This window comes from Pleurodeles waltl, chromosome 7 (assembly GCF_031143425.1).
Source record: "Pleurodeles waltl isolate 20211129_DDA chromosome 7, aPleWal1.hap1.20221129, whole genome shotgun sequence".
In the NCBI taxonomy this organism is placed as follows: Eukaryota; Metazoa; Chordata; class Amphibia; order Caudata; family Salamandridae; genus Pleurodeles; species Pleurodeles waltl.
In genome coordinates, this window is record NC_090446.1 from 1,068,873,049 (window position 1) to 1,068,945,137 (window position 72,089).

General features: G+C 45.0%; 1 protein-coding gene across 1 annotated transcript; it reads right to left on the bottom strand.

The window, feature by feature from the left end:
* Positions 1 to 2,060: 2,060 nt before the first annotated feature.
* Positions 2,061 to 33,919, bottom strand: LOC138245934 (meteorin-like protein). The gene is made up of 4 exons (XM_069200012.1): positions 33,364 to 33,919; positions 27,729 to 28,132; positions 24,123 to 24,182; positions 2,061 to 5,244 (listed from the first exon to the last, which is right to left on the bottom strand). The coding sequence occupies exons 1-4, from the start codon at positions 33,468 to 33,470 to the stop codon at positions 4,928 to 4,930; spliced, it is 888 nt and encodes a 295-aa protein (XP_069056113.1). The 5' UTR covers positions 33,471 to 33,919; the 3' UTR covers positions 2,061 to 4,927.
* Between the last annotated feature and the right edge of the window lie 38,170 nt (positions 33,920 to 72,089).

Sequence of the window (72,089 nt, forward strand, 5' to 3'; positions counted from 1 at the left end):
CTCTTCTCCAGGCAGAGATTCCTCTTGGTTCCAGAAGTGTTTCTAAAGTCTGTGGTTTTGGGTGCCCTTCTTATACCCAATTTCTCCTTTGAAGTAGGCCTACTTCAAAGTAAAGTCTCTTTGGAATGTGAAATCCTGCCTTGCCCAGGCCAGACCCCAGACATTCACCAGGGGGTTGGAGACTGCATTGTGTGAGGGCAGGCACAGCCCTTTCAGGTGTGAATGACCACTCCTCCTCCCTCCTAGCACAGATGGCTCATCAGGATATGCAGGCTACACCCCAGATCCCTTTGTGTCACTGTCTAGTGTGAGGTGCAACCAGCCCAACCGTCAAACTGTACCAGACAGGGAATCCACAAACAGGCAGAGTCACAGAAATGGTATAAGCAAGAAAATGCTCACTTTCTAAAAGTGGCATTTTCAAACACACAATCTTAAAATCAACTTTACTAAAAATTCAGATTTAAAGGTAGCCCCATGTTAACCTATGAGAGGGACAGGCCTTGCAACAGTGAAAAACGAATTTCGCAATATTTCACTGTCAGGACATATAAAACACATTACTATATGTCCTACCTTAACCATACACTGCACCCTGCCTTTGGGGCTACCTAGGGCCTACCTTAGGGGTGTCTGACATGTAAGAAAAGGGAAGGTTTAGGCCTGGCAAGTGGGTACACTTGCCAAGTCGAATTTACAGTTAAAACTGCACCTACAGACACTGCAGTGGCAGGTCTGAGACATGATTACAGAGCTACTAAGAACACACAATCGGGCTCCCGTGTGTCGTTCTTTTAATCGTAATCTTTTTTCCACAATTCATTCCTGCCACCTCACTGCAAACTATGCTATAAGTTTTGTAATTGTAGATTTTTAGCGTATTTTGGCCCCCTTTTTGTAGTTTTTGTATTTCTTTGGTATTATTTTTTGTATTTCTCGACTACCTTCAATCCCCTCACTTTGTATCCCCCGGCTTATCAGGGCCATTTTCACGTTTACTTTACAAATGTCCTTGGCCAGATTCGGCTGGATCCTTCTTTGCCATGGATGATACATCCCCACCATAACGCTCGTTCACATGTTGATTGATACTTTTTTCAGGTACTATTTCCTTTTTAATATCATGTTTTTTCATGCACATTCTGCCTGATTTTCACAGCTTTCTCTGAGAGTTTTCATGGGATCTCACACCCAATGCATGTGCTAAAATGCATCGGCCAATTATTCGAATTTTTATTTATCTTTCTTGCTCCCCTTCACCCATCTTATGTTCACAAATTCCAGATATATATTATACATGGTGTCACCAATTTTACAACTACTTCTCAACGTACTTTGGATATTGTAACCTACATGACTTAAGTCTCACATGGGTCTCGGTTCTAGCATTCCTCTCTTTTTATTTTCCTTTTCTGATTTATTATTTTAGTATATAGTAAAACTAGTATTCATCTTTTGACTAGTGTACCAATAAGTATTTATTGTCTATCTAATTCACAGCCTTGACAAAGTCTAGGAGACGAAACACGTGTCGGCTGTTTGCTGCATATTGCGCTGCTTGCTGTACATTGGTCTACTTGCTGGATATTGGCAACATTGCGAATAAAGTTCCACTTCCACCCACATCGTGGTCTTCGATTCTGATTTAACTATCACTTGGATTAACCATACAGGACTGCTTCCGGTGTGCCCTGGCATTCAATTCACCTATTCGTCATTACTGACTGGCCCCTCGGTCAGTAATTTGGGATAGCTTTGGTGGTCAGGTGTCCCACCAGGTTGGCACCCACTATAATGCTGTCACTCTTGTGACTAAGGACTTCTCTCTATAACATTGTTTTAGCATGCTTATTAGATGTGCGAGCGCATTGGCATTCACCAACTTTGTTCTTTGTGTTGTACATAATTGGTAAACACATAGAGCACCATGGGCAGGTGTGTCAAAGTTGCAGTTGTATGTCCTTCCTAGTTATTGTTATATGAAGATAATAATTTGTTTTAGGGGATAAATGACTAATTTGAACGGATGATGCTACAGCTACCACAGGAAGGCGAGGAAATTGCAAACCAACACTTTTATTTCATACGATCATTGACATACAGTACTTTCTTTTCGTAAGTGCAATTATACTGTTTATGTTTAAAACAATATTCAAGTACGTCTTAGGTAATCCATAGTTCTCAGGTTCATATGTTGTAAAGATAAATACAATCTGACTTTCAAAGCACCACTGGTAAACTGTATCTAATCTGAAAACACAAGAAATGCAAGAAATATGTATGTACATGTGCACTCTGAAATATACAAACAAAGCAAAAATACAGCTAGTCTGCTATTTTATTTTACAAAATGTGCAAATTAATAACATTGAATTTCATGCAATAATCGGCAGCACAATTACTTTGTTCTTTCTTGAACCCACATTGGCTACTTTTAAGAGTGAGGCTTCCTTAGACCTGAAGCTTACATGGAAAGCCTTGCCTCACCTTAGAAGGTGGTGTCTCAGCATTTGTAGGAGATGCGCTGTCGACCACACTAAAAATGGACATCACTGTCATGGTGCTCACTGCCCAGACAGAAGACAGAATTGTCCTGATTAATATGTAGAATACAATTAGCAATGCCTTTCTTCATAATAATGAGAATTAAATATAAGCAGTGTTTCCACGTGTGACCGCGCCTGCATGTGAGGTATGCAGGTGTATGCGTATTTCGGCTCATGGTGGGCGGAGCTGGCAGAGGCGTAACGAAGAACCCCGCAGCCCCTGCAGTGCCAGGGCCCCTCCTTAGCACAGCACAGCATGCAGAGGCAGCAGGCTCCTGAACTGGGTCTAGGGGGAGAGGGGCTCCCAATACGTACTTTGCAGGGGGCACCCTCAAGTTTCGTTACCCCACTGGGAGCTGGTATATGTAGCTTAGCTGTACACACAATAGTTTCAATGGCTTTTTCTGTGTACCTAGCGGTGACGTATTTGGCTGCCATAGAATCACCCTTCTGAGTTGTTTGCGCACAAAGGAATTGTGAGGCCAACATGTGTTGTGCTGTTTACCATGTCTACGCACATCAGACTGTATGTACTTCCATGCCTGACTCTGCAGTGACTCCCCAGCCACCCGTGGCACACGTGTACAGATGTGGCTCTACGCGCCACTTCGTAATGTCTGCCCATTGAGGGCTTTCTGTTGTTTTTAGTCGGATGAAAACAAGTAAGTGTGTCGTTGTGTGAGCCAAAAATGCAGCAGTGGGTTGAGGAGAGACAGATTTAGTACTTATTTATATACACTGTACCCTCTTCTGCCTAATCACTGGAAATGTGAAGTCGAGTAAAGGAATTAAAACTAGCCGTGAATAAGAGACTTATGAACCTGTCTGAAAAGTGTGCTCTGTCTGTTATTCCCTAAATTATACATTACATTTACAAAAACATCTACATAATGCACTGAAAGATGCATCGCGCAAATACTAAGAACACTTAACTCTGTAAATAACACAAATAAAATCATAGTGCAATATTTATTTAACTATTTCTAGTCTAAACTCACAAAAAGCAGTTATTGCTTTAAATTACACCCCTCCTCCCCCTTCCCCTCCATAGTCCCTGTTTTACAGACTTCTGACACTGCCCTTCTGGTATGCCCATCCTTGAGGTAGTGTAAGTTTGGCAACTTGCTCTGTGACCTAGATACTTATTTATTTGTAACTCCAAGGTTTGGTTTGACATTGGCCGTCCATAGATGAAACGTACAGTCGAAGTTCATTGGGAATTTACCCTGATGCTCATGCAATAGGCCTTAATCCAAGCGAGTTGAGCCTGCTATTCTGCCAAAAAAAAGATGCAGTTTGTACTTGTAAACAGAAGTGTAGCTGCAGACTCCTGATAGTGTGAACCCTTTAAACATTCCTAGAAGGCCTGATTTTCAATTGTCTTACATTTCTAGGAAGCCAATGGACTCGTTCATGGCTGTAGTTCTGATAGAGGCAGGTCAACACTTATCAATTCTAGTTCCCAGAAAAAAAATCACAGTCTGCTGTTATTGCCATGTTGCAGTAGTTATTTGACTGAAAGACAGGCAGAAGTGAATCTGTTCAGATGTCAGTGGTGAACAGCGTCTTCTCCCTTCAAGGCTTGTACCTGGGGTAGTAAAATCCACCATTTGTCAAAAGTGCTTTGAAGAGTTGTCTTTGGAACTAAAGTCGGAGTTCTGTTTGCACTCCTCACCTCCCTCCATACTTATCTAGTATGCACTGTGAGTTGGGCTTTTCCATTATGGAGTTACAAATTAAGGGCTAGTCTTTGTTTACAGAAGACATTGTTGCCAGACGCTTTTGAGGTTCAGGCTTATGGTGCATAAAATCTTGCAGCTGGCAGGATGTCTCATAGTGGGCAATAGAGAACATTTATTTACATAATGTTTTTCGCATAATCAGAGTTAGTTACAGCACCTTTGGCACAACGCACTGACTATGAAAGAAATTGACAATGACGAAAAATCAATTTCCGCCAATATGGGCGTGTTATTAGATAAAAAAACCACAAGGAGATTTCAACCCTGGTGTAGACCTAAGTTATTTATGAGACAGGTAAAAACTGCTTAATGCACTACCGACCGCCCTTTGTTAATAATATTACTCATTTTTTTTCCCACCCAGTACCCCAGATGTGAAGGCTTTGACATATACCTTATCATCAATTGTTTAATATGTGTTCCCTAACATTTCTTTAGTTGAACCAGAGAAAATGTTTTTTTTCAAACTGCAGGAAAGCCTATTAAAAGTGTCCTTAATAGCCTCGGTGACCGAACAGTAAGTTGCGGAACAGTTTGTGAAATTAAAAACCACCTAAACACGGTAGGTCGGAGAATTTACACAAGAAATATAAATATATTCCTTTGTTGAGCCTCATTCGTATGTAGATTAGGTGTCTGTTAGTTGAATTGAAACTCGCAAGGGTTGATTCTCTGTTCTCTGGCTGCAAGGTAGATAGTCTGGAAGTCTTTAAAGCGGGGTGCACACCCGAGCCAGGCATCCCCGAAATGCTCATTGCCCGTAAATAAGAAATCTCCTTCGCCCTTCTTCACGCGACATTGTAGGAGCGTTTTGATGGGTCCGGTCCATTCCCCGGTGAATTGATCCTGCTGGAAGATTCTGTTCTTCTGTCTGTACACCTTCTGCACGCTGACTTCCACTTCGGACATTTGATGCTCCGGATCATGGCTGACATTCCTGATGGAGCCTTTCACCACTAGGAACAAAAGACACACATGTTAGGTTAAGTGTGCCCAATTTGTCACACGCTCTATGTGCAAGCAGCCTTTCTTCCAACTGCCAATAAATCACTTCCTCTCTTAATGAAAGACCTTACTCTAAGTTACTAGATAAATGGCTGCTATGAAACATTTTTCATAAAGCATTGAGCAACCTAGCTTCATGGTAGGTAATTGCAATGCATATTCACCTTTTGACATAATATTTTGCAAATCAAAGCTTATGTCCCAGTTAAAAACGAACGACAGAAGTACCACCTGCAATGCTAGGGGTATTTTAAATATAGTTACCCGTGCGGGTGCTATATGGTGCATTAAACCCAATCTCATATTTGGTACCTAAAGGACAACCGTGTATTATGGTTTTATAATGCCATTATTGTTTCTAGGTATATTACAGTAAGCCACTAGACTGAGAGTAGTTGTTTGTAAATGCAACCGGAAAGCAAGGGAGTTATTCGACTTCAATACAGAAATCATCCACCTTACTTGTTATACCCAAAAATAGTGTTTTGGGGGGGGGAGGGGAGGGATGGGGTTCTCGTTAAAACTTATAATTTGTAAGAATGAATCCAATCTGTGATGGTTATGAAATATCAGCAGCCAAACATGTAATACACATAATCACAGGCAAGCTGGACTTTAGGACTAAAAATCGGTGACAAAAATATTGCAGGTGGCTGACTGACTTTGTGGTGAACAAACTAAGAAAAATAATGTGTATATACACAAAGACACATACCTAACTACGCACGTATACAGTAAAAAAAAAATTGTATGTGTGTTATTAGTGGCTTTTGAGGTCTCTTGCCCCGGTAACCTTAGTGTGGCCTGTACCCCTTGAATGTCTACTGAGTCAAAGGATATGTCCTGTGCCTAGTCGGTGTCCTTTACCCAGGGCCTGTGAGCTACAGGATATTGCCTTCAATTACAACCTGTGCTCCGTAGCCTTGCACCCGGTACACACTGGTGTTGGATTGCAGGCCACCTGCTCTTGATGCCTGCTGGCTACAGTCTTCTTGCCAATAATTGCTTACGGACATTTCATTGTGTAAATGCTACGTTTGGATCACACATATAACTTGACCACTCCGCACTTAATTTTTCAAGACCAAATCTAGATATGCATTTTATTTTTGGGAGAAAAAAACTGTACATTCATGGAAAAGTTACAAGTAATATTTTTGTGTTGAAGTGTAGTGCCTTTAAGTGTTTGTATTTGATTTCATGGAGAAACTGTTTAAGGGAAATTTTCAAGATGGTGGTATAGACCATTTGACAGAGACCAATTCATATGTTTTGTTTTTGATGTAAGTGCCTTTTACAGATATACTTACATATGTAAATATCAGTAATCAGAACTATTGACTTTTCTAGCAGGTCTACAAACATTTTTCCTATCACTCCCATTCCCTTCCCACTTCCTATCACATGGTGACATTTCAGTTTGTTATGTAGCTATTTCTGAAGGTTATCTCAATACCCAGTTTCTTCTTACCACTGTATTTTCCCTCTTACATTTCTTCTCCCTCCTTCCATCCCTCCGCATCCTCTACCTTTTCTTCCTTTCTCTGCCCTTGTTTGTTTTGGACGAGAGATATCGGAATACCTCCCAACCCGCAATTCTTCATCCGTTTTCAATATTAGTTACTCTTCCTTTTTCCACTTTTTGTGAGGTCCTCTTCTGTTCCCTCATTCCTCCGTTAACCCTTTCCCTGCCCTGCCCCCCTCTACCTTTGTTAAGTAAGCTCATTTTCTGCTTTAATATTGTTTTGATTTTTCACTCATTAATCAAATACACAATATATGATTGTCGATTTTGTATTCATGCATACATAAATATGCAATGTATAGCATTATTTAACACAGTTGTAATATACATGGCAGGATACTCAGCAATAACTTTTCAAAATCATGATACCTTGCCATTTGATTTCTTTTTATTATTTGTTTTGTCATAAAGCCTTTGCACAGAAAGCGATAGATGACAAAACATCATGCATTGATGGAAAAAAATGAGGAAAGAGTAGTCTTAACAGATATTTGGTAAGTTCACAATATCAATTCGACATTGCCAGTCATCGTGCTACTCAAGTATTTTTTTTTATAAACAGCTTTATTGTTTTAACAGAGTAAATGCAGGACATTTGACACAACATAGACAACGAATTCTGCTGCCATAGTCTCCTGACCATCATCAGGGAGATATCATGATAATTGGACATCTTTGCAGACCTTTATCTTGGAGCAAGGGACATCACACCTGCCTATCCCAACATTCCCAGCCACCTACCCCATGCCTTACCATGTTTCCACAGACAGCCCCTCGCTTCATACACCAGCTTTTCTTGCCCCGCACACCAGTCCACTCCCTTCCTCCATTTTTGGAACGACGGACCCACAGAGGAACTCCAAGTTGCTGCAATATCTCTTTTTGCAACTAACAGCGCAGTACCGGCGAGCACGCACTTCACTCGTGCACCTCCCAGCTCTTCCATCACACCCAGCAAAATCAGCTTTGCGGACATCTGCACCTCCGTCTCAAGCACTCGGCTCAATTCCCCAACAACCCTACCCCAATACACTTGAAGCACTGGGCAGGTCCAGACCATATGAAAAAAGTCCACCGGCTCCCCAGCGCATCGTGGACACTGAGCCGTGGGGCGCATACCCGCCAGGTGCAACCTAAAAGGCATCAAATTAGGCTCCATGTAGGTAGTAGAATTGCACGTTGTCTTTTTGAGCCAAGAAAGGGTTTGTCATGAAGGGCTTCAGAGGATTCCCTTGTCTTTGGTCCGGTCACATTAATGATTACTAAGTTCCTTGTGTTGTTCACCAGGGGCAACGCATCTCTGTCTCCAATTTAGGGCACCAGTGACTTACCACATTAAAGATGGTCTGTAGGTCTTGGCCTAACCTACTGTTCTGATGTGGGACTGAGTCCAGGTACTCACCTCCCAGGTGATGTAAGCACATGTGGGCTCAGCTTCTTTCTTGAACAGCCATCTCACCTTGTTCTGGTTTCTCTGAGTAGGTGGCTATGATGGTTGGTTGTGGAATTATGATTAAAGTCAAGGATCTACTTGGGGATTCCAGCAATTTTCTGGTTGCCCTTCCTGTAAGCTCTATATCCCTAAGGTTGGACGTATTGGAAACTTTTGAGGGGAAGCAGATGATTCTGGCTTAGTTGGCTTCTATGTAATATCCTGGTCTTTGACATGTGTTTCACAGAAATCTCCAAGTTCATATTTTCAGTTTCTGCCTTTTAATACCTTGACCTCTTCAAGATAACAACCTCACACGTTTGCATGACAATAATTCAGAATGAGACATTTGAGATTCTAGATTCAGTTGGTTGACTGAGGGCATATGATTTTGTCATTTTAAAATGGATATCTCTTCCAATATTTTATCAGCCATTTTCCCCTTGTATTCATCTTCTGGGGGCTCTGACTCACATGCAGTAATGTGTGGTTAAATTGGGTAAGACAGTGGATAATGTTACTCTCATACTGTTTGAGGTTCCTTGGTATGTAGAGGGCTGCCTCAGCTTTAGACTTTCCATCCCCTCTTTGCCATTCTCACACCTTCTTCCCCTGCTACATCTTTCTAGAAAAAACCCTGGATCCAGCTGCACAATCACTTTGCTGATAAAAAACAATGGAGACGATTACTTATGAGATGGCATAAGTGATTGAATAGCCTGGGGCCAATTTCCTCCTGAGTGGGTTCTGAAGTGGACTTTTTGCTCTCCACTTCTTTGAACCATCCAACCTGAAAGTCTAGGATAGGTTTTCAAAAGGCTGGTAGAATGTTTTTCACCTTTCTTAGCAATTTTTTTGTGCCCCAACCAGACAAACACCGTGGGAATGTGCCAGTGAGATTGTGTGAGGGAGTCTGACAGGACTCTTTAATATGGCCTTAGTCACAAAAACATGAGGCAGGTTGATGGTAGACTTTGAGACAATTGTCCCTTTAGTATTAAAATTATCTGCTTGGCTGTTACCCTCTGAGCAACCTCTCACCTTCAGTTGAATAGCTCTGTTCTATCCATCATGGAGAGGGGGAACTTTGCAGACATTCCTTTGTGGAGGTAAGTTTTAAAACTTGAAGTGGTGTAATGTAGTAGATGCCATACTCCCTCACGAATTCCTACAGCTGTCGCACAGTACAAGAGAGATTAAAATAGCAGACTTGCTACGGGGGAGCTAGATCAAGTACTGATGGGTGTAATTGACATTATTTCTGGTGGTTACCTATGATGAAGACCTATATTAAAGGTGCACTTAGCAACTTGCCAGACACCTTGCTGAAGAGCATTTGGGTCCAAAAAGTCTCTGATCAGCCAGCTGCCCTCGAGGTCAGCTGGTCATGGATGCTGCCAAGAACATTTAGATGATTCAAGCTCTTGCCTCAAGACCAGGGGGTTTCTTTTCACTCTGCCATAGTTCACAATAAAAAAAAACTCTAAATTGGATGCAATTGTTGCCTTCTAAGATTGATCATACATTAACACATAATTAAATGAAATTGACAAAATTGACAAATTGAAAGAAATAGTGGACAGGACGTTGTGGCTACAGCTAAAAAATTAAAATCTGGTGGCTTTCATCTGTTCTGAGAGTATTTAAGGAAGCAGTCAATCAATTAGTACAAAAGACTCTGGCAATTTTACACACGAAAATGAAAAGAGTCTAGTGTCAGAGTGATATCAGGATCAGTAAACCAATATCTGCGAGTTGGAAAACCAAATGTACAACAATGTCTCAGACACCGTTAGCGATTCCCAAATGGGTCGCAAGGGACCTGCCTCATTATTATTCATGAGGCAGGTCGCAATTTGCGACCCAGATGGTTGCATGATGGGGTGAGCAGACCACCAGGTCTGTGACTGCTTTTTAGATAGAGCAGTTTTTTTTTTTTTTAAATGCAGCCCGTTTTCCTAAAAAGGAAAACAGGATGCATTTCAAAAATAAAAATAAAAAGTTTACTTTTCATTTTTTCAGAGTAAGCAGTGGGACCACTTCCTGCTCTGAAAAGATGTTGGCACCCCCATTTACAAAGGCCAGTTTTGCAAATGGCTTACCATCAATTTGAAATTGGTGGTAATCTGTGAATGTTTTGCAACCGCATTTTGGTCGCAAAACATTAGTACATACCTTTCAGATGTGGTATTAGGAAGGGATGTACTGAACACGTCCTTACTAATACAAAACTGAAAAACCCAAATTGAGATTCCGTAACAAGTTACTGAATCGCAAATTGGGCTTTGTACAACCCAAAAATCATATTTCTATTTGCAAACAGGCCGATTCTGCAAATAGACCCATTTGTGACTAGAAAAATGCTTTGTACATGTGGCCAATAGTTTTCAAAATTCTCATGATGTAGTCCACTTCTGTGAAGTTCAGAGAAGTAACACTGTAGCAAGTGTTAATAGGCAATTTTGGTTAGACCAGCTTCCCACACTACTTTTTGTGTATCCTTCTCTAGCACTTGGATACGCTTAAAAGCAACATTTCATCCTGTTCCCATTGTTCTGTTTATTGAGGTTTGTGGCAGTGTTTTCAAAGTACAATACCACACAGTTCAGACCTAGGCATATGATAAGCGTCAGCAATAAATAGCTGTTTGTCTTAAAGTTCCCCCTTTTCAGGATCCTAACTGTGCAAGTTCACAAGGTGGGTCACTTTGATCTCATCCGTAAGAGTGTGGCCGAGGAGGACTAAGCTCCAGGGCAAAGCATACTTTGTTGGAGGACCAAAGCGAACATCCACCCAATGTATATGTCCGTTTAACTTGTTTATATCAAAGATATAGGCGTATAAGAAACACAATAGCTGAAGATAGCAACAAGGAAGTTGGAGGTCGAGTTTCAACAAAGCATATTTATATATGAGTTTGGATTTAAAGATGGGTAAGCTTGGAAGGGAAGTGGATGAAAGGTTCCTCTCTCAGTGCCACCTAAAAATGATAATACACAAACTGGCCCAAATAAGTTTTCAAAATGTAATGGTTAAATGAAATAATGAAATAATATTATAAAGCATATTTGTGCCATTAAGGGCATCCTGTCCATAGCCCCTTAAAATCCCAAGACCTGAAAGGAATCTTGGCACTGACGTACCTATAATTCCAAACCCTAAGGCCCTCAGGCAAAAAAACACCAAACTGGAAGGAGTCAAGTCTTACGCTTTCCTGAAAGACATCAAGTCAGTTATGAATCAACTTTCCACTCTTAGTGAGAGCACCATGCTGTTCCGCAGTTGTGCAGCTCTAATGAAAAAGCTAACATTAATGAATTTGGGAATACTCACGTTTGAGGAGGGCAGTGCTCTTGGCGGCACATACCGTTTACATTTTCTCTTTTTTTAATAACAACACTGTATTCGTTTTAGTGTAAACAGAAAAAAGCAAATATACACATGGCTGGCCCTCACAAGGCCTCCCCAGAACATTATTACTGATTGCCACAACCCACCGACCTTACCTTCCTGCATGCAGCCCACATGTCAACCACTTCCTCCATATTTTCTAATGCTGTCTAGAGCACCCGCAAGCTAGGTAAATGGGTTCCTCCATCTTTGCTGAGCGGCCCAAGCCCATCCTCCATTCTCTCAGGGTTGGGGCATCCACTGACTTCTAATATTTGAGTATGTCCCTATTAGCTAGTAATGTTCCTTAGCCCACCATGGCTTGGTCCCCCATTATGCCGCCCAAGTCATCCAGTTGACAAAACAGCGCTGCTCTGGGCGAGACCCCATAACCTCAGACAAAGCTGCAAATGTGGATGGCCAGTATGTATGAATAGTAAGGCACCTCTGCACCATGTGATAGAAATCACCCAAGTCGCTATGGCATCTAGGGCTAAGACTTGGAGTCTGTAGACTTTCTTTAAACATTGTGGTGTATAATAGGTGCAGTGTAGATATTTCAACTGGACAAGATGCAGCTGGGCTGAGATTGCTAGGGTTCATGGTGCCACAGAAGCCTCTCTCCAATCCGCCTCCTCCAATGGACCCAGCCACCCCTGCCACGGCTCTGTCAGGGACACCCGAGCACAAGAGGAGACATTAACCAGGGCTCTGTAGATTTGAGAGATACTTCTCTTGGACAGTAAGCTCATGAGTAACCTGACCTCCAAGGGATTGTAATCAAGGGGTCCGACCAACACCTCTTGGTGGTAGGAGGGCATGTGCCGGAGATAGTGTAAGATTTGTGATTTATGTAGGGAAAACTGTCTTGAGGTCCTGGAAGGTTCTTATATGGTCACCCTCCCAGGTATCGTACAACCGTGATATGGCAATATTGTCCCAACCCTGAAATCCCTCAAGGCATGCCACCTGTTCCAGCTGTGAAACGTCCTGAATAACGACTTCCTAACAACAATTGCGTTTACAATGCAAGCATAACCATGCTTGCGGAACAACGCATGCCTTTTTCTGCCTTAACCACGCATGTGCTGAACTACGCATATGCGTGGTTCAGGCAGAGAAAAGGGCAGAGTAGATAGTGAGAGGACGCGGTCAGGTAAGTGAGTTTGGGGCAGGGCTGGGGGTAGTTTTTAGGGGTGGGGGAGTAGGGCTATTTATTTTAAGGGGTATGGGGGATGTTGATTTTTTGTTATGGTGGATCAGGAGAAGGCGCAGTCAGGTAAGTGGGGCTCGGGCAGGGTTGGGGTAGTTTTTAGGGGTAGGGTGGATTAAGGGTCTGAGTGGGAGGTTGGGCTATTGTTTTTAAAAGCGAGGGCAGGGGGTTGGGGTAATTTTATTTTACAGTGGGTGAGGGGGTCAGGGTAGTTTTGTTTTTAGGGGCGAGCTGGAGGGGTCGGGTAGTTTTGTTTTTAGGGGCAGGGGCGGGATAGTATGTTTTTTAGGGGCAGGGTGGGGAGGTCAGTTGTTTTTAAGGCAGGTGGGGGGGTCGGGAAGGCTTTACGGCTCATGGTGGCTGGCGTATTGGGGTAGTTTAGTTTTTAGGGGTGGTGGTCGAGGTAGTTTTGATTTTAGGGGCAGGGTGGGGGGTCAGGTTAGTTTTGTTTTTGGGGGCAGGGTGGGGGGTGGTTGTTTTTAGGTTGGGGGTCAGGGAAGGTTTTAGGGCTCAGGGTGGGCGGGGGTGTTGGGGTTACTTTTGTTTTTAGGGGTGGGGTAGTTTTAGTATTAGGGGTGGGGTACTTCTGGGGCTTAGGGCGAGTGGGAGGGTGGCATGCTAGAACCACGGATGTCGTTCCCACACATGCCTTTACTAGGCATGCTTTTTCAAAGAAATATCTGTGTAAAGGCATGCGTGGTAAAGGTATTTGTGGTAACAACGCGGTCGTTGTTCCAACCGCCTTGTTCAAGCATGCATGGTTCTCGCATGTGTTGTTCCATCATACAATCGTTCCAGCTGTCTGCCAGCCCATAAAGAAGTCTCCAACGTTCCTCGCGTGACCCATCCCGTCTATCATAGAGCTGCCCGCCAAGCCTAAAAGACCACTCTAGTGATCTCAGAGAGCGACTTAGGGACCGGCGCTCTGTATAGCATACCCATGAGGTTATTAATTAACAGCAAGGATACCTGTATGCTACACAAAGAGTCTGCCTAGCCCCCACATACCCAGTCGTTCACCACTATTGTGTGCACTGCCCAGTAATAAGGTGAATGTTGGCCATGGTCAGGCCCCAGTCGAAGGTCAACTGAACACATTTACCAAAGGAGATCCTGGGGACATTTCTGGGCCACAGAATCTTCTGAGCCTGGGAGGTTATGGTAGTAAACCATTGGTTGGTAATGGGAAAGGGAAAATTCTGGAGAACATAAGGGAGTTGCGCTGACAATCATTTTTATACAGAGGCACTCGTCCCAGCTCCTTGAGTGGTAGTTTAGTCTGTCTGTCGTAAACTGCCCAAATTGTACAGGTGAGAGGGTGAAGGCTGAGAACATTTACATTTTCTTTGCAGGAAACAAGGGCTCAGTTTGTGAACCACTCTAAAAGTGATACGCAAAGACTTAAAGATAATTCTCTCTATTACAGGAATCCACTGTAGCTGCAGAAGGGCCAGTGATGAAGAAGAGAGTATAGCCAGCTTTAAGGCCAATTTGACTGCCTCCGTCTGAATATGTAACAGTTGCTTCAGTAGCTAAACAGGAGAGCCGAATAACAGGGCTTTACAATAATCCAGCCTGCTTGGAATGGTGCTCTCAACCAAGATAACCGTTACCATTTCAAGAAGGTAAGGCAGTTATTTTGTGAAGCGTTCGCATCAAAACAAAACAGGTGCATATCCTTTAAAGGCTGAAATCGGCATATTTTGCACATATCTTTATTAAACTAGCAGCTAGGCCAAGGGCAGTTACTAATGGTACACACATGTGAACATGAAGAGGTTGGAAAGTGGTCTAAAGGAGACATTATGTAGGTTGAATATGGATTAAACAGGAAAGGGCAGTGGGTCAGCATTGAGCAGTTGGGAAGATAAGGAGTATTGCCCATGGTAAGACACCTTATGGCAAGAAGGCCAGGTTTTGAAGGCCATATGTAGTACAAGAAGGTGTTCATGTGTTTGCCAAATGTAAATTAATTAAAGCTTTCAGCAGAACGGTAGCAATATGGACCCAGATTTAGGAGGGCCTAGCGCCTCTTTGAGCCGCATTAGTGCCATTTTTTATGACGCTAATGTGACTGAATGCGGCCAAATATGCCACGCCATATTTACAAATCTAAGAGATGCCTATTTGCCATTTTAGCAGCTATTTTTAACACCTATATAGAGCAGGCATTAAAAGGGTGCATACCATTGTTTTCAGTGGGTTCCTATGTACTCTGCAGAATTAGCACCATAATGTTGGTGCTAATCCTGCACAGTATATCAATAGCATTGAAACTTTTGACACTATTGCCCCCTACCCTGTGCCAGGGTGTGCCATATATTATTACATGGTGGCAGTAGGGGGTGCTAAGGGGCGCAAGAAAAGTGACGCTACATTGGATGCAGCGCCACTTTTCATAAATTTGGGCCTTGGTTTGGTAGATAAAAGACTAACTTTACATTTGTTAAGTGTTAGGGGTAGCACTGTATCAAGATGGCGGCAGGTGACCTACCTGATACTGACATAATGATATTATGTTACTGCTCAGATAAAAAAAAAACTGCAGGGAATTGGGGTAGCAGCTCATAAAAAAGCACAGAAAATTCAAACATTGACTAATTGCAGAAATAATAAGGAGTGTTAAGTTTTCTGTAGTTCAAGACTAAAAGTAGGTGACTGGTCTAGGTAGCACTAAATTTACAAGTTGACCTCATTTATTGGAGTATGAAGAAGATTGCAGGCAGGGAGGGCTTAAAATTGGCAGTGAAAAACTGTTAAACCGCAGAGATAAGAAATTAACACTGGAAATGTGATGCACGAGATACTATACATAAAGGACAAGAGAGTATTCAGGTATCCAGAGCGGACATGTCAGATTGTAGGCGAGGTCCTAACGTGGATGTGGATGTGGCACAATGAACAAAGCAAAGGGCAATGTGGGCTCGACAGAAAACTAAGGATTGATCCTGCCTTCATCATGGGCTTCTGCTGGGGTTTTTAGAGCCCATTTCCATGTACATGGCAGTGTTTTCTTATTGTAACATTTCCATCCTAGGAGAAACCGCACAGTTTAGTATCAGTGAACATACTTACTCTCACTAGACCAAGCAAATGGCGCTGGATCGTGATAGATTGGGAGAGTTTTACGGCTTCAAAGTTTGCAAATGCCAATTAACCACAAATGAACAAATTTCTGCTCCTTGATTGTAAAACATGTAATTAAGCGTTGTGTTTATTTTACTAGGGCCCTTGTGGCCAGTGGTCTGGTTAATTGTGATTTGTGCTATAATTCGAAATATCGAAATTTTAGCACAGTTTCCTACCCTCCCTTTTTCCTTTTCCTTCCCCCTTTTTTCTTTTCCTTGTTTACCACCCAATAATTTCAAAATGTTAAACTGCTTTCTCCGTTCTTTTTCACATTTTTTTGTATGCTTAAAATGTTATCTTTGAGGTTAGCATGAATTACTGTTAATAGGAGTTTCGTGTATGTCTGATTCCAATAAAGCTGATTTATCTTAAATAAAGAGCACAGTTTCTTTAGCGGGCACATTTAAGGCCCTCATTTTGAGTAGCTCAGTATTTGGGCTGAGATTTATCAGACCCCATAAAATCTGACTCAACTGGGTTGGAATTTATCGGGTCTGATAAATAGCTCCCAGTTTCCTTAACAAACAAAAATCTGCATCTCCAGGTAATTATTGGGTATTTTTCAGCAGGTTTGACCTGCCGGAGTTCATCAGGGGGAAATTGCGGGAGTGCAGTGTTAGCAACCAATCTCTAAATTGTAATATATTTTGTAACATGAATTTCAATTGTAATGAAATTTGTAATGTATAAAATGCTTCCAGATTCAGACATTAGTGAGAGCTCTTCTGCAAGCAGAATGAAAGGGGAGTGGGTGGAAAGGTTGCACTAGTTTTGTGCTGAGACACAGATGATGCCTACACAGGCCTAGCTGGTGAATGCATTGCACAGACTGACACCGATCCACCTACCCCTTCTTCTTATGCCCTTATTTATATGCTAAGCCGCTGTTGACCCTATATGACCTTCACTGCGCTCTATGCCAACTTAGCACCACAGTTAAACTGTTGTATACTAGCTTTTTCTTTATTGTATTTTTTGTTTTTATCTCCCGCTTGTTTGATAGGGTGCTGCTCTGTCACTTTGCTAATTTGAACCAGTTTCACCACGAACTACCAGTGCAAAGGCAACGTTCTTTATTTCATTACAATTCTTACAAACGACGATCACAGAAACTGCGAGACACACTTGAAAAACAAAGATTTCATTTAAAGAACGAATACAGCATAAGAACTTTGAAACTTTTCAAAGTCTGCCCTCCTGGTGCTTTGAGTCCGGCATTTACTCAATTAACTTAAATACATTAGGAAAGATCGTCCTTCCGAAATATCCAGGAACTTCCTAAAGTAATTGAATTTTCCAGGGGTGCCTGCGCTCTGCACAACAGATGCCCTTTCTCTGCTCCTCACTCTCTCCTGGTTGCTCAGACATCTGTAATGAGATGCAGTCCAGTCCATTGACAAGCAATAATGCACTTGTTCCTCTTGCTCCAAGTTGGTCCCGTGCTGCCCAATGCCCCTAAGACCAGGGCCACGCCTCCAGATTGACCATAAAGCCCCTATTCACCCTGCATGTCATTTACACTTTCATTAGCCGCTATGTTCTCTAATCAAAAACGATGATGATAGCGATTTGTGAGCTCAGGGCAAAGAAGTCAGGTCCTAAATAGAGTCAGTTGCAAAGGCCATTTCTTCTGCTCTGTTGCTGCTTTGAGGATAAATACCCCCTTTGTGCGCCCAGAACCCCCACATCTGTCAGTCTCTGGGGCGCTAGCCTGCAGGAAGGCGGACCCGCTGCATGGGAACTTACAGCTCTATCAACAAGAGACAATAGTGTGTATTGCATTAGTCGAGCAGGTCGCAAGGGAAAGCCGCAGTGCAATAAGCCTTTTTTCCATCTGGACTCTGACCATGGAATTCAGAGTATAAAAGGATTCTACAGGAAAATATCATACCAGAGGTCAAAGTCTGAAGAGAAATAATACCCTTCACCATTTACAAGGCAGCCCTGTAACATGGTTATTCGGTTAACATAGTTCACTGGTAGTAAAAGAACGGTATGCGGGCAATAGACCAATTTTCCATCTTTCAACTGAAGTTACGGCCTGGATGTCAGAGACACATTCTTGTGGGATACTCTGCTGAGTATGTCTCAGTCTGCATTATTCCTATTAGCCATGATGATTAAAGCAGCGCAGCTCCGTTCAAGGGGACAGTCAATGCGGGGACAGACAACTTAACGATTGGGTCCTTGGCGAACTGACGGGAAGAACAAAAAGACCTACCATCTACAGGGCATATTCGTAAGAAAGTAATAGATGTAAACTGCCTGAGAAGATTGCAAACAATTCACTAGGCAAGTGCAACTGACACGAAAAAAATGCTTATGGAGAACATAACATGATAAATGTATCAAAAATATTCATAAGCGAAACCATATACTCCACCGGGGACGTGGGGGGAATGGGGCGGGGGGGGGGGACATGATCGGGTAGAACGCGCAGGTATCGTATTATAAACTTATTATTTATTTTTGTTGATGTATACATCAAATTAAAAAATACTCGAAAAAAATCATGCAGCATGAGTCATAAGAAAAAGTTGTTTTCTAAATCTAAACAAAGATAAAAAAAAAATAGATTTGCAGATTAGTTATTTCAGTAATTCGTCTTCTTTTTGGAGAATGTCAATCAAAACCCGTGGCATTTCAAAAAGCCTATGGATTGGATTTAACCCATTAAGAAAAGGCGCTCCTTCGTGCTGTGTGTTTTAACATTGAACTTCAATTCGCCAGTCCACAATTACACACTGTTGACATATGTACTGTGCCTTTAATTTTTAATTTCGGGGCTTCAAAGGCCGGAGCACAGGCTCGTCCCGCAGTAAAGAAGCGACTTCGATGGGCAGTGCATGTTTACCCTGCACACTGTCACTGCACACTCCAACTGACAGTGGTTACCATTTTATCCGATCTAAAATCCTTGCTCCTTGCTCCAAAACTAATATGACTGTCCAATGATGTGACTGTACACAGATGTCGAGGTAGGTCGATTAAACAGCCTGTATGGAGAATAATAAGGGCTGCTTTCATCAAGTATCAGTTTACCATTTACTTTCACTGTATTCATTTATTAAGTGAGTGTTGGATACATTCAATCTAGGGACCCCTTCACAATACAGATCGCAACAGCGGGGTTTAGGTAGACGAAGGGGCCCAGCAGTATAACATAGGGTTGTGCCTGTTTTTTAGGGTCGAGCCTGCGTTGCATGCGCTCGCACATGCGTATCGCAGCGAGACGCTTTAGTATAGGGCTCGGAGCCCTGTCAACTTCACATCAGTGTTTTTTATTGGTTCGTGGGCTTGACTAATAAAATCTGCTTGCTTTCATTAGTCGAAGGCACATATATGTCATGCCTTTTCCGGTAGCTAGCCCTCCTCGAGCACAGCAACCAAGTACAGAAAAACATGCGAGGCTCGCTGTTTTTCCATCGGGCTCGTGGACCTCTTTTTCTCTAATTTACGAGCACGATCTCGCTTGGCAGAAGTCAAGCGCTTTACATAGTTAATTTCACTTTTTTGGGTTATGTACATAAATGCACTTTTGCCCGATAGGTGAAAAGTCAGGTTAGGAGTTTACAACGCGATCAGCTCTAACATGAGCTAACGCGAGACCCGTTGCATTGTAAATGCTTGTTTTTTATAGCCCCTAGTCCTTTTGGTATTACAGAAAGACATCGCAGACGTTTGTAAGGCCCTTCAGTAACACACATTCCTCAGGCACAACCTTAAGTGCTGCACAGTGCAAGCGAACGCTCCCTCCTGGGCACGGTCACGTGCACCTGGGGGACTGTGGCATTAGGACTCTCAATAGATTTGCTGACTGCTTGCCTGCCGGAGTTTGTGTACAGCCTGTGCACCACAAGAGTGCCATTTTTGGGGGGCCATAGAGGTTCTCCCTCTGGTGACCGCCATGCCGGTGGATTTTGGTCAATCAATCAATCATTCAGTTGTTAAGCGTGCTACTCACCCATTAGGGTCTCAAGGCGCTGGAGGGGGGGGAGGGTATCTTGCTACTGCTCGAATAGCCAGGCCTGGTCCCGTTAAAAAGGAAGTCTGGCATATGTCCCAGCAGTGTCAACCCAGAGGCATCCTGCCTACTGAGGGATTTTGGGCGTCCCTATAATGACGGGCACACACTCTAGGGCTCCCCTGATGTGGCAGGGTCTATCTACAGAAAAACAAGGAGTAGCAGATTTGTGCTGAGCCACAGAGGATGCCAACACAGGCCTGGCCGTCAAATGCATTGTATAACTGAGTTGGAAGAATGTGCATGGGTGATCGCAGAGTGAAATCAAGTTTACACATTTGACTGCACATTTTCAGTAGGAGGGAACATTAATCTTTTATGAAAACCTAATGACGATTAGTTTCTTGCACGTACCCCAGTAAAAGCCCTGACTCAAGATGAGTTGGAACGTCACATCAGTACATTGATACCAGGAAAACGGATGCCGATCTCGTGTTTCTGTTTTGTGAAACATCAAACCTGCTGTGGTATTTGCTCTGTTGTGAATTGTGTGCGATTTGCAGTATAGTGGACCTTGTCAGTGATATGTATTACCAGCTTTGGGCTACGCCCTAAAAATTCCCATGTTTGATGCCCATTCATGATTCAATTGGGCAGTGGAAGGAGGTGGGCTGTCGTTCCTGCTGAAAGCCACTGAACCCACCAGCGAGGCTGTCTGTGGCTATTCAGAAACTTACTAGTGGGGCGGCTGGAGGTCATTGGAGGGATTGGTGTGTGGCGCAGCCGATGAGAAATATGTTATTCATGTTCTCTTTGATTATTCTGACCTAGGGACAAAGATCCCAATGAGGGCCCCTACAATACCAGGCGTAGAATGGGACTGATAGGGGATGTGTAGGGCAAGAAAGGCTGCACTTCTGATGGGGGGAAATGGTATAATAGCCTTGTGCGTGGTCTGTGGCTTGGGGATTGACTCAGGTTGGATTCGGTAATGGGAGAGGGAACACAATGTTAGGCAGAGGATGTGGGAGTCTCAGATGGGATGCATCTCATGCTTCTTTACAACGTGTGAAAATGTAGTTCGAACAGAAACATTGCAGACTCATGTCAAGAGGACAAACCAAGGCTTCCAGGAATATCCGAGTTCCATCATTTGTCCTTACTCAAGCAAAGGGGCAGGTAACAAATTGTTTACTACACAATGCTGTCAATGTTTGAATATAACTAAATGACTTACAAGGAATCTTTGTAAGTGCAGTACTGAGCCACGCATTGCTTCTTTGTATGTTTCCCCCACCTGGATCACTTAGCACCCAGAAGACCAAAGTGGGCAGAACCTTTCACACACATATAAAGTGGCACAGACATGTCTAAGCAAATAGATTGACATCAGACTACATGACACAATCCAACAGGAGCTCCCAGAACTTACAGATCAAATCCAACAATACACATTTGATACCCAGTATTATGCTCAAACCACATCACGAAAGCCATACAGTTGATAAAACGTTTTCACCACAATAGGACTTCTATATCAAGATTTATATACTCCTCACACTGCAACATCAGCCTTCATTAGCATTTCCCTAGCGCCATGATAGGTGCAGAAAACTTCAAAAACAGCAAGTGATTTCAGGGAGCTAAAACAGACTTTCATTAACAGAGAATACAAGTAATAAGCAGGACCATTGGAACTATGCGATCCGGAGGTTCCAACATTTTCTGTGTGGCTTGCCACAACTGTCACATAATCTTCTGTATAATTTAAAGATTATAACAAAAAATAGTTTCTGGCTCAAACAGATCAAAAGTTACTATAAACGCTACTGCATGTGTTGTTGCATAGTGGCAGGCCTTCTATCGTGCAGAGGCAGCTCAACTTTCAGTTGTTGATTGCTGTATTTTGGTGTTAAACTGATATTAATCAGCTGAGACATTTGCCTTTACGGTGTTAATATGTGTAACAATGACAAAATAGTTAAGTAATACTGCTTCAAAATGTGTTGCATTACGCTGCATAACTTGCTTTTTCTTGCTGCATAATATAGTTCACGCCACTCCATATTTTTGCTCTCTCCTGAAGCATAATTCCAGTGGCCCTGGTAATGATAAAACCTGCGCTGTTTCATACTTTTTCTGCCTCACCAGTTTCTCTCCAACAGTACTTTTTCAAGCAATAGGCCATGCTATGTAGAAAACCCCACATGCATTCAAGACAGCTGTTATTTGACGAATATCACTCTTTGGCAATCATCACTCATCACCCAAACCTATTTTACACCACTTAGTCACCCAGTTAGTACACAATAGACCGATATTTCAGAAAGCACCCTAAAACTTGTGAAATACCATAACCAGACACCCAACAGCACCCCAAAACCAACATTACCCACAAAACATTTCAATTACACCTAAGAGGTGTCTTTCTCAAATATAATATTCTAGACAGGACCACTACGCACTCATGCACTTAACATGGCAACTAAGCCATACCTTTGGTAAAGAGTTGCCAACTCAACAGCACTTATCTGCTGCCAGAACCACTCAGGTAATGTTAGTTTGAACACACTGCACTGTCATGCACACAACATATGCACCATAGCTATACACCCGGCTGGGGATGCTCATCCCGAATACTATCTACACTTGCCTTGAAATAAACAACAAATTACTCAAGCCAAACAAAAACAGTAAAACCCTTTGATACAGCCATCTCTAAATACAACACACTGCAGAGATCTTTATCTGGATCAACCTCATTTAACTTTTACATTACCAACATGCACATCAGTAAATAATACATTTAACAAATCTCTACTAAAAACAAAATATAAAACGAATCACATCCAACATATAGAAGAAAAACACACTGCCGAATGCCAACTGCTGGCGCTGCCCTCGGCCCAGGTGCGAGATATTGCACATCCTTTGTGAATGCCGTTCAATACAACACTTCTGGGATGCAGTCAGGTCCACGCTTCTGGAGACCCTGCTGGTTAGGCCCCCCCTATCACGCGCCCTGATAGTCCTGCATGATCCTAGGAAACTTGTGGACCTCCCACACCCCCAGCACTGTCTTATGCACACTTCCCTCACAACAGCAAAAATATGTATACTCCGTCATTGGCGATCCCCAACGCCACCCACGAAGAATGGCTATTAGTGATGTTTCTAGCTGCTTCGCACAAATGTGTTATCCACAACCTCCAGGACCATGCTGAAGTATTCCTCCAAACATGGGCACCCTTTTTCTGTGATACTGTGGAACCCGGAGAAACTGATTCCCCCCTCTTTACTGCCCTGATGCATCTTATTCCTTCCCTGGTCTCCAACCAGACCCCCAGGCGCACACTGCCTCCGTCAACCCTGAAGCACCCTCTCTCTTGTTGGTAGATATTATTGCATAGGGTCTCGAATGTATGTCCAGACTTTGGGTGTGCCCCAGGACTCCTCCATGGCCTAGCTGAAATAACCTCCTCCTCGTTTTGATGTGTAAGGATTTCAGTGATATCTCTTCCTGCTCTATCGTGCTACCTTGGTGTCCTTTCACTTAATCTGTACCCCAGATTCTGTTAAAACCTCAATAAAGAAATCTGAAGAAAAAAAAAATTGAAGGAAAACAGAGACAGTATAATAGGGTCATCCAGGCCAAGAGGGCGCTATTATGCATGCTAATGGCAGAAGGCACTGTACTAATATGGATAACATATCGTAACATAACATGGGGTTGGGTAGACACTATTTAGAGCACGCAGATCACAATTATGCACATACCCACGTAGGTGTACTTTTGTTTTCTTTGGTAAATTTGGCATATTTTAGTCATGCATATTTTGTGGGCATAAATACATTTTGAATCAATTTGTCTTTTTTCACAGACAGAATTAAAATACCTCATTTACCACAAGAAAAATTAGTTTAATTTAAAATGTCATTTAAATGCTCTGGTTGTGTAACATTTGTTGTGGACGAAGGCAACCTTTGAAAAAAGTAAATGTAGAAAAATGGCTACATTTTGTAGAGACTTCGGCCCTAGTGACAAAAACTAGCCAATTTCAGCTTAATATGCAAAGCCCTTTTCCTTCACTATTGCCCTTTTACACAATAATTTAATATTTTACAATTTAAATTGCTCGAGCGTTTCTACTGTCTCGGGTCTTGACAAGTACTCACCAAAATCGCTGCTGCATACGGCCATTAGTAGCTCCGCGTTGTCGCAGGGGCGGCACATGGCTGCAAGAGAGGTGACAAGCAAGATACAATATGGTAAATATCAGGAACTTGTTTTTAATGTTTGCATGCGCTACCAATTTGTAATTGTTAGAAGTGCTGTAAATAACAGGTGTCCATATTAACCACGAGTATTAAGAGCAAGATATCGAGCTCAGCTGTATAACAGGCTGAGTTGGCCCTACCACGATTCACACTGGTGACCAGCGGGTTACAGCAGATGCCAGCAGAGTGAGTCTACCTTACTAATCATCTCACTGGTAGTTTAGGAAAACGATGCGCATTACTTCACACTACAATGGCATTAAAGCTGTTCACAATAAAATAACATAGGATATATTCTGGCAACACGCAGTTTGCGTCAACAACAGGAAATAATCACATAAGCAGAAGAAGACTATTTCGGTGCCACATTATAACTAGGGCTGCAGATCCCTTAGGCCACCGAGCTCTGGAAGCATGCTCTTGAACGCCTGGCTGCTACTAGCCCGGTGTCTGGTATGACCAGGTCAGACATGTTGATTATGTTCTTAACTTTATTTAAAGTTGATTCGAAATAAACACAAGTGTGTCGCAAATATTTCCGTGATTTCCATTGTAAAAATACGTTTTGCAAAAAAACCTCATTTTTGAATTATACTTAATACCATGAAAAACATTTTGAAATTCAGAACTATTATGACAAAGGAGGTATGGAGTTGTGCTGATTGAGAATTAGTGCCTCTCAGAATGAGCGCAACACCATGAAAATACTGTGAGTTGGCAGCCACACTGCTCATCAGCATTAACTAATTAAGGTGTACCATCAGGTATATTGTGGAACAAAGGGCTCAGAACTGAGCTGGCAACTAATCAAGCATATTCATAGTACAGAGAAGGTCATTAGAAATCTCAAGAATACATTCAAGGGGCATCTTCCACACAGTGCCTCCCACAACATGTCTCTGAATTACGCCTAAGGATAGTTCTTGCAGAATCGGAATTTTCAAGTGCTTTGTCTTAATCAGAATAGGTGCCTTGGCGACAGATGATCCCTGGAGGGAGGGAGATCACTCTATGAACTGGAACACCCAGAACAAACACGTGACTCCCAGAAGGACGGATGTCCACTAGCTCAGAAGTCACAGAATCCATGATCAGGCAGATCCATTCAAGACATGCGCTGGACTGGTGACACAGAAGGATACAGGCAGACCAAATAAGATCTGGACTTGAGGAACATAGGGATTATTTGCTAGTACGGGAACAAATCCCATGGATTAAACAAAGTGGAAGGTCTTGAGTGCCTTCCTGGACTGTAAAATGACAGGATGCAAATGCATTATATCGCACTACAGTTCTGTAATACATGCAATAGAATAATCACTCCCTTCCTCTTAAATTTTGCTTTGACCTTGACCTGTAAAAGTTGGTTGGATGTGTGAAGAGGGAGTGAAAGGACATAGATCTTGATCTTTCTTTAAGGTAGTGCTGGAAACTCTAAGCATTCTTTTATAGGTCAGCCAAAAGGTTTTATTCATTGTACCGCACAGTGGTCGCTGCCACTCAACGGGGATGGTGGGCGGGACAGCACGGGGGGGAATAAAAAAGGAAAGAAAAATGCTTACCTTTGGGGGAGACGCATTCGTCTTCCCTCCATCCTCATCCTGTTCCTCGGTGCGCACATGCTCCCTGCCAGTCACAACACTGCTGTCACCAGCATGGCAGCAGCATCATGATTGGTCTGAGCAGCCTGTTTTGCCCCTCAGACTGGGAGTGGGAACCTGGGCGTGTTGTCCACTCAATTGTGCAATACAGCCGGGTAAAGAACATGCTAACTGCACATGTCTGTTTGGCCGGCTCAACACGGCTGGCCAAACAGGCATGCACACTTTATAGCACATACCCCTTCTCTGGCCCCCTCCCTCCAGCCCAGCCCCGCTCACCCCTTCTCCTAGGAAAAATAAAATGATAATAACATGGTGTTATTATCATTTTATTTTTCCTTTTCCCACAATCCAGTGGGGTGACGCTCCTCTGTCTTAGGTGGGTGCTTATGTGACGCATGCAATGTTGGACTTTTCAAGCACTTGGCACTTTAGTTGATATCACATCATCAGTGCTCTGCCGCTGCAACAGCTGGGAATTGTGTGCCTGCACTCTTCAAGAACTGATCTTTCAAGCTTGTGGTGCTGCACTATAAAGAACTTTCATTGCAACAGCACAATAGAGATTGGTGTACTCTTCAATAATTGATCTTTTAAGCTTGTGGAATTGCGCTACTAAAGAACTCTCTTGCAATGACACAATGGAAATCCATGTTCACTGGAAGGCATAATTAGTTGACCCTAGCCTCCTCGGTGCTTTCGGACATGTTTCCCATACTAGAAAAGACATGATCAGACATGCTTTTAAAAACTCACATTGACTTGGAGCATGGCCTAGTATCTATTGCTTTTATAATTTTTCTTTGCTTTTGTTTTATGTATACTATTTTTTATCATGTAAGGTTTTAATCAACTGCACCATGATTAACAAATTCATTAGTTTTTTAAGAGCGTTAAGCTGTAGACAAAAAGCAATGTGGAGCATATCTCTGAAAAGAGTAGATAAGTATATGGCAATCTTAACAAAATAATCTTTTCAGAGAAGCTGTTTCTCTGTTCCCACTACTCTTGAAAATCCTGCACATCCCAAGGTTCCTTGACATATAGACAAATCTACATATCATCTTCACTGAAAATAAAGCCCTGTGTTACGGACAAGCCCATGAAAGGTTCAAACATATGATAAATAGCCATGGAGACAGTGGGGAACATTGGGGCAACCCTATTTTACGAATTATTGTTAATATGCAGAGGTCTATATCTTCACCAATTATTTTGCTTGGACAAGACAAAATAAAACGCCCAGGACTACACCAAAACCTAGGTGACAAAAGCAGCTGGTCATAAATGTCAGCATGGTCCACAGTGTCAAAGGCTGTAGAAAGATTCATCCGGAAGAGGAAAGGCACAGTGTCCTTCTTGGTCTGTGCCAGAATATCCTCACGGATGACTTGCAGAACTGTCTCCAAGATTTACCATCTCCTTTCCAGATTTGTGGATGGAAGTCTGATTTAAGATCATTTTGTAGGCCTTCTTAATCCACAAATTGTTGTAAATGGTCAAATAAAACTTTGGGCTACATTTTTTGAACCAGGGAAGCCCTTCACTTGGGGAAGCTGGAAAATATTGATGATGATTTGGTGAAATGTAAATTTTGTTTGTTGGAGAGGTTATCACTAAGCGCTTCATTGACCAGGATATACCCCCTTTGCTAACAGAGCAGTTTACAAAGAAATGAATTTTGTTGGAAAACATTTGTGTACCATTGCAGACAATATATCATACTAACCACAAGAAGTCAGGCAAAGCTAACAGATGGCTTATGTTGAAACATCCACTTTCAGGAAGAAAAAGATGGCAATTATATGAACAATATAAAAAATAAACTACTGTTATCATTGGAATTTTAGCTACTAGTAATGCTTGAAGGTATTGACATAATAGCAATTTTTAGTGGGCTTACCTTCCACTAATGTGACCTGGAAATTGGGGGTTGAGCTCAGGTTGCTGAGCAGCTCATATTGAAATCCTGCAGTTCTACGGCTGATGTCCTTCTGGGGACTGGCCTGCAGGAACAGTGCTACGCCTTGAGGATGGTCTGAGCTGAAGCAATGCACATGCTGCAGATGTGCCTCTTCCGCCTCGCTCACCAGTAGGTGCAGCTCGCCATCACGCTCCACATAAATGTTGGCCCCCTTGAAGCCACTCATTGGCTTGATGCACACGGTGGTATGCTGGACGCTGGCCAGGTTAGGTGCAAGGACGACACGCAGGGCTCTCGCTGGGTACATCCACTCGAGTGAACCTTCTGTGCAGCGCAAGCGAACCTGCTCCACTGCACGGGAACGTGGCTCCCAAGTTAGCCCGCTGAAAAACAAAGAAGAGCAAATGTAGACTTCATTATTAATGGGAGGAGCACCGATTTCTTGAGAGCCATTACTTTACACTGAGCAATGTATTCTGTGTAAGTTATTTAAAAGTGACCTTCAATAATATGGTGAATAAAATGCAGAGTATATCTATATGCTGAGCTTTCCACCTTTACTAATCATAGAGTGATTTTACTGCAGGATCAATGGACAATATGATGTTTTATGTCAGTGGTTTCCAACATTCTGACTTCTGTGGACCCCACGTTATCATCACTGGAACCTGGGGACCCCCACTGAATCATTATTGGAATCCCGGGACCCCCACTGAGTCATTACAGGAAACCGGAGACCCTGCCTAAACATTGTTGATGATCTGAAACACAAAATGCACAAAAAATACAGAAACAAATATTCATCAAACATACACAAATTATAACACATTTCATTTAATTTGCAAACAAATATAAAAAAATAAAATAAAATTAATAGGAAGGTTGGAGCTTTTCTAAATTCAATTGAAGCCACACATCATCCATACTATATACTGTTTTGATGCACCTGCACTGCTCCCACAAATCAATTTGAGGATACCAATTTAATTTTTAGCCTCCAATTTCAAATGCCTTGACATTTACAGTGCACTTTAACTGTTCAGTTGTTCATTTAGCCTCTTCATTTATGTACACTTTAATAATCTTTGAATATATTTAATTTTTTAAGCTGTCCGGACCCTCCAGGGGTCACCGGGCACACGTTGGGAGCCACTGTTTTATGTGAATGACATCCACAAAGCTAAACCTATATTTTAGCTTGACCGATTACACGATAATGCTTATTGCATTGCCATAACCTAAAGGCAGTGTCTTGAAATGTTTCTTTACGAGACAAAGAGTGACATCTCTCACAAATGTTTAGTAATCAAAGACATTTTTAGCCCTACTTGAGGTTCTTCGGTGTGGTGTTGTTACTATCCATTGAGAGTTATGAAGGAGGAGGGTTGGGGGCTACAAACAACCTCAGTGACCCACCACTTCCGCAGGTTTCATGATTCTGTGTTGGGATGTGTGTATTTTTAGGGGTTTTGTTAAACACTGCTTGTAACTCTTTGGTTACTTCAGGGCATTGAGGAGTGTTCGAATGGAAATGTAAAGACGGAGGAGATCCAGTTAAAACAGATCATGCCCGAGAGTCTTCAATCGCAGCCCCTGAGTCAATGAAAATTCATTTGAAAGAATGTTTGCAAACGTCATTGTACAGACGCTTCTTGAAGTGCCCATAATTGGGTTCGGATCTCAGTTCAGGATTAACGCTGTTCCATAGTCTAGGGCCTACCATGCCGAGGGGTGTAGCGCCAAGTTTCCGCCTCTGCAAGGATCCTTGCTTCCTTGATGGAGGCGAGGAGTTGGGGTTTGTCCCTTCCGCATTATAATGTTTCAGTTTTAGATTGTATCCCCTTTCTGCTAACCACGTCAGTGAAATGGTTTGATGTCTATTAAGCCACCCGCCGGTGCAATACACGGGTTAATCGCCAGACCCAGTGCATGCCCGATTTCCTGTCATAGGAAAGACAAACACACTCACAGGAAAGGGGGCTCAGAAATGCAAAAACCTGAGCTGTAGTCTGGGAGCGGGGTAGTTATAAAGGCGTGAGCGTGTAGGGTAGCCTTGCACCTTTAAACATGAGACGATAGAACCCCATTTATCTGAAACAGGTTTGAAGGGGAGGGGTCAAAAGCAGTGTGCACCTTCACACATTTTGCAACCAGATTACATTTTTATGATTAACTCTCACCACTGACTGCTACATTTAGCATTACACTCATTGTTTAGTCCTGTGCTTAATTTGCAAAATAATAAGTGCCCCGCCCAAATGTTGCCCACAAGCCCAAGGACTGTGCTATGAATGAGCCGAGTTCCACAAATTCCAAGGCTGCAAATAGCTTTGATTCCACCTCATACTTCTTTAATCCACCACCAGGCACTCCCTGCCTCTTTATTTCACTTTTTAAGGTTCCTTTTCTTCTCTGTTTTCCCCCCCTTTTCATGGTTATTCTGTCTTTAGGTTCCTCCTTTTTTCCCCCTTGTGTATTTCTCACTCTCGTACTCAAGGTAAAAGTCTGATAAGGAAAATTAATGGCTGATTCCCCAAAAATAAGTGCCCTGGGTCCCACCTGCACCCACAGGCTGAATTTAAGCCCTGCTTTAGTGTGGTTATTTTGCTGCAAATATTAAGGTTCACCACTTTACAATGTGAGGCGCGCTCCCATATTGCCTGAGCCGTGCTTCCATTATGGAAGCTAGTAATGAAGCAGCTGAGACTAGAATGGGACAGGGTGAAACCTTTGCGGCATGTTTTACTTCTGTCATGTGGTTGCAGTTGACATCATTGCGGGTCCTGCCATTGTGCGCCTGAAGTGCTGAGGCCATTTTGTGGTTTCTTGAATCCAGTGGAAACCCAAGACTTTAGTACCTGCCTCTGAGAGAGGAAGGGTCTTCCACAGCACACATCACAACTTGTTTTAATCACTCTGAGCAGGTTTTGTGGTGGCAAAAGTAAACATGCATTGGCAAAGCCAAAAGTTGTGCCTTGCATTTTGAGCCCAAAATAAAATATGTAAAAAAAAAAGGTCAGTTCAGTGCAAAATAAAAAATAAAAACAATATTGATTTCTAGATACAATACACCTATGAGATAAAAAATTTAAAGTACAGTAGTTTTGCATACTTTTGAAATTTAAAATTGTCCCTCATGCATTGAGGTGTAAGCACCACATTGTGGGCGGAATGATACACCAAACAATAAATAGCATGAGATGAGACACAGATACTCCTCTGGGCGAAGCATAGTCCATTCTGTATATTTTAAAGAATGAATAACTACAGAGAGCTACACTGTAAAAGCAGACCTAATGGTTTGTATAGTATAGTAAGGGTTCCATTATGGTTTTTAAATTGTATTTATGTAGTTTTCCGGTGTTCGACTAGTAGTGGTATGTTTGTATTTGTTATCTCATCTGAGTGTAGTCAAAGGATTCCCAGATCATTCAATCTTCTAGTGCATCAGTCGCCATACAGTATAGAATTTCTGCTGGTGTTCTCACTAAATGTTCCCCTAGTCTGTAGGCTGGGAGTTTGTGTAATGAGTCCTAGGGCCTGATTTAGAGTTTGGTGGACAGGTTACTTTGTCACAAACGTGGGGGCTATCCCATCCGCCGCATTACGATGTCCGCCCATGGGTTATAATGGAATCATAATATGGCGGACGCCATATCTGTCATGTTTGTGACGGAGTAACCTTCACGTCAAACTCTAAATCAGGCCCTGATTTTGCCATTCTGCCAGTGTTACTCTTTGCATTGGTCTGAGGACCAAGGAGACAAGGATGTCAGGTCTTACCCAGGCTAGAAGATTATGGGACAACATAATTGTTGAAAATTCTATCTTAGACGTTTTCACCTTGTGGAATACGAATTGACAGGTGCTGTGAATGTAGATTTGGGTACGTTTTAAAGCTTGTACTGTTTCATTTTGCTGTGAGGCGCTGCTCAATGCTTAGTTACTGGAAGACTTTTCTAATGCCTGAAAACATGAGAATGACTTCCTCTACAATAAAATTGTTTAGCACGCCACATATAAACCTACTTGACAATAAGTTTCCTATAACAACCACCATTCCAAGTCAGCATAAATAACTTAAAAAGGACACATGCTTTAGAAACGTTTCTCACAATATGCTTTAATTTGCCCCTGATTTTACAAACTAAAACCCTTACATATATCTTAATGTATAACTTTTATGGAGGGGTGTGCCTGGTGAATGTTTTCCACCTTAGCAGTCAGTACAGAAGAGGAAGTACAGTTGTTCAGATCTAGCACAGGAGCAACTGCATAAGAATGCAATTTATTTTATTTCTAACTAAAAAGAAACGTCAAACTTCTACGTTGTCACTTTGTGGCTCTAGTGATCAAAATACTCTGAGCTTCCTTTGCTCATCTCTTGTCATTCCCCGTTTCAGAACAAACCCACGATATGCAAACACAGTTTGATTAGTAATCCAACAATAGTTAAAATAAGAAAAGTGAAGAACGAGTTGTGATCATTTGCATATGCATGTCCCCATTTAAAGTTGCACCATACGAACATACATGCTTGCATCCATACATTCGAAGACAACATTCTGTGAAAAAAGGAAAAGCACGGTATTTCAACTCCTACAAAAAGACACGCCTTACTTCCTCGAGAAATAAGAGCGGAGCGTTGTTGGGCCTGATCTGTTATCTCATGTTTACTGAATAACAACATATGACCATGTAACAGTGGAAGGGAGGCACAATGTTACCACAGAATATCTTGTGTACCAAAGATACAGTCAAGCTTGCCTTGCCCGGTAGAGGGGTTTAATGAAGTGTCTGCTTGGACCATGCACTAGGGAAGAAAGGCCACCAACCCTATTAAAGCTAATTTGCATTAGTGTAAATAACAAGGCAAGCTGCGCTATGTTGCTGCTGTTGCCATAGGGAATGGAAAACGACATTCTGCCGAGTCCATTTTCTATTTTTTGTGCCAGTGAAATCAGGGAGGGGTAGTTTTCTGAACCCCTGCTCAACATATGCAACTAATTTGTTGTTTGTAAATGACGTGACACGAGTATTAGAGAGTCCCAAGAAGAAACCCAAGTCGTTTGCTAAAGAGACAGACTAAACCGAGTTCGCATCAGTTGTTCGACTGAGATGAAAACAATCGAAAGGAATTCTATCTTTTACATTTGAAAAGTAAAGACAATGTATTTTCCCTATCCTTTCATTATTAAGCTTAATAAAAAATAACATTAAATCAGTTTGATCCGTTTTTTGTCCTGATGCAACACGTTAACTTGAAATAACCAATAACCAATGATTGTCCCATTGCGGATTACGTCAGCAACGCAAAGGCTGCAAAAGGATTCCAACTTTTGCAGAAGTGTACAAATTGTATTGTATCTGTGGAAGGGAGCTCTCCCTGTTATCTGGGAGGGGCAGATAACGTGTCCTGTTATATGAGCGGAGGAGCTAACTGCCCCAGCTATAGGAAGGAACGCAGCAGAGAGCTGCCCTTATTATATGACAAGAACAGAGAGCTGCCCCAATTGTACGAACGGAGCACAGAGCTACTCCTAACTTCTCGAACTATTCCTGGGAGTAATGTAGGAAGCTGCCCCTTCTCACGGCCGCAGAGGTCGCGCCTTACCTCCCCTTCCAGCTGCAGTGGTCCGCGGTGCACAGCTGCCCGTCTCTCCACAGGAGCAGCAGCAGAGCGAGCAGAAGACGGTCCCACGTCGAACTCGTCTGCCCCATGTCCTGAGGGTCGAGGCTGCAGGGTGCCGGGACTCTTGCCGTGCAGAAGTCAACAGAACCTTTTATTCAACTCTGCAGCGCCTCGAGGGCAGGGGGCTACGAAGACAGGGCACACCGCGTCTACAGAGGCTCGCGCACAAACATCCGGGCACCTTCTGCTGAGACGATGCCGGGAGAAGGTCAGTGACTCTGAGAGGGTGCAGCAAAGTCTTTTAAACGAAACGCATAGAGAGGGAAACACGGCTGTGTCTCGATGTCCGTCTCCCAATGTCTGCAGGAAGCCCAAGTGGTGGGAGAATGGAACACAACCTTTAAGCAGATAAAACAAAAGCCCTGCAGCCCCTCCTGGTGTCAAGAAAGTCAAAGAGAGAAAGCAGGCGGCCTGAGGCTTGCGGCGCTCTCCATCTAAATAATCGTCTCGGTTTACCCCACCTCGGTGTCTGTAACACAATAGGCCAATGACTGTCCTGCAGATTGAGTCAATGTGGGGGTGTTTATTCTTGCAACATATACTCCAACGGCATGACGTACTCTAGGGGGGGGGGGGCTGATGTCAGTTACTGAAGGAGGATTTTCTGCAGTACACTATACTGCAGATAAAGTGAGTGTGGAAGTTTGATGTGTGTTTTGGGGAATAATTAATGTAATACACCTCTGTAGAATGGTACTCGGAATTCCACACTTCACAGATATGAGACTCCGTAGTGTGAGTTTGTTTCTCAATTTCTATAACACACCTGTTAGGCCTAATATCTTTGACGTGGTGTTCTCTTACACTTTTTGCCTTTCCTCCCCTGTTTTGCTGAACTCGTTTTTGTTGGAATTAGGACTATATGCACTATACCCATGCTAAACACTGGCAAAGTGATTGTGCTCTCTCCTTTAAACATGGTAAAATTGGCTTACACCCAATTGGCATAATTAATTTGCTTACAATCCCTAGAAGACCGTGCTACTTGTATGCAAGGCCTGCAAATTCAGTGCTACTAATGTGCTGCAGCACCCATTGTGTCACCCATTAATGTAGCACTTCGAAACAGGTTTGAATAGTGCCACTGCAGCCTGTAGTGTAGTTTTATACTGTAATTTTGACCTGGAAAATTTACCTTTTTCCAGGCTTAACCCTTATTTTTTAATATGTATAAGTCATCATTAAGGTAGGTCACAAAATACCTATACTGCAGAGTGCCCGGCATTTAAAAAGTAGGAGATGCGTATTTAGGTTTTACTTGTTCCAACAGTGAAAAAACTGCTAAAGTTGTTTTTCACTGGTAAAAGGCTATCCTTCCTATAGTCTAACACTGGGTTACCTTATTACACTTAGTAAGTGATAACTTTAGTTTGGGAACAGATGGCTGAGGAGGAGCTGTACACTGCTGTGATTGCACTTCAAAAGGCCCAAGCCTACAGCACACACAAAGGAACCCCCACTGAATCATTATAGTAATCTGGGGACCCCCCACTAAGTAATTGCTGAAAGCCAGGGACCTAATCAGTTAATATTATTTAATTTTCTAAGCAGTCGCTGACACCTTGAGGAGGCTTTGCGGACCCCCAGGGATCCCCGGACCACAGGTTGGGAACCACTGCCCTAGGCATTTCAAAGCCAGGACCAGGAGGAGAGTAAAAAGTGACCAGAACCAGTTTTGAGGGTAGGCCAGGGAGCTACTTCACACAAAGACAGGCACCATGTATAAAAGTGGCACCTTCATAACATCTCGTGAAGTGGTCTTTATGTGCTGAGAAAGGACTGCCAACGTGAAGCTCGAGCACAACCTGCACTTCATGCCGACAGCAACAGTTCACGTTGATGGTCAAAATGAAAACTCTAGGGGGACTTGCACTTCATGCCAACAGAAACAGCCCATGTCCACCGCCAACATGATGCTCCAGCAACAAATGTCTCTTCTTGCTACGACTGACTGCAACATTCAACCCAATACATGTGCCAACAACAACCTCTTCACAACCCCCGCCACTGTGAACTGCAGAGCCTGGTGTGTACTTGAGAAGGTAACTCTTCAGCGGGATGAACCTGGCTCATGTGCCTGACCCGCGCACATCGTAGTGAGTCTCAACTTGTGTTATAACCCCAGTCAAGTGTGACCAGATAATCATGAGTAGTGATTTGTGTTTTTTGGCGTTATTTGCATCTAACATTTTTAAAAAGTCATATTTCTGGTTCTACTAATTGGTTATTTGTCAATTTGGTGTCATTGTATTTCTTAAAAGTACCTGTATTATTTAAATTAGTTTGGGATTTTTCTTGGGTGATATTTTCACGTTATTACTGTTTGAGTATTGTATAAATACTTTACACATTACCTCTAAGTTAAGCATGACTACTTTTGGGCCAGGTTACCAGAGGGTTAAGCACAGGTTTATTTAGTGACTTTTGTGGTTCACCCTGACAAGGATTGTGTTTATTATTTGAATGGGGGCTTCTAGCCCTTTCAACTAACAACCGATTTCTTAACAACACATCTTTGGAGAGTCATCTGCGGTCTGTGTGTGCCAGTCAGGAGGGTATTTTTGCAGCACAGCTTAGGGCTGACACTCTGCAGTGTGTGTGAAAGGGGATGATTTGTGCCTCACCTGCAGTGTGAGTGGGGTTCTAGGCTTTCTCAGCAGTTAGTATGTGTGCAGTGAGAGGTATGCTTTGTTTCACTAGAAGGATGCTCTTGACTCTGTATGTGGGAGGAACGGTGTATTTCTGCAGTACACCAGACAGGTATGATGCTCTGCTGTTTGTCTGTGTGGTGCAATAAGGGGGGTGTTTATGCAGCTCATCTGACTGGTAGGATGTTCTTCAATTTGTGTATGTATTGAGAGGTGCGCATCTGCAGAACTTCTGATTGGTAGCATGATCTCTGGTTTGCATGTGTGCAGAGAAGTGTATTACAACAGCACATCTGATTGGTATGATATTGTCTAGTTTGTGTGTGTGCATAGAAGTATTTTTTTCAGCACATCAGACTGGTAGGATTCTCTGTAGATTGCGTGGTACAATGAAAGGTGTGTTTCTGCAGCATGCCTGACTAGAGTGTGCCTCACTAGTAGGATGCTCTCTTTTTTTTGCAGTACACTGAATGGATGGACGTGCCTCAGTTTGTGTGTGTGTGTGGCAAGAAGTTTGCTTCCGAAGCAAACCTGACTGTTAGCATACTCTGATGTGTGTATGTGTGATGAAAGGTGCATTTCTGGTGCGTACCTGACTACTAGAATGCTCTGAAGTTTGTGTTTACTGTGTGTTTCTGCTGCACTCCTGACTAGTAGCATGTTCTGCAGTTTGTGCGTGTAGTGAGAGGGGTATTTCCGCACCACTCCAGAGTAGTTGGGTAGTCTGCAGGATGTGAAGTGAGAGGTGTGTTTCTGCATAACATCTGAGTGGTAGGATACTCTGCAGGTTGTGTATGAAGTGAGGTGTATTGCTACAGACCACCTGGGTCGTAAGATGTTTTCTTTTCTGTAGCACACCTGACTGTCAGGATGCCCTGCAGTGTGTGTGTGTGCTGAGAGGTGTATTTCTGCAGTACATCTGACTGGTAGGATGCTCTTGAGTGTGTGTGCTGAGAGGTGTACTTCTGCAGCACACCTGACTTGTAGGATGCTCTGCAGTGTGTGTGTGTGTGTGTGCGCGCGCTGAGGTGTATTTCAGCACACCTGACTGGTAGCATGCTCTGCCGTGTATGTGTGCTGAGAGATGTATTCCTGCAGCACACATGACTGTTATGACGTTTTCTTTTCTGCAGCACAGCCGACTGGTAAGGATGCTCTGCAGTGTGTGTGTGCTAAGAGGTGCATTTCAGCACGCTTGACTGGTAGGATGCTCTGCAGTGTGTGTGTGCAGAGAGAGCCATTTCAGCACGCTTGACTGTAGGATGCTCTGCAGCGTGTGCGCTAAGAGGTGTATTTCAGCACACCTGACTGGTAGGATGCTCTGCAGTGTGTGTGCTGAACGGTGTATTTCTACAGCACACCTGACTGGTAGGATGCTCTGCAGTGTGTGTGCTAAGAGGTGTATTTCAGCACACCTGACTGGTAGCATGCTCTGCCGTGTATGTGTGCTGAGAGATGTATTCCTGCAGCACACATGACTGTTATGACGTTTTCTTTTCTGCAGAACAGCCGACTGGTAAGGATGCTCTGCAGTGTGTGTGTGCTAAGAGGTGCATTTCAGCACGCTTGACTGGTAGGATGCTCTGCAGTGTGTGTGTGCTGAGAGGTGCATTTCAGCACGCTTGACTGTAGGATGCTCTGCAGCGTGTGCGCTAAGAGGTGTATTTCAGCACACCTGACTGGTAGGATGCTCTGCAGTGTGTGTGCTGAACGGTGTATTTCTACAGCACACCTGACTGGTAGGATACTCTGCAGTGTGTGTGCTGAACGGTGTATTTCTACAGCACACCTGACTGGTGGGATGCTCTGCAGTGTGTGTGCGCTAAGAGGTGTATTTCAGCACACCTGACTGGTGGGATGCTCTGTGGTGTGTGTGCTGAACGGTGTATTTCTACAGCACACCTGACTGGTAGGATGCTCTGCAGTGTGTGTGCTGAAAGATGTATTTCTACAGCACACCTGCACACCTGACTGGTAGGATGCTCTGCAGTGTGTGTGCTGAACGGTGTATTTCTACAGCACACCTGAGTGGTAGGTTGCTCTGCAGTGTGTGTGTGCTAAGAGGTGTATTTCAGCACACCTGACTGGTGGGATGCTCTGTGGTGTGTGTGCTGAACGGTGTATTTCTACAGCACACCAGACTGGTAGGATGCTCTGCAGTGTGTGTGCTCAAAGATGTATTTCTACAGCACACCTGCACACCTGACTGGTAGGATGCTCTGCAGTGTGTGTGCTGAACGGTGTATTTCTACAGCACACCTGACTGGTAGGATGCTCTGCAGTGTGTGTGCTGAACGGTGTATTTCTACAGCACGAACTCGACTGGGATGTGAGGCAGTGTGCTCCCAACCCGCCTTCCTGTATTTCTACAGCACACCTGACTGCTGCGATGTTCGCTTTTCTGCAGCTCACCTGACACTCAGGATGCTTTGCAGTTCATGTCTGTGAGCTGAGCAAGGGATTGTATTGTATTCACTGTTTTTTTCATTTCTGACTCTCCCTCACAAGGCACTGAAGTAGGGTGTTTCTCAGAAGCATAGCTTCAGGGCGGGGGACACTTGGGGTGTTACACCCCCTTAATAAATGTATTTTCTGAACAGTAGTTGAGTACAGATGCTTTAAGTTCGATATGGTGAGGTGTCTGTTGGATTTCACAAGGATTTTTTACATACACATACACAAAAACACAAACTTTCCCTCTCTGCTTTGAAAGTCTTCAAAAATGTTGATTATTTTACAATTTTTTTTATTTTCGCTCACGTAGTACCACTACGAATCCTCATTTCTCCCCCTTTCCAGTGCCCTTTTAGCCCCTCTCATTTGCCCTGCTTGTCGTATAATGTACTTTGACATCATAAGCCAGTGTGATTGTTAGAAAATCTGAATGTCACACCCTCAAAACTGCCCCCCTCACCCCTCCCCCACACACACCTCAGTCTTACTAGGCAAGCTCCCTCCCTGGTGTTTCTCCAGCACACCTAACTGGAGCGGTGCTCTGCGGTGTGCCAGGGTATGTCTGCGTGCGAGTAGCCCAGTGTGACCACAGCCCTGTGGGCGCTGTGGAAGTTGCAGCGCTGTCTTCCCCGCCTGCGGGGAGGTCGTTGCTCACGGGTCTCCTCTCAAGTGCCTTTGGTGGGAGTGTGCCGCGTGATGAATGGATCTTCATTTCTCTCCAGCTGCAGAAGGGCCATGAGGGACAAAACAGGTCTGAAGTTTTCTTAGAAAGCCTGGCTCTCGAGTGGCATCTAGGCAGGAGTCAGAGGTCGAGCTTTAATAGATAAACTGAATTAGCCTGAATCTTGGGCCAGTCCCCGACAAAGGCACTCCCTTGAATGCAATGAACGCTGACACGGGGAATCACATGCCCATTAGGATTAATGAGGCGCTTATATGGCATTGTCACATAGGCACTTTGTGTCCCATTGACTTTCCCTTCACGGAGAGGGTGGGCAGGCTTGACCTTTAATCGGATGCAGCGACGGTCTGAATGCAATAATAATACGGAGAGGCCAGTGGCGTAACGCAAATGATGCCCCACCCCCCGCAGAATGTGATGAGGCCCCCCTGAGTCTCAGATATTCACTGGCCTGGGGTGTAATAGGGGCCCCTGGAAGGGATGGGGCCCTTCTGAGCGGCAGGGACAGCAGGAGTCTGAAACAACTCTCCACACAGAAGAGATGTGCATTCGTTTACAGTGCAAGGTGCAGTCATGTCATTCTGTGCAAAGATACATACGCTATTATGAATTTCAGAGGATGAAAGCTTTCCTAGGAGACAACTTCTGTCTGGCGCTGCTGAGTGCCAGGGTTATTGAATGCCAAGGTTGGCTGCCTCGAATCCAACTCATCGCTTGCTCCCTCCACACTGCACATCCATTTTCTCTATCTCACTCTTTTTCATCCCTGCTTCGTTGATGTTTTTGCATCTTTTTTCTTCCTCCTTTGTGTTTTCTTTTCTGTTTTCCTAGATAAATTGAGTAGGGTTTTGTAAAGTATGTGCTTCGGTTAGGCCTGATGTGAGTGGTAAGAGATAATTCGCTTATAGTAATTAAAAATCCCCTGGGAGAGAAAGCTATGGTGTTAGCGTTTGAATCTGATAAGGATTTTTTCAAGTAGTGTCTTTGTAAACATGTGATGCAGCAAAAAACACACTTGGGACTTCGAATTATTTTTAGGATTTGCCTAGTCCAGCTTTGTTTAGGAATCTGTTACTACCCTGAGGGGGAATTTATTTTTTAAATGTTGAGTAGTAATGGTGAGCGAAGGCCATTGATATGACAGTGTCCGTTCAGACTCTCCGGTGAATTATTACACGTTCTCGCCCCTTGTCCTGCTGTTCCCATTGAGAGGAGGCTCTATTTAACGCCTGTATAGAACACGTATCATCAGGAACGGATCTGAAGTCACTGCACTCCTCTGTCAAGACATTGTTTTAAATCGTTTTAAGAGCATTAATCGTTTTAATATAGTAACTATGACATTGTACTTCGAATTAACTGTTTTAATAAATGAATGTGATGTAAGTGCGATGATTGTGGTAATATTGTTTCTAAGGATTTGGAATTCCGAATAAACGTGTATTTTTTATGTCAGCTGTCCACTGTAGGAAAATTATTCTTTGTTGATTTTCCGTCCAGCTAGACTTTTTTGTTCTCTTGGAATAACGATGCTGCTGGTTTTGTTGAAATTTAACGAATTATTGTATGTATTATAATTAAATGTGGTTTCACTTTGTTTCCATGCATACCTCTGGTATGTGAATAAAGAAATTTGAAAAAATGATGAATAAAGTGATTGTGATGCAAATGCACTGACTGTGTTAACACTGTTTATAAAGATTTGGATTTCTGAATAAACATATATTTCAAATAAAAAAAGGACTAAGCCCTGTACACTCGGCACGACTACACAACTACAGGATATTCACTACACTGTTTGTTGTATATAGGTTTTCAGTTTTGGCTGCAACCACCAAACAAAATCATGTGCATGCATGAGAAGAGATTTCCAGCAATCACACGGATTTTGCAGAATCAAGCAATGTAAGCTTATTCTTTGCCCATACTCACTGAATGGGACACTAGTTATTTTTTAGAAGATTTAAACTTTAGTTGGTTTAAACCCATCAGTGATTTACAAAGCTATACATTTATCTTAGTTCCTATAACCAGTAGGTTTTTATTTGGGTGTTTTGTAGAGCACAGATATGTCGTTTTACAGTGACTTTAGAGCATTGAGGTCCATAGTTCTGGGAGCTGGTTCTGATCTGTGCTAATCATGTTTAGGTTCTGGTCTTCCGCTGAGGTGTAGGTAATTCACTACATTTGGGTTTGGCGAGGTAGACCTCTTAAAAGTGAAACAAGCACTGGCAAAGCCAATAGGTCTTGCTCATGCAAGAGGTATTGGCTTTGTTTTGCCATGTTTACACCAGTGCAGATCCTGTTCAGTATAGCTAAAGGTCAGTGGTGTGGAGTGTCAGAGTGGAGTGGGGGAGTAGAGTGTCGTAGAGTGGATTTACCTGAATGTTGTAGAGTGGAGTAGGAGGATTAGAGTGTCATAGAGTTGAGTAGTGGGGAGTAGGATTCAGAGTGTTGAGGAGTGGGGTGAAATATTGTGGGGTGGGTTAGAGTGGATTGAGGTAGTGATGTGGATTGGATTTGAGTGGACTGGAGTAGAATGGGGTAGACTGGATTGGGGTGGCTGGAGTAGAGTGGGATGGATTGGTTGTGTATTGAATTGAAGTGGGGTGGATTGGAATGGGATGCAGTGAATAGGATTGGGGTGGATTCGAGTGGGGTGGATTAGATTGGATTGAGGGGGTGGTTTGGATTGGAGTGATAGGGGTGGGGTGGATTGGATGGATTTGAGTGAGGTGGGGTGGATTGGATTGGGGTAGGGTTGTTTGGATTTGGGTGGGCTGGATTGAATTGGATTACAGTGGATTGGATTGGGGTGGATTGGAGTGGCGTGGATTGCATGGAGGTGGGTGGATTAGAGTGCAGTAGGGTTGATGGATTGGATTGGAGTGGGTTGGACTGAACTGGAATAGGTCGGGTGGATTGATTGGGCTGGGGTGGATTGTAGTAGAGTGAATTTTGTTGGAGTGGGGTGGATTGAAGTGGGGTAGGCTGGATGGATCGGACTGGATTGCAGTGGACTGAACTGGGATGGGTGGGATGGATTGGGGTAGAATGTGGTAGATTGGAATGGAGTGAGATGGATTGGAGTGGGGTGGATTTTAGTGGGTGGAGTTGTTTGAAATGGGGTGGGGTGGGGTGGACTGCAGGAGGTGGATTGGATTGGGGTGGGGTGGGTGGACTACACTGGGGTGGATTGCATTAAGGTGAGGTAGACTGGATTGGCATGAGGTGAATTGGACTGTAGTGGAGTGGGATGGAGTGGGGTGACTGGAGTGGAGTGGACTGGAGTGAGGTGTATTGGACTGGAGTGGAGTGGAGTGAGTTGGTTTGACTGAGTAAGGTGGATTAGGGTGGGATGGGGAGGCATGGATTGAGTGTGGTGGACTGGATTGTGGTGGATTGGACTGGAGTGCGGTGGATTGGATTGGATTGGAGTGGGAAGGGTATGCCCAGATGTGGGTCCCGTACTCCCCATACCACTGGATTCAAGCTAGGCTGGCTGAGGAGGGGTGATACCCCAAAACCAGTCCCAGGATGCTTGTTTCCAGTCCAAGGAAGACCCGACCTGGCAGTTCGGGCTGGACTGTTCCCATGGGGAACAGGGTCAATACTGATTTGCATATGGCTGGGTCCAAACTGGAATGGCATGGGCAGCAAAAAATGATGGATTTAGGCCCAGATCTCTGTAATGGGGGTGAATGTTTGACACTGTTCAGCATTTCGTCCATCACTTATTCTTTTTGTACTCTTAGAAAGTGGGCATTTTCTTGATTAATCATTCTTTGCCTCTGCCTGGCTGTGGAATACACGTCTGAGTTAAGATGGAAGTCGGTCTGGTTGTAAATTCACTCTAGATAGTCACACAAAGGGAGCTGAGGTGTGCCCTGCACATCCTGATGTGTCCTCCTGAGCTAGAGTGGTGCGAGAAGCTGACAGTTGCACCTGAATAGGGCTGTGCCTGTCTTTACACAATGCAGTCTCCAACCACCTATACCATGTCTGGGACCATGGGAGGAAAGGCAGGGTCTTGTGCACTACAAAAACTCTCCTTTGAAATGTACCTACTTCAAAGGCAGAAATGAGCATAAGTATTGGACCCAAAACCCCAGACTTCTAGAACACTTCTGGTTCAAGAGAAGACTCTGCCAAGGAGAATAGCTGAAGAGTTGTGAGGAGGACTACTGCCCCTTTGCTTTGCTGGGTTGGCCTGCAGTTGCTGCTTCCTGCTTGTGAAGTTTCTGCAAGGGTTTGGACTGAGCTTGCCTCCTTTTGAGAAGATTCAGGGACATCAAAGGCTTCACCTGCCAGCCCCGGGTTCTCTTGCTGAGGACCCTGACTTGCCAAGAGGTGCTCACTACAGTTCCTGGGGCCTTGGGAGAGAAGTCTGGCAGAAAAACAAAAAGAACCAGGCACACCAACACAGGGCGACTCCAGAAACGCCGTTGCAGCCAGACTCCATGCTGCTGCGCTGCACCCAAAGCTATGGTCCCCGCTTGAGTGCGATGACCGTGACCAACACCACAGGCCCGATGCCGCTGCAGCACCTCTTAAGTCCCACAACATTGTGAGTCTCAAGTGCTGTGTCACTGGCAACCGTGACACCTGACTTCCCCGCAGTGCCTGTGGCCCTGTGGTGTGAACGCAACACCTCAAAGTCGCCTCATTGCGTCTTGACCCGCTGGACTCATCAACTCTGCTGGATCGTAAGGAACCAACGCCTTGCCTCCAACACCACCTCACCTCCACTGCCTCCATAAGGAAATTACGCCTCACATCCCGTGGTTAGCAGTCAGGAACCAACATCTCACCTCCTGCGTAGCAGTATGGAGCCAATGGTGCACTGGCTCCAGCGACACATCATCTCCCCAAATCCATTCCACATCTTTGACTCTGCTTCATTTCTAAGGTACTGTACCTGGGGTCAGTGCAACTCCGTGACTGGCGAACACTCCCTCGCTAATGGTGTCAGACCTGTGGGCATGACACAGTGGTAGCACCAGTTGGAGCTAGTGTGTTTCCAAGTGCTTTTATTGGGATTTAATCATTTAAAATTCATATCTTTGCTTGTGTATGTTGAATTTTTGTCACTTTGGTCTTGTTGTTCTCAGATAAATATTGGGTATTTGTCTAAACTGGTGTGGTGTCCATTTGTAGTGTTTTCACTGTGCTACTGTGAGTGGGTACAAATACTTAACACATTGCCTCTGAGATAAACCTGACTGCTCATGCCAAGCTACCAAGGGGTGAGCAGGGGTTATTTTAGGAGTGTGACACCCTTGCCCTGGCTTGACTAGAGTGAGGGTTCCTACTTGGACAGGGTGCAAACTGACTGCCAGCTAGAGACCCCATTTCACAATCCGAGCTCTTTAGGTTTATGCATATGTCTCTAGCTTGGTTGGAGTTGTTATAAGTGTTTCTTTGTGGCATTTCATATGCTAAGTTACACTGTCTAAGTTGGAGTGGACATGTGGTCTTGTAAGCTCCACTAAGTGATTAGATTGCATGGGGACGTCTTACTAATTTATTAAATGAAACAAACGTGCTGACAGCAGTTGTTTCAAATGTCATCCTTTTTTTCCTTAATATTTAGAGTGTAGTTTAGAGAGGAATACGCCCGTCAGGAAATGAGGTGAGTTTAGTGCAGAACAGTTGCTCTTAAAGGCCAGAAGAGTTGGGAAGAAGTCATACACATATCAGAGAAGGCCCTCTGATAGGCCGGCATAGCAGAGGCAAGTTGTCGGAGTGTATAGCAGGCGAGGCGAGAATTCCCATATTCCCAGCCCCCCAACCACCACCGCATCTCTTGCCGTTCATGGGTACGAAATCAACCCTGACAGGATCATCTTCTGCACTGATGTTTTGTGCTAATATATACTTACCTGTAGAAATAATATTGCAAAGCAAAAAAAAGGTCACAGTTACGCCCCATTCTCCCCCGTGTGTCTTCAGTTTTTCTGGTGCTGAGTTGTGCACTGAGGACCTGCAGGGCGTGGAATCCTTCTGAATATCTACGGGCACAGTTAGTGATTCTCTCTTCTGCACAAAATAATCGATCAAATGATTTACAGCAACGGCTGGTGATCTGCGCCTTTTATAAAGATTCACTAAAAAGAGATATACATTTGCGTGCACCCAGCGAAAGAGCGTGGGTGATTGAAAGAAAGTCAGCAGCGTTTGCTATTTTCTGTCTGCTATCTAGGCTCTTACATGCACGAGGGGCAAATGTACTGAGAAATGCATCCCACATCAGGCAATGAGACCTCTGCAGCCATTGCCCCACCACTCACTTCATTGCAGCAAGGGGAGGATGTTCCAGACCTCTGGAGCGGAGGTGGTGGGGAGGAAGGAGGTCTCTTGACCTGAATTGAGAAGATGATAATGTCACTGTGCTTTGCTGGGGAAGGGGGGAGAGGGGAGGTTGGGCACATGCTCAAACCCGCGGGTCATTGTCCCTTTCACAGTGGGGCGGGCCCGATGCTCAAGCCTCTGGGACCATCTGCCACGGAGCTGCTGGCCGAGGATTTGCACATGGACCACAGATGCATGAAACGGGCAAGGACTGTATGAGGCCCTCCACATCAGGTTGATGTTCAAACAAAATATGGACTTCAAGGCTCTGTGCTAGGGCTCTAAAGTATACTTATTATATGTATTTTTTCAATTCTCTGTAGCTCATGTCACGGTGTTATGCCATAATATCGGATCAACAATCTTGTAGGAGACAAATAGCATTTATAAAACATAATGGGACAGAATACAAAAGGTAAAAATTTCGTGGCTTATTTATGAGACGCTTGCACAGCGGAGCGTCACTTTTTTGACACTCCAGTGTTGAAAGCCTCTCAACCGTATCTATGAGGCCACACAAAGCCACTTTGCGTGGCTTTGCATGGCCTTATAGATATGGAGTAATACAAAGCAGCACAGGTTGCCGCGTTGCCTTACTCAGCACCAGGGCGTTCCATGGGCTTTGCTGTGGGTTTTCCCACGCAATACCCATAGATTTTGAAGCTGTCCCAGATTTACTTAATCATGTAAATCTGGGGCAGCGCCAAAACCTTATGCTGCCCCAGAGCAGGCGTAACAAGGAGAAATATTTTAAGTTTTCCTTGTTTTTTCCTCTTTCCATGTGTGCTGCATTGTGCAGCACACATGGAAAGAGGAAAATGCCTCTTGGGATTCTTTTCTCTGCAGGAAGGTGTCCCTTCCTGCACAAAACCAATCCTGAATGCAATGCAGGCACCCTTGCACAATGGTGCAAGGGTTCCTTGCATTGGCGCTAGCAGTCACTGATGACTCAGCATTTGTTTATGCTTTACACCAATAAAAACGAAATCCTACAGTTGTTTGGTTTTTCAAACCCTACACTGCTCCCTTCATCAAACATTTCCCTCACAGGGTCCTGATCCCACCACTCAGTTAGAAATCTTGGATACAATGAGGCACGCAGAAACTTTTATCTCCACCACTTTCACTGCAGCTAGAATCCAGCTGTTCAATGTTAGGGATAGTCACTTCTGTCTCCCATTCCACATTACCAAGTCTCTAATCAATAAGCTTATCACCAGCAAGCTGGATGATTTTAAGAGCCTCCTCTTGAGTCTCCCGAAGTATTCCTTCTTTTGTCCTTGACAAAGTTTGCAGGAGATGGACTTTTTAATCTTGTCTGCCAACAGCGCACCTCCTAACACTGGGAACACTGAAAAAAGCAGGGTGGCTATTTTCACTTGGTTTTCAGTGATGTGGAAGGCATATCACCCATTATCTTGCCATCTCCCTCTCTTTATATTTTATAATTTGATTACTGCGCTGTACTAATCTTCACCTCCTATGTGTTCCCAAATGCACCCTGTGCTTTAGCTTGTTTTAATTTGTCATACCTGTGTGGTACCCGGAATGGAATCCCCACATACGTGAATTCAGTCATATTCATCTCTTTGGCATTCCAAGGCACTCCTGTGAGACAGAGATGTATTAGTTGGGGTGGTTTGGTGTCTACCACAAGTAATAAATTCACTATATTGCTGCGTCCAATCAAAGATTTCAGTAATTTAAACCTGAGCTCAACTCCAATGGCACAGAGCAGACAGCCTTAACTTGGAGAACATGTGTAAAGCATTTAGAAGTAATAAAAGAGTTAAAAAGTCATAAACACAGTGCAATAAAAATCCCACTCAGATTTATAAAAATGAAGTAAAATATAGTGAACAAAATGTCAAAAATCTACGAAAAGGAAACTGAAGAGATTAATTTTTAAAGTTTTAAGTGAAAATAGTGCTAAAAATCACAAAGTGGCAATTATACTTAAGGGTCACTGTAGACCTGCACTTAGGTTAGATTTGAGGCCAAATATGATGGAGTGTAGGTCGGATACACAGAGTTGACCGGCCCAGCTATGGCCTGGAAATAGGGAAGTTTGAAATTGTTTCTAAGTCTCAATCTGAAAAGGGTCTTTGTTTGTTTTTCTGAAGAAAAACTCTTCTTGATATAGGATAAACCTGAAATTATGTCTGACGGCATGGAACTGCTAGTCAGATACTTTTTGCGCCCCCGAGTCACCAAGACCTCTAGGTGCTCAGAGGGATTACTTAGAGACTCTCAGGGAGTTAGGCAGAGCATAACAGCAAAGTCCAGTCCATATCCACATGCCACTGGTCAACTGGATACTTCACAGGAATTTCCTCCTCAGCATTCTTATGTTCTTGGAGCCATTCAGGGGGGTCAGCCTTATAATGCTTGGAGAGCTTTCTGACCTTAGATTTCAAGTGGAATGGGGCCCAACCTTCTTAGGTTCTTCTCATAGGTAAAAGATACCAAGTGTAGCAGGTTCAGTCCGCCGTGCTATCCTTTTGCAAGTTCAGCTTTGTTTGTTCCACCAAACTGTGGGTGGGGGACACCCTACTACACTCCTAGTTCCTGTCTAACAAATGAAGTAAAGGTTCCCAGACCCTTACCTACCTAGTTTTGCAGTAGTTCTTGATTTCATTTTTTCGTGCAAGCAGTTCCAAAATGCCTTGAGTCAGAGCATTTTCAAGATGGCGAACATTGTCGGCCACATTAAACATGGTATTTGAAGGCTTGGTATGTGTGTCAGGAGTGTACTATGATAATCCTAGTGTCCTTCCACATCTAACATTAAAATCCAGTTTGAAGCAGGCACTGTACCCACAACAAACCCAGAGACAGAAGTTTGGTAGGAAAAAGGAGAGTTAATTAGCAACAGACAGGCAATGTAGTAGAATTGTCCTAGCATCCGATTTTCTGCCTTTGAAGGTTGCAAACTCTTTCATGTGCTTAAGACAAACCTGCCATGCAGGATTTGTCACAGGGACGTCAACAAAAAGAGCACAGCCCCACCCTTCATATTCAATTTAGCTAAGAGGAATCAGAAGGGGCACCGCCCCATTGTGTATATTCTATTTAGCTCAGATATCTCTGTTCCTTCAGGTCAGCTTAATGAGTGCTCCTGAGAGGAATTTCACACCTCTTCCTGGGCTTAGCACAGGCTGGAAAATGCTGGAGAGTCAACGCAGAGTAGCTTCTATGAACTCCAGGCAGAGAAAAGGTAACATTCTAAAAGTTACTTTTCCTTAGTATCTATTAAAACTCTGACCCCACCATTGAATTATATTTTTTTAATGGCTATCAAAATTAGTAATATATTTATTTTTCTAGCTGGTCCTATAATACAGGGTTAATATTTGAATCTTCACTCTGATTTGCTGCATATACCTGCTACAGTGGAAATAGCATTTTTTGGGCCTTGTCTCTGTAGGGAAATTTTGATATTAATCTTCTACATGTCACAATTAATTACCATGCACCCTACTTTGTTGGCTGCAAGGTCTCTGTAGGGGTGACTTTCAAATAAGAAGAAGTTTCTACTTGTTAAAAAAGGGTTTTTTTAACAAGTCAAACTGCAGGTTTGAACTGCTTCAGTGGTTACAATTGTAGTCCCGGAGCCATGTTTTCCTTGTCACATAAATGGATGACACAATGGTCCATATTTATACTTTTTTAGCGCCACATTTGCGTAATTTTTTGATGCAATTTCAGCGCAAACTTACAAAGTAAAATTGTATTTTTTAAGTTTGCGCCGATTTTGCATCAAAACACGACACAACTGTGGCGCTAAAAAAGTATAAATATGGGCCAATATGTGCTGCACTCACAGGTGACATTTACAATTCTTGCCATGAGTTTAGTGTTACACCATAAACTGTGACCTTACGTGAGAGTTAAAAACATCAGTGAGGTATTAGCCAATTTCTACATGTTTTAGGAGTCAGAGCACATACACTGGGTACTGGAAAGCAGTGCCCAAGTGAGCAAAGCCTAAAAACGTGCAATATAATTCAGAACAAAATGTGGAATTCTTGTAGGAAGTATTTTGTTACACTCAATCATACAGATTACTATAGTAAAAAAGATTTTGTAGTTGGTCAATTTCTTTGACAAACCATGGCATAGAAGATTTGCTCCGCGATAATTCTTGCTAGACCCTTGTATGAGAGTGTTGCAGGTGTAGTTGTCTGATAGGCAATTGTAATAAAAACAATTTCTGTTTTCTGCAGCTTAGGAAAATCAGGAAAATTTGTAAATTCCTAACACCGAAGCTCTTAATCAAGTTATCCTTGCATTAGTTATTTCACAGATCAACTATGCTAATTCACTCTATCTAGGGCTCCCTGAAAGCCTTATCTAAAGATTATAATTGACACAGAATCAGGCTGCTAGATTAATTTACCGACAACCTAGGAGGTGTCACATCACTTCCTTGATGAGGAAACTACACTGGTTGCCGGTAAAACAGCAAAGAGCTTTTAAGATGGGAAGCATCATTTTCAAATCTCTTAAAGGAACCTGTCCAGAGTATGCCTGTTCCCCTATTCTAAGGTATACTCCTACCAGTATCTCAGGTCTACCTATTTTAATCTTCTTACTATGCCTTCTTTTAAGAAGAAGATAATTGGTGGTGTCAGGATTTCCATACTGGGCCCCCCTCTTCTGGAATTTCTTTCTATCTGATATCAGATCGACCTCTTCCTGTCCTAGATTTACACAACTTCTGAAAACCTGGCTTTTCCTACAAGAATATGACTAAATTAATGAGCAGTAGATTATGGGCCTAATATGACTTTGGCGGTCACACTCCTAGTGGTCCAACTTCCATATTACATCCCTGGCGGTCTGACTGCCAGGGGACTGCTGCCACCACAGCATGGTGGCATGGCGGCGGTCGGAGTCGTGGTTAGCCATGGCCGGGTTGAGTTCAGCGCCACCGTGCTGATCACGAGTCCCCTTTCTCCCAGTCTTTTCATGGTGGGATCCCCACCATGAAAAGGCTGGCAGAAAGGCAATGCTAAGGGCCACGGGGGTGGGGGGATTCTGCACTGCCCACGACTAAGTCGTGAACAGTGGAGGGAACCCTCCTACCCAGCACCCTCAGAATGACATTGCTGGGGTGCTTGGGGCTCCCAATGTGCAACGTCATTGGCCTCGGCTCCATGAGGAGTCGAGGCCAATGCCTCTGCACTGTTTTCCCTGGGCTGACCGGAAGAAACCTCCTAATAGGTAGGTTTCCACCGGTCAGCCCAGTGGAAATATCGTAATATGGCCTGGGGAAGAGACCGTCATCTCCACGGCGGTCTCTTCGCCACAGGGCTGGCAGGCCGGCAGTTGGCCTGCCAGCCATGAAATGAGGCCCGATGTTCCTTTACTAAGTGCCAAGAACTGGCTGGTGTATGTGCACTTTATAAATACTTTTTAACATAACATATATAAACTCTCATAACATTTACATAAATAGAGGATCTTAGTCAACCTTCTGCTGTTTATTCAAGTGCCATTCACATTTAGCTTCTCCTTTTGAAACAATACTGCATAGGGCAATGGGTTAGCCTATTTCTGCCATTAGCTCTATTGCCCTGTGAATATCAACATTTTGCCTGATAACATATGCACATTTACCTGGAGATGAGTGTACTTCGGTGCTTCAGTCTTAAACTCGTCCATTAGTTTCCATGTTTTCTTTTTTATGTATCCTTTAATTTCTGTTGTTTTTTGTTGTTGATTTTTTTAAAGAGCATCCTACAACTCCCCAGATGGCCCTATAGGGAAGCTCATTATCTGCCCATTTCATCTACAGTTTACTGCCTCCTCTGTGGTCACTATTTCTAAAATGGGTGTCCATCATAGAATGGTATGGTTCATAGTTTATAATTGTTTTCCTGTACTAAGGTGGCCATCGTGTTTAGAAGCATTACTAGAAGCCCTTAGAAGCCCACCTTGCATCAGTACCCCAGTGATACACTTAAGTATACTTAAGTATGCAAAAATGGCAATCCAGTGCAATGTTTACTGAGCGGCCATCTTGGAATGGCATTGTGCGTAGTGTATAACTGTTTTACCATTCCAAGATGGGCAACAATTTGCATTTAAAAGTGGTCGCTAGGGTGAAAATTAAAACAATGATAAATTAAATATACTACCACTGCAAGGCATCCACCGACTGCTAAGTTTATTTGAAAACTTGCCTGCCAAGTTTAGGTGGTGGCATGTTTTCTTTGTTTCTACTTTTATTTGCTTAATTTATCTTCCATATCCATGTTGAATTTGTGTGCCTTATTGTGGATGGGTAAGTAGGTGAATGGAAGAATAAGTCAGTGGGTTGATGAATGGATGAATGAATGAATGCAAGGACAAGTGCCACAGTGATTGTATAATCAAATATTGAGTGTCTAAAGTGACCAGTAACTGGAGAGGCATTTTCAGTAATAAGCCAGGCCTATTGAGACTGCCGATATACCCGGCCAAAAGCACCACTAAAGGAGCTGGCATAGGGCCCGATAAGCTGCCCCTCCACCGAGACATATTTGTCTGTTCAAAACTAAAGTAAACAGAACATTTAGGCAGCTACGGTGTAGTGCGGAGGACCCACAGCTGCTGCAAGCTCTTCGAAAAGGATGCAAGATGCTGAAAAAAGGAAATATGTATCCTTACATGAAACAGGCAGGAAACCCTTAGGGCAAAATGTCTGCATGCCAAATTAAAAGACTCATAGACATTTTGGAAACTAATCAATGATATAGATAAAGGTCAGGTTCAAGAGCAGCCTACAATGCCAATATTCCTGAGGCTGGATCGGCCAAACATCTAATGCTGCATTTCTCAGGAGGTAGGCCAAACTAGGCTGACATCAGGGGGAGAGGGAGGCTCAGGAAACCTCAAGAGGAACCACTTTAATTGATCCAATAAAGTATACGCCCACTGCAATAATTAAAATCATTTAGAAATCCCATTCAGATTCAAATGGAATCCTTCAAGCTATTATTAATGAACATACCATGTGGTGGGCCAACTTTTTAACCAGCATGTTGAATACCATTCTGGCAGAGAGTCAAATCCCAGGAAGTTGGAAAGGCTCAATTATTCATTCCATTTTTATAGTTCAACTCTGTTTATTCAAAGTTTACACATACGCCCGCTTACAACCACCGGCTGGCGGGGACAAGTGAGTCTTGGAAATATAATCATGTAAACTTTCTTTAAACATAACCCCATGAAAACTCCCCCCACCCTAACCCAACCCGTATGGGGTACTCAATCGCTACATTATCTATGCTGAGTCCAATGGTGGAGGACCTCTTTAAATGTCACTAAGTAGGTTATGATCATGGTTCTGTAAAGCAAAGAAGTCTCAAATATTTCGGACAGGACAGTTCACAGAATTCCGTAATCAACAGGGCAATAAATGGGGACCAAGTCTCTCTATAGGAGTCAGCCCACGCTGTGAGGGTCAAAGTAAGCATTTCAATCCCTAGGATGTGCCACAAGCGATGTAACCACATCCTGTGTGTCGGTCATCTGTCGGACCCCCATAGTGAAAGAACAATGCAATACTCATCCGGCGACCTCTTCATGTTTTGAGCGGGTATGTGAGGGGGTTAGGTAAGCCCAGCAAGGTGTGAGTCAGAAATCTAGGGAGGGCTATGTCAAGAAAGGTATCTATGTCATTTAGGACACAGTCGTCCAGAAAGGAGTTATCTCTGAGCTGTCCCAAGAGATATATAGTAGGGTCCCTTTCTGTCTGTAGTGCTTCCTTCAGTTGGGAGTGCGTGCCGGGTTGCCTTTATATAGTCTAGGTGGTGTCAGTTACCAATACATCACTATTTTCATGGCCATTTTTATGCTTTCGGTGCTGGTGGCTACATGCCTAGTGCAGTGGTAAATGTTCCCCCATTCTTTCACTGTGAGTGTTCTGCTTAGCTCCTGTTCCCAACATTTATGGCTGGGGGAGTTGTCCTGCGGGAGGGGTGCCAAAAGTAAAGTATACAGGGGCATATTCATACTTTGTTTGCGCCGCATGTGAATAATTTTTTTTAATGCAAATTCAGTGTAAACTTAACTCCATATTTATACTTTGGTGTTGGACCCATCCAGCGCCAAAGTTATGGAGTTTGCGTAATTTTTTGGACTTGAAAACCTACCTTGCGCTAATAATGTGCAAGGTAGGCATGACTTTAAGGCATCTGCGCCTTATTTATACTCCTGTGCCATTTTGATGCACAGGAGGGGGCGGGCCTTAAAAAATGGCACCCAGCCTGATGTGCGCCTGGGTCAGGGCAGGCGTTAAGGGACCTGTGGGCTCATTTCCATGGTCTCCGACCATGGAAGCAGTCCACAGGTGCCCTTCCCTGCACCCAGGGACACCACCTGCCACCCTCGCCCACCCCTGGAGGACACCCATGGATGGGGGGGACCCATCCCAGGTAAGTAGAGGTAAGTATCATTTTATTTTTTAAGTGGCATAGGGGGGCCTAATTTGAGCCCCCCTACATGCCACTGTGCCCAGTGGCCATGCCCAGGGAACAGAAGTCCCCTGGGCATGGCCATTGTGCAGGGGGGCATGACTCCTGTCTTTGCTAAGACAGAAGTCATTTCAATGGGGGTTTGGCATCAAAAAATGGCGCAAATCAGGTTAGAGCCAAGATTTTTTACTCTAACCTGACTTGCACCATTCTTTGATGCACAACCCCCATTCACCCCTACCCCTGCGCCACCCGGTTAGAGTAATTTATTTTGACGCTAACCAGGCCGCAGCGCCGGCTAACGTCATTCGATAAATAAGGCGCCCGGCTGGTGCGTTGGAATGGCGTTAGCCGGTGGTAAACTTTTTTGACGTGAACCTGTGCTGGAGCTGGTTTGCGTCAAAAAGTTTAAATATGGGCCATAGTTCGGACACTAGCCTGCAGTCATCTTTCTTTAGAATAACCCATTTCTTAAATTCAGTCAGTGGATGACCCGCCACTTGGTTAACTAAGCTGTTGGAGGCCCAGTGTCTGATTTGCAGGTACCGTAACCATTCTACTTCCGGGGGCCCTAGGTGGTGCTTTAATTGTTCAAATGTCATGAGGCCGTCTTCATTGAAAAGGTGGCCTAGAAAGTGGCACTCAGCTCCTGACCAGCAGTGGAACGCTGTCTCATTGACGCCCGGGGTGAAATACGCATTCCCAAATAAAGGGATGAGGGGAAGGATGTCAAGCCTTTGCGTACAAATACTGTATCCCAAGCTCCCAGCATTGCTTGCATGATTGGAGAGGAGTAAAGTCCCCACACTAGTTGTTGGCGCGCGAGGGAAGCGATTTTCCAAAGCTGGGTACCCGCAATGGGTCGATCCAAAAAAAGTCAGTATTTCTCTGACTCTGGCTGCGGCCATTCAACAATAGCAGAGATGGGCAGCCTGGTAATATTTCTGGAGATGTGGGATCCTCAAGCCTCCCTCGTGCGGTGGATGGTAGCTCCACTCCCTGTTCATGCGGGGCCTTGACCAGCCCAAATAAAGCCAAGAATATTGTTCTGGAGGGAGGCAATCGCCTGAGGTGGAGGGGTAACCGGAAGGGTCTGGAACAGGAACAGGATCCATGGAAGGATCACCATCTCCAGCCAAGAAAGGCGATAAGAGTGCCATGTATTTAGGACTGGGGTAGTTTGTGTAGGCAGTGTTTTATAGTTAAGGGCTGCAGTGGTCTCTGCCGTGATGGTCACCTGAATACCTAATTATAAGACGGATTCCTTCTGCATTGTACGGGGAATGATTGGGCTAAGAGTGCCATGTCGCTTTATGGAACTGTGAGATTAAGGGCCTGAGATTTATTAACATTCAACAAAAACTGTTGGTTTCCATAACTTTTAGGCCCTCATTACAACCTTGGTGGTAAATCCCGCTTTCTGCCGTGCAGAAGACCACCAACATACCGTTGGGGCAGCGGAATGCTGCTACAGGTATTACGACTCACAGCTCGGAATCTGCCACAATACAGACAGCTACACAAGCCCGCCACACCAAAGGTCAGTGATAAACTGGCGATCTCAAAACCTACACCGTCACGCCAACAGGAATATGTCCACAGTATCACGACCCACGAATCAACACGCCGCTCTTTCAACCGCAGTTATCCATTGGTGGTACACAACGTCGCGCTCAAAATACACACGCATTTACAAAACACAACCACAGTGGACAATTCAAAATACACACACCTGACACACATACACACACCACACCCACACACCCAATCCAATATAAAGCACACACCCACATCACCCACAAACCCTTACAACCAAAATTCTGAAAGAAGGCCAGAGAGAGAGACTCCCTAACAAAACACCAGCATCCACAGACACACAACAACATCACTTAAACAACATCCACGCACCTCAAACAACACACACCAACACATCCCCTCACACATCACAACAGACAGCATCTCACATATCACCCACACCACATCATGGCACCTCAAAGACACCCCAGGTTCTCTGAGGAGGAGCTCAGGGTCATGGTGGAGGAAATCATCCGGGTAGAGCCACAGCTATTCGGATCACAGGTGCAGCAGGCGTCCATTGCAAGGAAGATGGAACTATGGCAGAGAATTGTCAACAGGGTCAACGCAGTGGGACAGCATCTCAGAACACGGGATGACATCAGGAAGAGGTGGAACGACCTACGGGGGAAGGTACGTTCCAGGGTATCCAGACACCAGATTGCTGTATAGAGGACTGACAGTGGACCCCCCCCCCCAGTCCCCCACAACTAACAACTTGGGAGGAGCAAGTCTTGGCAATAATACATCCTGAGGGCCTCACAGTAGTAGCAGGAGGCCTGGAATCGGGTAAAGCATATCTTTACTACTATATCCCCCCACCCCACCTGCATGCCATCACATACTCCCACCCTGACCTTCACAACCATCACCCCAACAACCCACAGATACCCCACTAACACAACCCCCAAATCCCCAAATCAAGCCCTGCATGTAACACCAATGCATGGACACCCATCACCAAAGCATGTCAAGTAGAGAGACTCACTCATGCCCCAAAATCACCAATCACACAAGGGCCATGGCAATAATGCAAGCACATGAGTAGAGGGTAACTCACCCATTGCACAAGATGGCACACACAGATACAATAACTATGCATTTACACCCCAACAGGACCCATACCCAACGTCACCGGACAGGAGGTGCCAGACATATCCAGTCCCCCCACAGAAGAGGCCCACAGTGATGACAGCAGCTCTGCACGCCTGGATCAAGATGACCAGCCCGGCCCATCAGGGACCTCGGGACAGTCGGTTTCCCTGACACAGTCACAAACCACCACTGACCCTTCACCCTCAGGAAACACCACCACAGCACCCACCCAGCGGGCCCATCCCTCTGTCCCCAGGACACGTCAATCAGCAGTGTGTCCACCACTACAGGTAACTAAGGCAACCCCACTAACACAGGACGATCAGGGACCTGGGGACAGTCGCAGTGGGCACACAGTTCAGGCAACAGAGGCACAGTATAACAGGGAAACTGGGAGGACTGCTGTGCAACAGGGGGAGGACAGGCCCAGGGAACCCACTCTCCACGAGGCACTCTCCAACATCATGGGAGCTTACCACCATTCCGAGGAGACCATGGGCATGGTACTGGCCAAGTTTCAGGAGACCCAGCGGCTGCAGGAGGAACACTACCTGGGGATCAGGGAGGACTTGAAGTCCATCAACACCACCCTGGTCACCATTGAAGGGGTGCTGGCAGACCTTCTCAAAACCAGGAGGGACACAGTGGCACACCAACGGGCCCCTGACACTAGCCTGGACGATGAACAGCCCTCTACCTCCGCCGGCGCTAGTGGACAGGAGGGACTGCCACAGGAACAACAGGCCACCAGCACCCCACCTCCTGCAGAAGGAGAACCTCCCCGCAAACGGTCCCTGAGATCCAAGAACAAGCATGTAAAGCCTCTGGAATATAGCACTGTCAATGTACTTGTTCACATACCAATGTAACACAGCTGTAGGCCAGCAGTAAACATAGCAGAGGGCACAAAGTGGGACTCAGATCTGTGAAATGGAAAGGCAAAGTAACAAGTCAGGGTCCATACACTGAGTGAAAATGACAGACTTATGCTAGCTCCAACAATAGTATGAGATGTGGGAACCAGTTACATCTTCTTACCTGTGTCTCACTGGAAGTATTGCATGATGATGTTGTTTCGGTTGTCGACATCTTCCTCTTCTGCCTCCTCTTCTTCACTATCCACAGGCTCCACAGCTGCCACAAGACCACCATCTGGCCCATCCTCCTGCAGAAAAGGCACCGGGCGTCGCAAAGCCAAGTTGTGCAGCATACAGCAGGCCACGATTATCTGGCACACCTTCTTCGGTGAGTAGTATAGGGAGCCACCTGTAAGATGGAGGCACCGAAATCTGGCCTTCAGGAGGCCGAAGGTGCGTTCTATAATCCTCCTAGCTCGCCCATGTGCCTCATTGTTGCGTTCCTCTGCCCTTGTCCTGGGATTCCTCACTGGGGTCAGTAGCCATGACAGGTTGGGGTAACCAGAGTCCCCTGCAAATGTCGAGGGACAAGTGTTAGACAGACACTAACCCTTAGGGACAACCCCATACCCAGACACCTATGTCAACTGTGTTGGGACCTTGGCCTCACCTATTAGCCACACACAGTGCCTCAGAAGTTGCCCCATCACATAAGGGATGTTGCTATTCCTCAAAATGTAAGCGTCATGCACAGAGCCAGGATAATTGGCATTCACATGGGAGATGTACTGGTCTGCCAAACACACCATCTGCACATTCATGGAATGGTAGCTTTTCCGGTTTCTGTACACCTGTTCATTCCTACTGGGGGGGGGGGGACAAATGCCACATGTGTACCATCAATGGCACCAATGATGTTGGGGATATGTCCCAGGGCATTGAAGTCACCTTTCACTGTGGGCAAATCCTCCACCTGAGGGAAAACGATGTAGCTGCGCATGTGTTTCAGCAGGGCAGCTAACACTCTGGACAACACGTTAGAGAATATTGGCTGGGACATCCCTGCTGCCATGGCCACTGTTGTTTGAAAAGACCCACTGGCCAGGAAATGGAGTACAGACAGAACCTGCACTAGAGGGGGGATTCCGGTGGGATGGAGGATAGCTGAAATCAGGTCTGGCTCCAACTAGGCACACAGTTCCAGGATTGTTGCACGATCAAGTCTGTATGTGATAAAAATGTGTCTCTCTTCCATTGTCGACAGGCCCACCAGGGGTCTGTACACCGGAGGATGCCGCCATCTCATTACCTGCCCCAGCAGACGTGCCCTATGGAGGAGAACAGCGAGCAGAGGGTCACCATCACTTAGGTATCACAATGTGTTATTTGCTAAAATGTTGGAAAATCACAATGTGCCGGTATCTGTCTGTATTCCAGGCCTAGATAGGTTTGACGCAGTTTTTTTTCCATCCCATGTGGCCCCCTGAAATGGGGGCTGCCTGACCTGTAATGTGGGACAAGGGGAAATGAGGTAACTGCGCTGGCGTTGTACACCGTCGCGGTGGTCGGTCGAAGACCGCTGCGCAATTCAGCATTGGTTAACATTGGGCCCTATGGGTCCCGGAGCCGCCACCGCCACCTGCACCGCCACCAGCACCACCACCTGCACCGCCACCTGCACAGCCACCTGCACCGCTACCTGCACGTCTGCAGCCTCAGCAACAGTCCCCAGCATCTTCCCCAGTGGGCAGCCATCCGAGGCTGCAGGAGACGTCCTGCTGTGTCCCTCAACATGTGCTGACACATGCACCACCGCCAGCACCGCCGCCACAGACACCGCCACAAGCACCGCTACCAGCCCCGCAACGTGCTTGGACAGTGGCACTACAGCTGACATGGCTACCATCACCAGTGGGCAGCCGTCCGAGTCTGGAGGAGACTTCCTGGACCCTGCCCAGCTTCCATGAGGCATGACGTTCATCACTGTTTGCACCTGCAGGTGGTAGGCAAAGCTGCAGCAGGGTGGGGTATGTCTCTGCCTCCATGGTGTATCATGCTACCTGTTCCTAGGCAATCACGTGGCACACACACCCAGGTGAGGGAATGGTACCGGCCACACTGCATGTGGAGCACTCTGGGGACCAAGCCCCCTCCAGAACCAGTGGAGAATCACATCCACTACCTCAGTCCTTGGCAGGATGAAGCACTCTGGGCACAAGGCCCCCTCCAGAACCAGTGGAGAATCACATCCACTACCTCAGTCCTTGGCAGGATGAAGCACTCTGGATACAAGGCCCCCTCCAGAACTAGTGGAGAATCACATCCACTACCTCAGTTCGTGGCAGGATAAAGCACTCTGGGCACAAGGCCCCCTCCAGAACCACTGGAGAATCACATCCACTACCTCAGTCTTTGGCAGGATGAAGCACTCTGGGCACCAAGCCCCATCCAGAACCAGTGGAGACTGTTATCCACTTGAGACTCCCCAGGATAAAGCAGTGGGCAAACCACCCACTGTTAAGACTTGAGAGACTGTGGCTTTGCACACCCCAGGATAAAGCAGTGGGCAAACCACCCACTGTAAAGACTTGAGAGACTGTGGCTTTGCACTCCCCAGGATGAAGCAGTGGGCAAACCACCCACTGGAAAGATTTGAGAGACTGTGGCTTTGCACTCCCCAGGATAAAGCAGTGGGCAAACCACCCACTGGAAAGACTTGAGAGACTGTGGCTTTGCACACCCCAGGATGAAGCAGTGGGCAAACCACCCACTGTAAAGACTTGAGAGACTGTGGCTTTGCACTCCCCAGGATGAAGCAGTGGGCAAACCACCCACTGGAAAGATTTGAGAGACTGTGGCTTTGCACTCCCCAGGATAAAGCAGTGGGCAAACCACCCACTGGAAAGACTTGAGAGACTGTGGCTTTGCACTCCCCAGGATAAAGCAGTGGGCAACCCACCCACTGGAAAGACTGGAGAGACTGTGGCTTTGCACTCCCCAGGATACAGCAATGGGCATGGAGCCCCCTCGAGGAGCAGTGGTGTTGTGCGTTCATCCAGCTGAGGTGCCCCCCCTCCCCTTCCCCCTGAGGTGCCTGTTTATTTTCGATCTGATGCCCCTGCAGTGTTCTCTCCATTTCGAGTCAGGTATCTTGTGTGGGCTTCGCCCATGCATTTTGGGACGACTGGTCCATGGACAATGATTGGTACACTATCCAGACTTGTGTAGTTGGTGTACATATTTGTATATACAGATTTTTGAACTTTCACTATCTGATTATTCATGATTACAATCGTTACAATCATTTAATTTTGCCCTTGTGTTCTTCCAGGGGGTGGGGGTGTATATGTAATGTTGCTGCATGTATTTGTGTGTATGGTGTTGTGGGTGAGGGTGGGTTGGGGGTATTGCGTGTGGCGAGTGTGTGTCACTCTCTTTTCCCTCCCTCCTCCCCTAGAGCAGGAGGAAGACCAGCATGGGCAGTACGTGTAACTCAGGCTCCATGTCGTCTTGGTTCCTCGTTGGGTGTTGAGAGGTGAGTGGTTTCCCTTCTGTGTACTGTTTACGCCGTGCTTTTGATAGCGTTGGTTCCGCCCCGGAAAAGGTGGCGGATAGGCCTCTGTTAATACAGTGGGCGGAACCTTGTGTTCCACCTGTCTGTTGGCGGTTACCGCCGCAGTGTTTGTTTCTACCGCCGTGGCGGTCGGAGTGTTAAAGTGGCTGTCTATGTTGGCGTTTTCCGCCAAGGTCGTGATTCCATTTTTTTTCCCGCCGGCCTGTTGGAGGTATTACCGCAGCTTTACCACCGTCTGCCAGGGTTGTAATGAAGGCCTTAATTTCCTCATGGAAAGCCGAGAGTGCTGTCATGGGATTGTCAAGAGCAACAATCAGGTCATCTGCATATAGGCTGATAGTATGTTCCTCCCTGCTGAAGTGGACCCTGGTGATGTCTGAGTTGTCTCGCACTCTCTGTGCGAATGGCTCCATGTAGAGGGCGAAGAGCAGTGGCGACAGAGGGCAGCCCTGCCTTGTCCCTCCACTGATGGTGAAGGGGATCGATGTCACACCATTCACACACACACAGTGGCTTTGGGAAAGCTGTAATTGCTCATTATCCAATAGTGAAAGGGCTCTCTTAAGCCAAAGTGTGCTAGGGTGAGCTCCAGGTAAAATGTCAATGCACCCTATCAAACGCGTCACAGAGACGTGTGGAATGTGTCTTGAGGATCGGTATGCTTTAACCAGGATGTGTAGCAGCCTTTTGTTTTATCGCTGCATTGCCTATGGGGATTGAAGCCTAACTGAGAAGGAGCCATAAACCCCAGCATTAAGGGGTTCAGGTGAGGCGCCAGAATACTCATCAAACGTTTAAGGTTTATTTCAGGAGGGAGATATGGCTATATGACTTGCAGTGTTTCAGATCATTCCCAGGTTTAGGAATAACACTAATTGAAGCCTCGTGCATTGACTGGGAGATAGTGCCTGGACCAGTGAAAGATCTAAAGAGTCTGGTGAGGATAGGAGGAAGATCGAGCAGCAAGCTTTATAAGAGGCTGAGAAGCCGTATGGGCAGAGTGATCTATGAACTTTTTGACTAGCTATTGCTGCTATAACTTCTTCTATGCAAATTGGCATGCTGAGGTCGCTGGCTTGGTCCACCATGAGGATGGTTGTGTCCACTCCCACCCTAAGTATTTCACCAGCCTCTCAGGCGGGAGCATCTGGGCAGTGTGAAGCTGAGCAGAGAATTTGCGGAAGCTGTCATCTATTTAACGGTCATCTGTGACAGCAGTACCGTCCCCTCGGGTCAAGGCCCGACCCTAGCTTGCTGACATTGGACACATAGCCTATTGGCAAGAAGTCGGCCGCTCTTGTCGCCCCCTACATTAAATAAATGTTTCAGACGTAGCAGGCCGTATTCAGCACTACCAATGTTCAACCCTGCTAATTGTTTTCTAACAGCTTTGAGCTGTCGCCACACTCTAGGGGCCCTGGTGCAGTGGTGTATGTGTTCCAATTCCTGCGCTCGTGTCGGGAGCAAGGCACATTGTTCTTTCTGCACCTTGTTACCTGCCGTGGAAATGGTAATAAATTCTCCCATGAGGACTGACTCCATGATGTCCCATAGGAGGGAAATGGGGTTATTGGGACTGTCAGTAAAAACAAGGAATTCCTGGATCGCGGTGGTGACCTTTTGCAGCACTTCCGGTTTGTGTAAAAGAGTCTCTTACAAAGCCAGGCTTGGTATACGTGTGTAAGCAGGGGGAGTGGTAAGTCCACTATTATAGCAGCAAGGTTGGACAATGAACAGGCGGCTATTTTGCAGGTAGGGGACAAGAGTTGGACCTCCTCTGAGCCAAAGAAGTGATCTAATCTGGCATGTGTCTTATGGGCATGGGAAATAGAATGTGTAGTCATGTGCAGTCGGATGGCCGTCCCTCCAAAGATCCCTGAGAACTTGCTCCTGAAGCCATGCGTACAGTCTGTGGTGAGTTCCCCCGTCCCTCCCTGTCTTATGGCGTAGTGGTCCAGGGTGTTGTAAAATTCTATGCTGATATCACCTCCTATCAGTATGTGTCTGTTAGAGACTGAAAGTAGCTCCATCACTGAGAGACAGAGGAAGGTTTCCTGCCCCTTGTTGGGAGAGTAGATAGAGCCTAATGTGAATGAGTATCCCTGTAAACATAAACTACTAGCAGTCTTGTTCAATACAGAGTATATTGCCAATCTAACAAATTATATCAACAGTCTCCAATTCCAGTGTCCCATATGTTTCTTCTTTATTGTTTCTCCACACAGGTCATATTTCCTCATGAGCCAATCCAGCCAAGCCAACACGTGTTTCATCTAGGTTGAGTTACCCTCATTGACTTCCTCAGGGCTTTAACGGCTGCCAATATAAGTATAAATAATAGTAACATCCCTCTTACCAGCATATTCATTATCAACCAAAACCCTCCATATATTGTCAACACATACAATCCCTCTATTGCACCGTGTATGGATAAGAATACATTTATAATAATAGTTTATGGTTGTCTATTGTATATAGGTATTTCCAGTGAGTTAAATCATTAGAATATATATAAATACATGGTGCAATATAGGGATTAAATGTGTTGACAATATATGGAGGGTTTTGGGTACTCAGCCCAGATGAAACACGTGTTAGTTTATGTTTATGTTAGGACTAATATTTTGAATGTCCAATTACAAGGTCTTTTAGGGGTGGTACCTTGTCTAGCACGGTTCACATACGTAAGAGGGAATGTTTTGGTGAGCGCTGTATTCTCTTACTCTACCCCACTTTGTAGGAGTATCCCTGTATATGAATACTGTGAGCCAGTAGGCATCCTTTGCAGTTTACCCCCCCGTTTACCCCAATGACCCCTCCGAATGTGCGGGCCACTAGAAGAGCCACCTCCACCGTCTTCATAGTTGTGGAGAAAGGATTTGTTGTGGGAATGCTTTGGACCAAGGCAGCGTCAGTCACTGAGTAGTATATGTGTCTCTTGCAGGAGGCAGATGTCTGCTTCTGACTTTTCCAAGTATGAGAGCATGGTCCTTCTCTTGACAGCGTTGTTTAACCCTTTAGCATTCAGTGAAAGTATATGTAAGGTGGTCATTGGGTTAGTATATGTCTAAGACGCATCAGGGTCTCTGTGGCAGTTATTCCAAGATGCCTCTAAGTTAGTCCAAATGTCCCACTTATTGGGGGTAGGTCTAGGCTTTAGGGACCCATTTAAACATCCAACAAAAGGAAAAGCATCCCCCATAACAAAACAGCAAGCCAACAAATAACTGTCCCTGAGAAAACTAGTGCATTCGGTTTCCAAGTGGTTGGCTTCCGGGTCTAGGCCATTGTCTGTGTCGGTCTCTCTCTGTAGTAGTGGCCAGGTATATGGTCTCCCCCTCTGCACATGATCTCCCCCTCCCTGCCACCTTAAGGTAAGGCGAGGCTGCATCGTTGCCCTTCAGATGTCAGGTATCGGAGTCCCGTTGTGGCAATTCCAAAACCACCCTGCGTTCCTAGGCCATAGTGTCAGGGTCTGGGTGTAGATCGCTGGCCGGCAGTGAGGAACGCTATTTGCTGGTGCCCCTCCTGCCTTTCCTGTTCCCAGCTGCATGAGGCGTCTTCTCCGCAGAGGCCGGGTTGAGTCCCAGCAGCTGACACACTGCCTTAAAGGATCGGATCTGGTGGAGGGACTCTTCCCATCTGAATATAAGCCCCACAAATAAGAAACACCATTGTCTCGAACAAAGGTGGTCAGTGGGTGGAAGTCCTTGTGTTTCCCCAGCGTTAGAGCGGAAAGGTCGAGGTATAATGTGACGTGTGTCCTCTCAATTTCAATGGGTGCTGTTGCCTTGCTTTGCGGAGTATCTGTTCTTTGAGGGGGAACTCATGGACACATGCCAAGATATTGGTAAAGCAGGATGGGCCAGTGAGAGGGATGCCAACTCTAAATCGACTTCGGTTCTGGACTGTTCAGGATCTGGGCGAAGAAGGCCTGAACGTAAGACTCCATGTCTGATTCTCGGTGTGCGCCTGTAAGGAAATGCCTCCTTGGCATGGTTACCCCCTGACTTCTTGCCTTTGCTGATGCCAAGTTATGATTTGAAAGTGTGCTGAGGCCTGCTAACCAGGCCTCAGCACCAGTGTTCTTTCCCTAACCTGTACCTTTGATTCCACAATTGGCACACCCTGGCATCCAGGTAAGTCCCTTGTAACTGGTACCCCTGGTACCAAGGGCCCTGATGCCAGGGAAGGTCTCTAAGGGCTGCAGCATGTCTTATGCCACCCTGGAGACCCCTCACTCAGCACAGACACACTGCTTGCCAGCTTGTGTGTGCTGGTGGGGAGAAAATGACTAAGTCGACATGGCACTCCCCTCAGGGTGCCATGCCAATCTCACACTGCCTATGGCATAGATAAGTCACCCCTCTAGCAGGCCTTACAGCACTAAGGCAGGGTGCACTATACCATAGGTGAGGGCATAGGTGCATGAGCACTACGCCCCTACAGTAAAACCTTAGACATTGTAAGTGCAGGGTAGCCATAAGAGTATATGGTCTGGGAGTCTGTCATATACAACCTCCACAGCACCATAATGGCTACACTGAAAACTGGGAAGTTTGGTATCAAACTTCTCAGCACAATTAATGCACACTGATGCCAGTGTACATTTTATTGTGAAATACACCCCAGAGGGCATCTTAGAGATGCCCCCTGAAAACATACCCGACTTCCAGTGTGGGCTGACTAGTTTTACCAGCCTGCCACCCACCAGACATGTTGCTGGCCACATGGGGAGAGTGCCTTTGTCACTCTGTGGCTAGTAACAAAGCCTGTACTGGCTGGAGATGCTTCTCACCTCCCCTGCAGGAACTGTAACACCTGGTGGTGAGCCTCAAAGGCTCACCCCCTTTGTTACAGCACCCCAGGGCACTCCAGCTAGTGGAGATGCCCGCCCCCTCCGGCCACGGCCCCACTTTTGGCGGCAAGGCCGGAGGAGATAATGAGAAAAACAAGGAGGAGTCACTGGCCAGTCAGGACAGCCCCTAAGGTGTCCTGAGCTGAGGTGACTCTGACTTTTAGAAATCCTCCATCTTGCAGATGGAGGATTCCCCCAATAGGATTAGGGATGTGCCCCCCTCCCCTCAGGGAGGAGGCACAAAGAGGGTGTAGCCACCCTCAGGGCTAGTAGCCATTGGCTACTAACCCCCCAGTCCTAAACACACCCCTAAATTGAGTATTTAGGGGCTCCCAGAACCTAGCAAGATAGATTCCTGCAACCTGAAGACGAAGAAGGACTGCTGACCTGAAAGCCCTGCAGAGAAGACAGAGACACCAACTGCTTAGGCCCCAGCCCTACCGGCCTGTCTCCCCACTTCAAGAAAAACTGCAATAGCGACGCGTCCCCCAGGGTCCAGGGACCTCTGAAGCCTCAGAGGACTACCCTGCATCTAAAAGGACCAAGAACTCCAGAGGACAGCGGCCCTGTTCCACAAAGACTGCAACTTTGCAACAAAGAAGCAACTTTTAAAGACGACACGTTTCCCGCCGGAAGCGTGAGACTTTCCACTCTGCACCCGACGCCCCCGGCTCGACCTGCGGAGAACCAACACTACAGGGAGGACTCCCCGGCGACTGCGACCCTGTGAGAAGCCAGAGTTAACCCCCCTGAGCCCCACCACTTTGACCTCTGCACCTGACTGGCCCTGAGCTGCTGGTGTGGTAATTTTGGGGTTGCCCTGAACCCCCAACGGTGGGCTACCTTGACCCAACTTTGAACCCTGTAGGTGGATTACTTACCTGCAAAACTAACAAACACTTACCTCCCCCAGGAACTGTTGAAATTTGCACTGTCTAGTTTTAAAATAGCTTATTGCCATTTTTGTGAGAACTGTACATGCTATTTTGCTGATTCAAAGTTCCTGAAGTACCTAAGTGAAAAACCTTTCATTTGAAGTATTACTTGTAAATCTTGAACCTGTGGTTCTTAAAATAAACTAAGAAAATATATTTTTCTATACAAAAACCTATTGGCCTGGAATTGTCTTTGAGTGTGTGTTCCTCATTTATTGCTTGTGTGTACAACAAATGCTTAACACTACCCTCTGATAAGCCTACTGCTCGACCACACTACCACAAAATAGAGCATTAGAATTATCTCTTTTTGCCACTATCTTACCTCTAAGGGGAACCCTTGGACTCTGTGCATGCTATTTCTTACTTTGAAATAGTGCATACAGAGCCAACTTCCTACAGCGCCTGAAAGTCTACATATTGTTCTTTAAGACGGAGGACCTCTTTTTGGAGTTGTACTATCTCTTCATCCCTGGGTGTCTCTTTGTCCTCCACTGCAGCCACTCTGTATCCCAGCTTTGTCACCTCTGTGTGGGTCACCAGGCCCTCCGCCTCTTTGCTTCCTGTTAGGGACCCATAGTGGGGGCGTTGCTCATGTCCCCCTCTGGGTTGTGTGTGCATGTCTTCAAGTGTGCGTTTTCTTTTGGTCTGTGCCACTGCCATGGCTTCCCCCGTTTCCAACGCAGCAGCTCTTGATACGCGAACAGCAGTGTTTCTGTTGTATGGGTCCACTGCCTGCAGCTGAGGGGTGTGTGGCAGAGGTGAGGATCCTGCCGCTGTGTCAGGGGACTCAGATTCTTGAAGGACCTCTGCGGTCTTTCTGGTCCTCTCGCAGCGCAGGCCTGGGCCTCCGCTTCAGGTGGGTCATCGTGTTTGGCGGTCCCTGGCGTGGGGAACTGGCGCAGCTACTCACACTTCATGTGAGGCAGGATACCCACCATTGGTCAGTGGTTTGTAGGGGCCAAGCCGGGTTCCATTGCCTCATGAGGGAGAGAAGGTGTGCATGGCCACCGGCCCACTCCTCCAGAGCTCAGTGCTCCAGTTGACTGCCCAGGAGGGAGGAGATTTTGGAGCAAATTTGGAGATACTGGGGGCTCCGAGAGAAGGCAGAGGGCTGTTTGACCAAAGAGACTGATTACAGTCTGGGGCCCAGAGTCTCTCAGTAGGCTTGCTCCAGCCGTGATCGGGCACTCAGAATACCAGGACCGTCCACAGCCTAGGTCCATCAAGGAGGGAGGGACTAGTTAGGAGCCACCAGTTTGTACAGCACCCCCAAACCTATTTCTCCCCACAAAGTCAGAGCCCCTTCCCCTGGGGCCCCTGGTGGCTCCACTACAGGCTCCCCCAATTTTCCATGGACCACTAGGGCAGCCCCTTGACTGTGGCGCTGGGTCATCTGCCACGTGCGCTGTGCTCCGTGTGGCGTGTGGAATCACCGGATGCCGGACTCTGCCGGTTGAAAGCCAAAATGCGTTCACGGGAATCAGTAGCCCCCTAGGTCCAACACATGGCTTTTATTCACAACTGCAGCTCGATGGGGCCGAGCTTAACCACCTCCCCTGCTCTCCAGGGGTGGCGGTGTGGAGGCCCTTCGGTAACCCAGTCCAAGTGGGCGTATCGTTTGGGCTGGCTTCTAAGGGTGGCCTGGCTAGTACAGTAAAGCCGCCGCAGGCACCGCGCGGTGAAGGGGAGGGATCAGGCCTCAACTGGACGCTGAGTGTCACCTGTAAACGGATCCTGTTGTCGTCTGTCTCTGTGCTCTGCTCTGCTCTGCAAAGGCCTCTGGCATACTGCTTTACATGTGTTCTGTAGACTTCAAGACAACAATCGACAACATGCCATGTGACAGATTGTGGGCTAAGCTCCAGCAGTGGGGGATTCCGCTTAACCTACTAGAAGCCATCAAGCTGCTCTGGGTGGATACTTGGGTCAAAGTTAAGGTTGACAACAGCACCCACTTATCAAGAGCAGTTATAACATCTTTTGTGTTAAAGCAGGAGCGCGTCCTCATTCCCCTCCTATTCAATCTTTACATCTCTGATCTCTCCCCGTCACTGGATGCCTTAGTATCACATGCTCCGAGTTTCGGCGGTGCCCCGCTATCAAACAGTCTGTATGCGGATGACCTTCTTTCACTCAGTAATACTAGTATGGGTTTGCAGAGAATAATGAATCGTCTGGCAACGTATGCTGTGGAAAATGCCCTAGTGATTAATCTTAAAAACACAAAAGTTATTTCATTAAACTGCTGCATGCTGAATCAACAAAAATGGTTTACTAATGGAGGCATTATAGGCGGGACACCGACATACACTTATTTAGGTGTTAAAATAAACTCCAGGAATTTGTTTGTTCTCCAAAAAACGGAAACAATCAGGGAGAAAGCTTTAGCTCTGCTCTTTGCATTTTCAACATTGGCAAAAACCCTTTGAGATTACAACCTCCAACTGCTTGCAGCAGTTATGAAGGCAAGGCAGTTTACAATGCTGTCATTGGGGGGAGAAATACTAGCAGGCACACATGCAATCCCATTAAACGAAATTGTCATAAAAACCTATAAAACCATCTTCCAGCTGCCGAAATCAGCATCATCCACCCAGGTTAGACTGGAGTTTTCACTGACCAGACAAGATCTGGCCAGGTCTGGCACATTTCTGAATGTTGTTATAAGTTGAGAAGAGTGCCCAAAGGCACCCTGGCTAGTTTAGTCTGGTCTGAAATCAACCTCCAAAGAGTAAACAATGCAAAAACTATCTCAACGGATGCAAAAAAGAAGCCAGGGATAGGTGAATAATGGTCACTTGATACAAGTGTCCAGAATTTCAAAAGAGCGGTGAACAAAGCCATAAAATGGCAAAGCTGGATTGAGGACAAAGCAGTAGTCTCCCAACGCTCACGTGGATGATTGTTGTTAAATTCCTATATCGATTTAAAAGCCTCCTCTCTGCTTGAGGCCATCTACCCTCTAAAAGTTAAGCTGAAGTTTCTGTCATTGAGCCTAGGAGTGGTCCCCACTCTGGATTTTTTAACCAAAATGGAAAGAAATGGATGATAAGGGGGATATGGAATGCTGCATGTGTCATTGGACAACAGAGTAGCTGCTCCACAACCTATGCATTTGCCCCCGACTAGACCTCCCACAGAGAACCTTGTGTAGGAGAGAGTTTAGATCACGGGGATCAGATCATGCGGATCAGCTGTAATAGAATCACTAAATCCAGCTAATGTAATACTCAATACCGAACTCGTGCAATTCCTCTACATTTTCAAGGACCTTGTTAAATAGGACCCTGTTGCCAAGTTTAAGGAGAAGCTTGCCAGTTAAGCCTGGGATTCCGAAGGGGTTAAGGAATGTATAAGAAATTATATAGGGTGAGTCCATCCTGGCTCCCACTGGATCCCCCTGCCTTAGGGCCTATATGCTAAGACTAGGGCCCAAAGGCAGGATGGTTCACTAGGGACAACAATTGATAATCATCTCCATCCCATCATATTTCTTTTTCCTGTCGAATGTAGCAAATCCGCAATGTCAAGTTGGTAGGCCTTGCTTGCACCTTATAGATCACGCTAGCACTTCAGCACCTTATGCACCTATTTGTTTTGTCATTAAATGACATAGGCTTGGATTTTTATGGAATTAAGGAGTCATGCACTTTTAGGAACTCTTTTTAATTGCACTTTAACATTTACAGGTGTCGTGTTGTAGTACTCCATAGGGGTTTCGTTTTTAAAAGGCATAATAAATGTCAGACTTTTGCAAATTTTAAATGTATGTTTTTATGGCTTTTACTGATGGCATGTTCATTGTTTTATGGTTCTAATTAACTAATAAACGAATTTTGAATTGAATTGAATATTGAGACTGCCAGTGCTTTTTTTACCATGACTTGAAGTGTGGATCCTTTCTAGGTGAGCAATTTCAGAATAATTTTATTGCGCCTATTTTTGCCAATAAGTGATAATAGCACAAACAGAAAAATCATGATACTGTGCCAGCAACAAAGACTGCATCCTGGGGACAGCCTTTATAGAAAGAACAATTTATCACATTGAAAGCCTTTTTCTTACAGAAAATACCTTTGCGATTTAGCCAAAGTATTCCTGATAGTAAATAGATACCATACACTTACTTTTGCAGCCTCAGAAACCTACACAATCTCCTTTCTAGGCATGTATATTTATCATTATGTGAAAATACTTGGCAATTTCAGTAACTTAAACCTATAGGTTGTCTCCCGAGGCCAAAAAGTTGATTTATGAAGAAAACAATCAATTATTTTCCAGTACATGTAAAAGGGCTCTGCCAGGAGGACAGCTGTGATCAGATAAGAAATAATAAGAAGAAATGGTTACATACCTGTATCCTGACCCTATGAAACAGCAGTCACTCTGGAGGGAGCGAGTTGCTTTCAAAAATCTATTCAGCCCCACAAAGCCCATCTGTTGCGATCAGCATGACAAAGTGCCGCTGATTTTAAGGCCCACTAATTTCAATTGTGGCATTAAAAACCCTTTGCCAAGACTTAAACTCCCCTTTTATTACACAAACGTCACCCATAAGATAGAAAGCTAGGTAGCCCATAGGGCAGGGTGCTGTGTAAGTAAAAGGTAGGGCATGTACTCTTAAGTTTTGCAGGCCCTGGTAGTGGAGAACTCCAAAATCCGTTTTTCACTACAGTGAGGACTACATCTCTCAGAGGTTAACATTGGGAATTCCTTATTACACTTTTAAACTGCAATTCCTGATTGAGAAGGAGTGGCTATATTGTGTTTCACATCATTGGAATGATAACGATAATTCCTCTTTATTTGTAATGTTGGATTTAACATTACTATTTTAGAAATACCACTTTTAGAAAGTGGGCATTTCTCTGCTCTTACAACTCTGTGTGCCTGCAGCCTGTCTCCAATATATGTCTGACATGGGTGACAGCTACATGTTTTGCATTCCCTCTAGACAGCCACAAACAGAGGAAGGTTAGGTTTGTCTGAGCACTTATCTGCATTCTGATGGCTCTTCCTGGGCAGGAAGAGAGGGGAAAGCTGACATTTACACCTAACTAGGTAGCCTGTCGTCACACAAAGAGCTGATTACCTCCTACTGATAGTCCCGAGCCAGGGCTGGGAAGAAAAGACCACTGTGCACTTTAAGAACCC

Excerpts from the sequence above, each read along its gene's own strand:
- LOC138245934 (XM_069200012.1), bottom strand. The coding sequence starts at position 33,470 with ATGGGGCAGACGAGTTCGACGTGGGACCGTCTTCTGCTCGCTCTGCTG. Across the intron at positions 24,183-27,728 it reads CCAGGTCACATTAGTGGAAG|CCATGTGCCGCCCCTGCGAC; the intron begins GTAAGCCCACTA and ends CCTCTCTTGCAG. Across the intron at positions 5,245-24,122 it reads CGTATGCAGCAGCGATTTTG|TGGTGAAAGGCTCCATCAGG; the intron begins GTGAGTACTTGT and ends TTTTGTTCCTAG.